Source organism: Onychostruthus taczanowskii, unplaced genomic scaffold (assembly GCF_017590055.1).
Source record: "Onychostruthus taczanowskii isolate IOZ18803 unplaced genomic scaffold, ASM1759005v1 scaffold11, whole genome shotgun sequence".
NCBI classification, from domain to species: Eukaryota; Metazoa; Chordata; class Aves; order Passeriformes; family Passeridae; genus Onychostruthus; species Onychostruthus taczanowskii.
In genome coordinates, this window is record NW_024497629.1 from 11,775,232 (window position 1) to 11,846,575 (window position 71,344).

The 71,344-nt window shown below is 41.3% G+C and overlaps 4 protein-coding genes across 8 annotated transcripts in view; 2 read left to right on the forward strand and 2 right to left on the reverse strand.

Annotated features, from left to right (window-relative positions):
• Nucleotides 1-4,326: 4,326 nt before the first annotated feature.
• COLEC11 (collectin subfamily member 11) lies at nt 4,327-42,233 on the reverse strand. Of its 5 annotated transcripts, none has more exons than XM_041421829.1 (7): nt 41,979-42,233; nt 25,997-26,152; nt 20,146-20,217; nt 9,464-9,535; nt 8,703-8,756; nt 6,967-7,062; nt 4,327-6,792 (listed from the first exon to the last, which is right to left on the reverse strand). In XM_041421829.1, exons 2-7 carry the CDS (start codon nt 26,124-26,126, stop codon nt 6,401-6,403), a joined length of 816 nt encoding a protein of 271 aa, XP_041277763.1. In that variant the 5' UTR covers nt 26,127-26,152; nt 41,979-42,233; the 3' UTR covers nt 4,327-6,400. The 5 variants fall into 5 exon arrangements, with proteins under 5 accessions (XP_041277763.1, XP_041277746.1, XP_041277755.1 ...); XM_041421812.1 differs by having other exon boundaries at nt 4,327-6,810; XM_041421821.1 differs by lacking the exon at nt 41,979-42,233 and adding an exon at nt 39,300-39,432 and having other exon boundaries at nt 4,327-6,810.
• Nucleotides 42,234-50,300: 8,067 nt separating this feature from the next.
• Nucleotides 50,301-57,402, reverse strand: RPS7 (ribosomal protein S7). Its single transcript, XM_041420218.1, has 7 exons — nt 57,288-57,402; nt 56,670-56,751; nt 56,290-56,361; nt 54,543-54,686; nt 52,875-52,939; nt 51,039-51,189; nt 50,301-50,416 (listed from the first exon to the last, which is right to left on the reverse strand). Exons 2-7 carry the CDS (start codon nt 56,742-56,744, stop codon nt 50,339-50,341), a joined length of 585 nt encoding a protein of 194 aa, XP_041276152.1. The 5' UTR covers nt 56,745-56,751; nt 57,288-57,402; the 3' UTR covers nt 50,301-50,338.
• A 3,546-nt stretch (nt 57,403-60,948) lies between these two features.
• Nucleotides 60,949-68,007, forward strand: RNASEH1 (ribonuclease H1). Its single transcript, XM_041421573.1, has 8 exons — nt 60,949-61,120; nt 61,190-61,314; nt 61,782-61,985; nt 62,520-62,619; nt 62,905-62,959; nt 64,032-64,116; nt 65,605-65,729; nt 67,769-68,007. The coding sequence occupies exons 1-8, from the start codon at nt 61,011-61,013 to the stop codon at nt 67,853-67,855; spliced, it is 891 nt and encodes a 296-aa protein (XP_041277507.1). The 5' UTR covers nt 60,949-61,010; the 3' UTR covers nt 67,856-68,007.
• Nucleotides 68,008-70,428: 2,421 nt separating this feature from the next.
• Nucleotides 70,429-71,344, forward strand: part of ADI1 (acireductone dioxygenase 1) — a 5,670-nt gene continuing 4,754 nt past the window's right edge. The window contains exons 1-2 of the mRNA XM_041421861.1: nt 70,429-70,613; nt 70,905-71,024. Coding sequence (XP_041277795.1) covers nt 70,494-70,613; nt 70,905-71,024 — 240 coding nt within the window. The 5' untranslated portion in view covers nt 70,429-70,493. The remainder of the gene's footprint in view (nt 70,614-70,904; nt 71,025-71,344) is intronic.

Consider the following 71,344-nt stretch of genomic DNA (forward strand, 5'->3'; position numbering starts at 1 on the left):
GGGAGCTGGATTAAGTAAAACAAGTTAACATGTATATGCACATGGCATTTTGTAACAAGGAAATTAGTATTTTGCATTTGTATACCTCCTTTTATTTCTGTGTTTTACAAACACAGTGGACTTAACATATTGTGCACTTTCCCTCTTGCAGAATAACCATATTATTCATTTCATACTAAAAATAAAGCAGGAACAAAGCTGGGTTTGTGGTTCTTTAGATATGCAACAAATCTTTTCTTCACTAGATGGCAGCCTGTCTTCTCCTATTGATAAACGTTGAACATGGCAAAAAGCAAAGAAAAAGCAAAGGTTTCATTTTCACAGAAGAATATAAAATGATAGAGGACTTATTCTTTGTATTGAATGATTGTACTGCTTCTTCTGTGTTCTACATTGTATTCCTTGTGTACTTGCAAGGATAAAGTTCTGCATCATAGATCTACTTCAATTATTTTACATTCAATATTTGTCTCAAAACAGATTATTGCCCAGAAATCTTCATGGAAGATGCACCCATTTCAGTGGCTCAGACTCTGAATAACATTTAAAGTGCTCAGAATAAATTATAAATATAAGAATACTTCTCTCTCTTTCTTTCCAAAATAAGCATAGATCTAGAATTTATGACAATACTGTCTCAAATCCTCAGCAGGTATAAATCAATTTGGCTTCACTGGAGTTGATTGATGCCAGGTGAAGATCTGCACCTGCAATTTAGATGCTGGCCTGCAGAGCACAGCTTGACTTGTTTTCTTTTTCTTCACTCCAAGGCATGATAATTGAGCTCATCTGAGCACGCTTCTCACTTCTTAGTCAAAACACCCACCTGAGAACTGGACTTAAAATCATTGCACGTCTCTTTGTAATAATTCAAAATAATCTTTCACAAAGGGAGGAAAAAAAGAAAAAGAAAGAAAGCTGACTAAAGACTTAAAGACTTCAGAGCTGGAAAGTCAGTGGTTCAATACAGCATCAGTGATTACAACACGGCAACTGATGCAAGCAGAAGCAACATACCACTCAGCTCCTTCATTTTTACTCTTACTGCCACTAGATGATAGTATGGTAACACCTGTATTGTTCAGCTGCACACCAGACCTTCTGTTGCTGAATTCCTGGCAGCATTTGCACTTTTATATGTAAAGAATATCCAGAAGCTCATCAATACTACATAGCTAGCCTTTGAATAGCAGTGCTTAATTATATCCCCTGTGATTTCATGCATTAATATACCCAGAGTGTGGAGGATGCTATTATTTGTCCATAGACCCAAAGTGGGTTTTATTTAGGCACAGATATTACACTAATTTGGCCGCCTCACTCCATTTTTGTGAGTTACCCATCCAGAGCTATAGTGAGACATTTTGACGGAAAGGGCAAGATAATTACATTTCCCTAGCAGGAAGCAGGAGAATGGCTGGAGGTAACATTTACATTCTGCCTCATGGGCATCCCACTCACTGCCAGTTATGCACATCCACTCACTGCTTCTTCCACCTTTTCCATTTTGTGCTTTCCCTCTTGAGAGGATTCCCTCCTCATCCAATAGAAAAGCTCTGAGCTAGGAGGAGACGCGCATCCAGAAAAACACCTTGAGCACACAACTGCGTCCTCTCCACAAACCCTTTCTCTCCCATCTCACATAGTCTGTACTCTCCTATCAAAGTAAAATTAAAACCAAACTGCTCTTTCTTACAGCTACTCTGTAAAGTAAATAGTCAAAACCCTTCACTGCACAATTTTTTCCCTAAGTAAATCTTAAAACTCTGGTTTCTTTTTACCCACAATAACAATGCCAGTTTTTCCTCTTGGTGGGCTGGACTGCCTCTCCCTGGCCAGGCATATGCATCCCAAGGGAGGGGTGAGTGGCCAGCTCCACTTTTGCACAATACCTTCCCCATCACTCTTTTACAAGCACTCCCAGGTCCCCACAGTGGAAAAAATCCCATCTCTTCATCTATAATCTGTGGCAGACATGTAGAGTGATGAACTTGTTGGCACCACAGGCAAGCCAAAAACTGAAAACCAGAATTTCCAGTGAAAAGACATTGGCCCTTGGATCAACAGAGGCTAAGGGGATGCAGCTCAGAAAGTGCAAAGGGTAAAGTCACACATCATTGCATTGTTGGCTAATACTCTGCTCAAGGATTTGATTCAGTCATGACCATCACAAGTCACTGAGTTTCCCACAGAAACTAGATCTGGATACAGATCTAGGGGAAACTCTGAATTTCTGCATTACTTTGGTTACTTTGACAAATTTTTGTTTTAATTCAGGATGAAAGTATATTTGTAAGATTTTCAGGTTTCAAAAGGCTTGTATTTATCTTATCTAATGATTGGTTTGGACATATGGAATAGTGCATAAACTACTAATTATATGGCATAATACTTAAATGAATAATTTTCATAGTCAGTAAGAATGTCTTCTATGTAATGTAGGTTGAACTATCTATTATTTTATACTCAAGGCATTTATAGTGTCATAGCAGGCCAGGAGGAAAAAACAACTCCAATGTCACAGTCTTTCAGCATGTCAAACATAAGTCTCAAAAAAATAACTTGTTCCCATTGGAAATCAAGACTTAAAGAATAAAGTAAAATACATCAAACATTATATAGATCACTGTTACTGATAGTGTAAAATATATTAACGATATTATAAAAATCAAATCTCTTTATGGATCAAAAAAAAGCTTTAGAACTTGGAAATTAAATTCTGAAAAATTCTAAAAGTAAACATTTTGAAAAATGTCTACTTCAAAAGTCTTCCTCCGTTGTGAACCTTCATCATATTTTACAATTAAAATTATTCTCTTTTCATCAAGAACTGTAAGAAAATAAGTCCAGTGAACTGCTATTTTGCAAAGCATATTTGAACTGGCATTTCCTGTGCTTATGAAAAATGAAGCACTCCATTTTACTTACATGAATAACAATGCCACATATGAATATTAATATTTTTACAGTTCTTTTCTGTGATATAAGAATGTTTAAAACTCACAGTCAGGGAAAAGTTCTGCTGCTAACAAACCTGTAACAAACCCATATTTCCAGGGATAATCATGTCAGCTGTCAGAGCACAGTGAGGAGCAGCTGGTTCACGAGGGATGGTGAGCCAGGAGCTGAGCAGAATAACAAGGCAAGTGGGAGCAACACTTTCCACCAAGCATTGAAGTTGTGGAGTGACAAATCTGGATGGTGATCAGGATGAGACATGATCCAGTGCTCTCCCAAGATGTCCCCTTGGACTCAGCCAGTTAAATGCTTCATCTTCACCAAGCCCGCTCCTAGAAGGGCGGTGCAGTCTGCCCTGACATCAGTACTGCAACACGCAGCCCTAGCAGCTAAAGGTGCAGAGTACAGTTGAGTGAAATCCACATTTTATGTGAAGAAGTCATTCACAAACCTGAATGGGCTGCTACATAAAAAAAAAAAAAAAACCAACCCTGCTATTTTCGCCTTTTTAAAATGCCATAGAATGCCCTTTATTCAAGAATAAAATAAATAAGGGCTACGGGGATGTATTTATGAGGAGAATTAATCAATCAAAAATAGAGCATATAAGAATAGTCTGAGAAACGCCTCTGCTTGCCAGACATACATGTTCCAAAGGCTTTTGCAGAGCTACACAAAATGAGTAATCATATTACAATTTATGTTTTAATGGACATGGAAAACACCTCAAGTAAAATTAACTTATCACTCATTTCATTTTTTTAAAAAAAAAACAATAGTTCCAAATTCCAAGGAGAATAATGGAAACCTTACCAAGCATGTCAGCAGGTTTCAAGCCGGCTGAGCACTACATGCAACATTGATTTTTGCCTCCAGCAAGGGTCTACCTACAGGCACCAGCAACTAGAGGGTGAAAGAAATTATGAAGGGCTCATTCATTTCCAATGCCTCCATCATTTCCCACCCAGTTCCTCAGAGGGGTACATATCAGCTGTCCCTTGCAGGACAGCTACAGACCTTACAGACCAGCCTTGCTCCCTTTGCTCAAATGTTGAAATAAGGGCAGCTGCAGCCAGTGTACAGGTATCCCACAAAGAAACTAATTTAGTTTCTACCTCACATATCAAGTAGTGCAAGAAAATCTCCTGAAGAACATGAAAACTATGAAAAATGTTTTTCCATTGCTTTTACTTTTTATGCTAAATTTTAGTAGAAACTGAGACTGTTTAAATGCTACACATGTCGAGGAAATCTTTAAAACCTGGTGTGACTTCAGCTAAAATAGGAGCATTTTATGGCATCTCAAAAAGCTTCATATCTCCCTAAAAGGCCTCTTTTCATCTTTCTGAGGAAATTGAACAATACAACAGAAACTTTAAAAACCTAGGTGAAAAACAGCAACTTCAGCACACATAATGAGGGAGCTTCAAATATCTATATCTCAGGTTTGGACTGTTTTAATATAGCAACAATGATTTGACAAAAGTATATTGGAGATTTAAACGGTTTCTGAGGATTTCTATAGCAGGCAGGAAACAATCATGATATTCAAAGCACTACTCTAAACAAATTGCTTTACTGGAATTGCTAGCTCCCTGCAAATTCTACAGAGTCTTTGAATATTAGTGTAGAAAGAGATTCACATTATTTAATAGATTTCAATATGCAGTTGGAAGAATAACTAACACACAGGTATCATACCTATCTTTATTAAAGGAAAATAAAGCAATCAAAGAACCCATTCATTTTGAGTTATTTCTCTGGAGCTGGGCTGATAATCAAATACTATAGGATACTGTAGTACTGCTAGTGATCTTCAAAATTAATAACAAACATATATATATAAAGGAGAGAGATTTACAGAGTAAATATATCAAACAAAACAGTTTGTTCTCTTAGGTATATAAATCAAATAATGTCATTGTTTACATGCTGCAGCACAGCAGAGTTGATATGAGTTGGTTTCCCTGCTGTAAGGAAATCTCTGGGACCACATGCCGTATCCACTGTGGATATCTTATATGCCAATCTGCCATAATGATCAGATATGCATTTTGACCAGAATGTCATGCAAGGATCATTTATTCTTAAAAATCATCTCAAAACACTGTGCAAGGTATTCCTAAAGAAACACAGATATTTTGCAAATTTTTTCAATTTTTCTGTGCCTAACAGTAAGATGAGGTGGCATGCAACTGGCTCCTGGGAAGATTTAAAGTAATTCATCATTTCTTTTGTGAAATTATGCTGTTTTTTTTTTTTTTAATATACATCCTTTTTTCAATGTAAATTTGGTACATAAATTATTTGTGCAAAGTTATTTATTACTGCTATATACACAGGAAAATTTCGGAAACTCTTCTGCTTTTCAGGGGATTGTTTTAACAATCTGTGTAAACATGCAAGCTGTTTTCTTACTAAAAGGAACTGATCGCTAATGTGTTTTCATGAGCTTAATTGCATATATATGAAGTCTGACTTAAATTGTGGAGGGCTGGTATTTTTGTTTGTTTTGTAACAAGATGCACCAAGATTATCTTAAAGAAATATGAAGCATTTACTTTAGGGAATTATTCAGGGTCTAAAATACTTCATGCACTGAGTCCTTTTCAACTAAGGAATGCAGAAAATCAAACTGTTACTTTTACGTTCAGCCAATCCCAAAACACCACCTGGATGGAAACCCTCTTAGTACTAAATTATAAGAATTTTCATACCATAGAATCATGGAATCATAGAATATTTTGGGTTGGAAGAGACCTTAAAAGTTACTTAGTTCAAACCCCCTGCCATGGGCAGGGACACCTTTCACTAGACTTTTTCCTCCCTCAGAACTAAAATTCAGTTTACTTAAATGCTTTTTGGTCATACATCTGTGAACAGTTTAATGAAGAAACATTACAAAACTGGTAGGAATCTTGACTTTTGATTTGCTTTGGCCAGTTTAAAAAAAAAAGTTTTAACCTTCAAAAAACCTACAGTAATATTTGTACTTATTAACTGGAGTATACAAAATATGCCTTGTTACCAAAATATCCCTGTAGCACTGCAAGTTATTAGCATTTATAACTACAAATTTTGCTAAGATAAAAGAATATCAGGAATCTAACTCTAACCATTCTAACAACTAGAGGCCAAATTCTGCCTTCCCTTACAGTCATATTAACATTTGTTATCTGTTGTAAGGGCAAAATTTAGCCCCAAAGCACATTTTTATCTAAACAGATATATTTTCCTAAATAAAGAAAAAGCCAACCAAGCTATACCTTATTACTGCTCTTCCCTTCTGAAGGGTAAATTCTGATATTTGACTGTATTTACAGCTGTACAACTCCGACACCGCATACTTGTAAAATTTCACTTGTACCCTATAAACACGGAGTAACCATGTTGTATCACTGTCTTAAACATTTTTCTTAAAATAGAGAAAGAGCAGAGCAGCTTAGACATTTTCTTTGTCAAATTCGCACACGAAATACATGGTAATGTGACAGGCAACGTCATTCCAGCCCCCAGAGGCCACCATCTCCACACAGTCCTCCTCGTCGTAAGCGTTGTTGGGCTCCCCGCTGCGCCATTTGTTGAAGGTCTGCATGGGCGACCGGTCAGAATAGACGAAATTCCCCTCTTTCTCCAGGTCGTTAATCCCAATGAAGACTCTGGTGAGCCCAGCTTGGTTGATGTACGAGGCAATCAGGTTGTTGGCAGTCTCATCCTTGGGCATGCTCAGCGTCCCTCCTCGTCCGTGGCAGTACAGCTGGGCTTCCTTGTACCTCTTCTCCTCCTTCACCAGCAGATATATCTTATTGTCTGTCTCACGCACACCGGCGACAGCTGCGGGGGAGGGCAGTGCTGAAAAGTGAGCACTCGCATTTCTATAAACCAAGTTACTGCACACCCCAAAATAGCTTCACAAATCAGATGTGGAACGGTGGCACTCTTTACGAGCGATTACACCGATAAAATGAGGCAAAAAGAAAGGAAAACAGTTATATAAAATTAACCTACCATTTTTTATGAATTTTAGTTCTGTCGTCAGCTGGGCTACTTGAATATCCATTTCACCAATAGCCTTCCTTAGCTGACTGCACTCACAAGGGATGCCTGTGAAATGACGTAGATACACCCAAATCAAAAAGCTACTTAATTTCAACAATTGTCTCAACAGTTTTATGAAAAGGCTCGGTGTGGCAGCCCTGGAGAAAGCTGTCTTGCAAGTAACAGACAGAAAATTAGAGCCTTCACTATCCTGCACCATTATATGATTCTCAGGGGAGTCTGGGCCCGTGTAGAACAGATCAGTTCACTTCCTACAAATCTTCCATCCTGAATAATTAGCATTAACCTAAACACAGACAGATATTCTCTGCAAAACACCCACAATATTTTTCAACTAAAAACATTTTCCAAAAATCCCCATTTCTCAAAGATTTCTTTCATGGCAAAAACATTGTTTACAAGTTGTTCACAGGGAACATATCCCAGCAGATCCAAAATTCCAACCACATATTGCACACAATTACCTGCAAAAAGCAGTTCTCTGTTTTTGAAAGTACAGAATTTACAATACTTCTGATAATAAAATTAGACACTAGAAAATCATCTATTAACCCAAACTGGTATAGGTTTGACAAAGACAATCTGAATGTGAATACTAAAAGAGTAATTGTTATATCTCTGACCACAAATCTCAAAATTAAGATCAATTACCATTTGCATTTATTACAGTTTGCAGTTCTGTATGTAATTATTAAAATCTGCACTGGACTACCCAGCTACTCTGCTCAGTTGTGTAAGTTAGTCTGAGCACAGGGTACCTGCCCTGCAAAACTGTGCATGATGGCCAGGTGCACAGCATGCTGACCCTAGAGTTAGAGTGACAATTCCTGTTCTCATGGGAAATCTAATCTGTGCATCTCCAATGCACTCTGCCAGGAAAGGATGAATTCAGTCCAATCCCAACCTGCCACTCTTGCAGGGCTTGCACTTCATATGCTAGGCTGTTTCTCTAGAACACCTCATACCTCTGGAAGATCCATGTAAGAATCTGAAGAGAGCATGACGAGAAGACAAAGCCAGGCTCTGCTTGGTGGTGCCAAGCAATAGACAGGAGGCAATGGACAGAAATTGATGCACAGGAAGTTCCTCCTGAACATGAGGAAGAACTTCTTTACTGTATGGGTAACAGATCACAGGAACAGATTGCCCAGAGAGGTTGTGGAGTCTCCCCCACTGGAGATATTCAAGAATTGTCTGGACAATCCTGAACCATGTGCTCTGGGAGTACCCTGATCGAGCAGAGGTTGGACCAGCTGACCCAATGTGGTCCTTTCCAACCTGACCTATTCTGTGATCTGTGTTCTTGACAATCTGTTGCTCCTATAACTATAATCCATGGATGGGCAGGAGCATCCAACCTGCTCCTTTGTGTTGACTGGAAGACAAAGAGAGATATGCAGACATGTTCCTTTGCCCTGGTGATGAATCATACAGACAGTCTGACTTCAATTTCCACTAGGCTTCTGGAGAGATTACTTGGAGAAAGTATGAGATACTGATTTAGCATATACACTGCAAGTCCAGCAACTGCTGCAACGTCAATGATTTTAAGTCATTTGAAAATATCACAGTGAAATATTATAGTAGGAATGAAAAAAATAATTCATTATTTCTCCCAGTATGTAAGCAGATGTATTTTTAGTGATGAAAAGTCTTTCACATAAACAAGGTGTGTTATGGATTACCTGGGTCACCATTAGGACCTGGTGGTCCTATGTCACCATTATCTCCTTTTTCACCTGAAGACATGAAAAATAACATAATGTTAATGCTGCCTTTTCTGTTAATAGTTCATTTAGCACTTATCTATTTTTTCCCTAGTAAAATTCAAACGTGGAGAGTAGAAATATGCCCAAGCAAAAATAAAGATTTTTCTGTCCTAGTCATTCCACAATAAAGCCCATCCAAAGCTATGAAACTTGAATCCAAATAATATGCATCAATATTCACTTCTTGACATTCATAAACTTCACAGAACTAGTAAACTCAGATGCTGTAGAGAGAAAAGGGCTGGATATACCTAAACTTAGAATCATGATCTAGATGATTAGGTAAACACTGGTCCAAATGACTTAACCAAAGTCACATAGGAAGCCTATGAAGCAGCCAACATAATAAAACACATCTTCTGGTGCTTAAGTCTGCCAAAGTACAGCACATCTTCCCATCTTTTTCAACTGTCCACACTTGTGTGACAGTGCAAAGTTCTTTATTTATCCTCAAACCAGGATACTCACAGTGCTTCAACACCAAATATACTGCTGTCACAGCAAAGGTAACTGGTTGAGAAATCTCAGTGACCTGGCTGACTACAGAGTGAGAAAATTCCTACTAGGGTAAACTGTGAGACTTAATAGCCATTTTCCAAGCCTCTAAACTTTTCACATAAATGATCACACAATTTTCACCTGAAACACAAATGGAGAAATAATTGAATTAAACATACCTTTTGAACCAATAGGACCAATTTTTCCATGACGTCCTATGCTGCCCTTCTGTCCTTTGTCCCCCATTTCTCCTATACATAACAAGGATGAAAGGCACAAGGTAGCAATGTAGTCTGATTCATTCAGATCCTACTGTTCGCAATATCAGTTTTTAAAATGAACCAATGTTATATCCCAAAGAGTCATTGAAATCCACAGGTCTAGCTCAATCCTTGTGAAGAACTTACATACAGCAACCTACAAAGTAATTTTATCTTTGCTAAACAATTGACATTAACAAGGCATCAAGGTGTAATTGTCAACAGCTTTTGTGTGAAAACCACTGGAAAATCTTTTCCAGACTTCTTTCAGCGGATCATGACAGAATTATGTTGAAAATACAGAGGATTGTTGTATCCAAACATGGATCAGCAGATTAAAACTATCATGGAGTTGAGAAGAACTAAAGGATCCAAGCACAGCTGACATTTCATCTCAGACAGTGATTCCACTGTAACTGGGGGCTGACTTTGGGCTTAATGACTTATTCATACAATATAAATACTGTCATATGAGATAGGTTTCCCTCTGAACCACACTATTAGAGGAGAGTGGGTATGGGGGGACTGCAGGGATGAATGCCTACTGAGGCTCCCATCCTGCAGAAATCTAAGCCCAAAACTGCTTTAGGAAATATTTATGAAGTCGTATTCAATGACTATTGAAAAGATTGCTTCTTTGCTGAAAGCAACATCTGCTATGCTCTGGTCTACTACACAGGTGCAAGGAATCAATGAGACAAGCTAGGAGGAAAATCCACCAGAGAGATCCAGCAACTGGACTTGTGCAAACTGTCATAGCTCAGCCTCAGTTGTGGATCTATGACAACTGAAGATCTGCTGCCCCCTGTTGCTACTGCATCTGGACACACATACGTATTTTTGGAAGCTGGATAATTTTATTACCCATTTTGTCATTACCATTAAGTCAAAGGTGAAATCAATAACAAGTTTCAGAATATAAACTGATCATTACTGGGCTAAGAGATGTTATATCTATTACTCCATTTCCTCTGAACTGAGAGAAGCTAAACATGTGTAGTTTGTTGGTCTGATTAATTATTGGCAAGTCCTGCAATCCATCATTTTCCTTTGTTTCTAATAAGTATCAAATTCAGACACTACTGGACACAGGATTTCACCATAAAACAAAAATATATTTCTCTTATCTATTTCTACTGGAAGTACCACCTTGTAATCTGTTTATCAAGTTGTTCTGAAAATTATGTCTCTTGCTTTGCATATTATTGAATTGGGATTACCACATTAAAGACTATTAATGTTTGAATTCTTTCCCTTTTCAGGCTGCTATACCTGAAATTAAATAAACTCACTGATCTAATCTGTAAATAAAATAAAATAGATAAAATTATTTCCCTTTCTTTCCTATACAAATTGCCTAGAAAATGAACTGCTTCTCAGTCACAGCTAGTAAAACCCATGTGCTCTGCAGAAGTAAAAGGAAAGTGTGTTATCTCAAGCAATGAAGACATACATTAAACCTCCTTTCCTCATTAAAAGAATTGTTCACATTTGGGTTTCTCTCACAGTGACTAACCCCTGCTTCCACTCCAGGGGCTTGCTTATTCTGCTTCTTCTGCAGAATAAATCACAAAGTTTTAAGAGAGACCCATCTGCCTGGAGGGTTTCAGAAGTTTTAATACCTTTTGTAAAGCCCTTTCTAGTGGCCCTATGGTTGTCAAAAATGCAGTCTGAGGAGTCTTAATGAAATCAGGAAGTGATAGCTGGAAAGAAATGGGGACAATAAAAGAAATTAAGTCTCCATAGACCAAAAATAGGAAATCAAACACAAAGAGTGAATAAACTGAAGAAAGTCATCTGTCATCTCTCAGATGAAGGTGGCATACATTGGAACCAATTATAGAAGATTTAAAGGATTTGGGAAAGAACTGAAGAGAAGGAAATTCTAAACGATCTTCTTGGTGGCTTTTTCAGGCCCACAAACAAGTGAAGAAATAAAATTCCAGAAATGAATGGTGGGCTGCAAAACAAGTGAAAAAAATGAGGGGTTTCACTCTGTGCCATACTATAAATGGGGGTCACACAGTATGGGCAGCCTCTTCAGGATTATTTGGAACAGACAAGAAGATATAAAACTACCTCGAAAAAGAAAATAATCAAAAAGACAAATCTAGCAGAAATGCAAATTCACCATGTCACAGACAAATTTAATCGAATCATGTTAAAAAGAAGAGAGCAGTAGTTTTCTTCCCAAACTTAAGGATTTTAAGACAAATCAAATCAAATTCATGATTTGACATAGAGACATGACACAGACACCTACCTAACAAGGAAAGTGGAAGTGTACCAAACCACACCAAAGGTCTCTTGAATCTACTGCCATCTTTTACAGCAAACTGCAGAGGACACTTAGGAAAAGAACATAAGGTATAGATGAAGATTAAAAAGTCTTTCCCCCAGTGCACCTCAATAGTCTTGCAGCAGTCAGTATTCCTAATGCAAATAGATTGCCTGACTTGAATGAGAATGATATTTTTAAAGGATATAATGATACTGTAATGGTAATCTACATTCAGGACACTTCATTTTTAAAAAAAACTATTGGCAAGTGGAAATCTGAAAATTCCAAATATGTCAACAGCTACAGAACTGCTTTACACCAAAAAATCTGAATTATCCACACTAATGAAGGTCAGTGATTGGTGGGGGAACAGTGGCTACAAGAAGTTACATCTTATCATAGAATCATGAAATGGGTCAAGTTGGAAGCAACCTTAAAGATCATCTAGTACCAACCCCCTTCCACAGGCAGGGACCCTTCCACTAGACGAGGTTACTCAGGGCCCCATCCAACATGCCCTTGAACACTCTATGAGGGATGGAGAATCCATAGCTTCTCTGGGAAACTTGTTCCAGTGTCTTACCATCCTCACAGTAAACAATTTCTTCCTTATATCTAATCTAAACTTGCCCTTTCATTTAAAGCCATTCTTCCTTGTCCTATTATTGCATGCCCTTGTAAACAGTCCCTTTCCAGTTTTCTTGTCTGTCCCCTTTACTGGAAGACACTTTAAAAGTCTCTCTGGAGCCTTCTTTTCTGCATCAGAAGAAGCCAAACTCTCTCAGCCTGTCTTCAAGGTGTCCCATCCACCTCTGGTCATCTTTGTGGCTATCCTCTGGACTTGCTCCAGCAGGTCCATGTCCATTTTACATTGGAGGTCCCAGAGCCAGGTGCAGACCTCCAGCCAGGACTCTCATGAGAGCAGAGTAGAGCGGAAGAATCATTTCCCTCGACCTGCTGCCCATGCTGCTGTTGACGCAGCCCAGGATGTGGTTGGATTTCTGGGCTGCAAGGGCACGTGGCTGTCTCATGTTGAGCTTCTCTTAAGCCAACACCCCCAAGTTCTTCGCCTTCAGGCTCCTCTCAACCCATTCTCTGCCCAGTCTGTATTTGTGCCTGGGATTGACCCAACCCAGGTGCAGGACCTTGCACTTGGTCTTGTTGAACTGCACAGGCCCTCCTCAAGCCCTCCCAGGTCTCTCTGGGTGGCATTCCTTCCCTCCAGCGTGTTGACTGTGCCACACGGCTTGGTGGTGTTGGCAAACTTGCTGAGGGTGCACTTGATCCCACCATCTGTGTCACCAACAATGTGAAACAGATATTCTTATATGAATGAACAGTGCATAGTCACAGGAGGCATTTCATATAGCTGGGGCAAATAAATTTCACCCAGCATTAGCCATCTTAAAGTTAGGGGTTCTAGTCTAAGATATTTAACTAAACTCCCACGGCAGGCAATGGAAAAATAAACACCTCTGAATATTGATTTGCCCCACTCCTCTTAGACAGGTATCATAATCAGAATAGTTAGAAAATTAACAAAGGAAACTAAAGCTAGTGAAAAAATCCAATCTAGAAAGGCAGCAGAAAAGTTTAATGCATTTAAAAGTACAATCAAAACAAAAATGAAAATAGTACGGTACATTCCTAAATGGAGGATTTTCTATTTGGAGGCAAGCAAAGACATTCGCCCTCTGTCATGGATTGACTCTGGCACAGTGCCAGTGCCCCCATGAAAGGTGTATTTCCCAAAATGGTTACTGTGAGATGTGACCCGGGAACAGAACAAAGCAGGCTCTAACTTGGGAATGGAGGGAAAAAACAACACTTTATAAACCTCACTTCCTAGTCAAACCACGACACCCTCATAAAATATTATCTCACTAGAATTACGTTAACAACATATTACCATGCTTCTTCAAACCACTGGTCCCTCTAGCCCAAGACTTTGTTTCCTGTGACGGCAGCAGAAGGTGCAGTCCAGGAAGATCCCACAGCCACAGCCACTATCTGCAGGTGAAATTGCTGCATCTGTCCCCAGCAGCTTCAGAGAGTGCCTCCTAGTTCAGGTACAATGGGATCTGGTGATTCTGTAATCTTGATTACAACCTCCTCAGACTACTCTGTACAGATGCAAGAGTCTCAGTCTGTCCAGCTTCTCCTTATGAGGCAGCTCCTCTTTTTCACATTTTTGGTGCCCATCTCTTACCTCTCAAGTCCTTCTTGAGAGACAGAGGCCAGAAGAACATTCTTGAGACAGTGCATGTCAGGCTTTTGTACAGAACAAAATCAGCTGCAAAAAGAAGCTTCCTGTTTTGTCCTTTGTCCCTTTGTCATCCTTCTGTGATGATGGGCAGTGTTCTGTTGGCCTTGGGACTCTAGCTAATGACTTCAGAGCAGTCCTTGAGTTTTAAGTGACAGTTTAGGGTTTTGGCATCATTTAAGTACGGATTAAATCATGCATTCCTAATTTCCCTAGGCAATATATTTATTTACATTGAAGTCCATCTGCCACCTTTTTGCCCACTCAGTTTAGCAGGATTTTCTCAAAATCCTATTGAGTTCAGGTGGAGCTGAAAGACAGTTTTGAACCAGATACCCACTTTGTGAATCCACAGCTGTCAATTTCAGGACTTTTATATGTAATACTGCCTGCAGCACTCCTTAGCGAGCAATAAATTCATGAAGAAATTGACTCAGAAATGCAAAGGATTGATTGATTACATATTAATGAGCAATCAGTAATAATAAAATATAAATTAAGATATTATTACCTCTTTTTAGAATTTGATTATACAAATGACTGAGCACTCTGGCTCCAATCCAGCTAAATTAATGAGTCTTCTACTTAAGAGGCTGTGCCTGTGTTAGTAAACTAAATGCTTGGGATTATTCCCTGGCAGTGGAAACCAGGTAGTCAAGAATGGGACTAGTAATATCCATGATACTAAATTGTCTTACTCTTCAAGCCAAGATAATCTTGCAAGCTGCTCATTGTGTTAGCTCCCAAAACACACCTGGGAAAGTGTTAGCTGGAAAAAGCCAAAATCACTGTATTAACACTGCAAAGGTAGAGACAATTGAGTTCCAAGCCCAAGAACAGTATGTGAGACTGTATCACATACCATTACAGTTGTATATAAATTAAGTACAATGTATAAAAGCTGAAATTAAAATACTAATATACATTTTAAATGCCTATGGCTCTAAGAAAATTGAAATATCTTGAAGAACATAATTTTAATGTTCTGTTCTTTTGATGCTACATTCCAAGTGTAAATCCACTTTGCCCTCCTTATTTGATTGCTGTAAGGCACTCTGGGAATATTCACAGGATGGTACTGTTATGAACTGTAGCCACATTTCTCTTCACAGAGAAAAGCAAGGCACAACTTTCCAAGGATTTTCTGGGATTCACTTTCTCTGAACCTCAGAGAAAGAAAAAAAAAAAAATTCTTATTTCATTAACTGCTCCTATATTTTGGAACAAGTGGAATGCATTGTGGAAGATTGTTTACCTGAAGGGAATTGGTAATTGGATTCTGGTGAGTATTTTGATTCATTGACCAATTGAATCCAGGCGTGTGTGTTGGGACTATCAGCTGACAGTCACAAGATTCCGTGCAGTGGAGTGGAGTGCTTGTGCAGATTCAGTTTAGATGTAGTGTAATATAGAGTAACATAATATACAATAATACAAGTATAATAAAGTAATTAATTAGCCTTCTGAATCATGGAGTCAGATGTATAATTTCTCCCCTTCTCTGGGGTCACTCTGCTTTTATTATACTGAACTATCTGTGTGGAATTTGAAAACAAGGAAGTTATAGCCTCACAGACTGCACCAGGACTCAGTTAAATAACTGAGTTCACTCCCAACATGGGAGAGCACAGTACAGACATCAGTGCAAGCGGGGAAAGGCAATTCTGTGAATTTCACAGCCCAAAACTTGCACTGCAGTACACACTGCTTTCATCTGAAACAGCCATTGTACTCGACCCAGTGCTCCATGCTTTACATAAGGCCAGCACAGTTTTATATTCTGCTGACATGCTATGCATCATAATTGACCTATACACTTAATTAAAAGCAATGAGTAAAGTAAGTGAAATTTAACCTTAATCAGCACCCAAAGACATCAGTATCTCTCATGTCACCCTGAAGCATCAGGACAGCCAGAACAATATTTATTTCAGGTACGCACCAGAAAGTTTTAATTTTTCTGAGTTACCAAAATCTGAAAATATCATGAGGAAATATATAAAAATAAAAAATATCTGATGCATTTTCTTATCTTGAGCTGTTCAGGTCAAATATTCCATAAGAAGATAGTTTCTTTTATAAACTATTTTATAGTTGTTAAGCACCTATGAATTTCAAAGAAACTAAACACATTTTCTTAGATGAACTGGCTAGAAAAATGAAACAACGAAAGGGAAAAGGAAAAAAAAAAAGAAAAAAGATTAGTGTGATTTTGATAATGTAAATTGGGACCAAAAGTAGAAAACTGTACAAATGTGGCAGAAGGATTACAGTTTCTCCCTCATGTAAACCATCACTTACTCAAAGAGGAGAAAAATAAAATGGAATTTAGCAGCTTGCATTAACAGAAGGAGCCAAATATTAGACCAAGATAAAAATTATCATGCTTCAAGATAAATACAAGGGGTTGAACACATGCTAACACACTGACTGAAACTCAACAGACTACTTCATAGAAGCAAGACTGCTGTCCATGGGTGTTTTTAGGGGCAAATGCAAAATGAAAGAACAATTATTTTTGCTGAATATATTATTATATTTTATTTTTATCTAAATGTTCCATCTTCTGGATTAGAAATAGGAAAATCCTTGGTCTGCTGGAAGAGAATATACCCAGTCTCATGCAGCTTGAGAGTCTAGAAAAGTATTTATGCATGAACTCAGCTACAGGTCTGCACATTACACACAATCTGTGGAGGTTAACCAGAGACTGAAAGGTCAGGAGACTGAAAGGTTTTTCCAGGTCAAAGTTGAATATTCTTCTGTGTCCTTTCCAGAGACCAGAAATTACATCTGTGAAGCCTGTTTGCTTATCCAGTCAACACTGTGACATTCCAAGTTTACTGGATGTAGTATCATGATGAAAAGTGGTGCCATATAATCCAAATTGTTTTTAAGGTATCTGTGTTATTTTCTTTGACAAAGTATTTGGGGAAAGGACTCGATCAAGACAAATATCTACAAAATGTACAGCATTAATGAAAGAACTAGTTTATTAGAACTTACTTTAAATAAGAGCTTGTTTGTAGAAATTTCTGTATGCAAAAAGGAAAGCAGAAAAATATGTTGCTACAGAAGTAGTAAGAAATTTTGCCTGTGTTTAGTTGAAAGTACTACCTGGAAAAAATGCCAATACAGCATGTATTACTATTCAGTTTTACTTAATCTCTTTTCTGCTTAATTTATGTTTTCTTGCAGTGTGTTTCCATTTCAGTGTTTTTTCTTTCAATCTCATCAGAATTTTGGACTTTTGCAGGTATGAAAAACTAGAAAATTACCACTGTTATTAGCATTAATCAAGCATACCTTATGAGAATTATTTTTCAAACAAAAGCAATTTTACAGTAGAAAATAAATAAATGAAATGCTACATCATGGATTGCCCTGACTGAAAAAGAGTACTTCGACATCTCAGATGGTCCAAAGCATTTTGAAGTGACATGACAATATGCCAAGATATAGAAAAATGCAAGACAGCTTGATGAGAGGGGTTCTGAAGAAGTTGTCAAGACAACCTCATGCCAAAGGACACAGAGAAAGCTGAGGCACTTAGTGATTTTTTTGCCTTTGTCTCTGCTGGCAAGGGCTGCTCTCTGTCCTCCCAGTTCTGCATGTCTGGTAGCAAAGACCTGGAGAGGACAAGCTACTCATGGCAGCTGGCAGCTGAGTGAGGGACTACTTCACCTGGATGTGCATGAGCCCATGGCACCCAAGGGTGCTGAGAGGGCTAGCTGGTGCTGCTGCAAGGCTGCCAAAGTCTAACCAGCAGCTGCTAAGGAGTCCTTCACTGCTGAAAGGGAGAAAGAAGTAGAAGATGCTCCATGCTGGCAGGGATGGTGGGTGCATTGGAGGGCAGCCCTGCCAGTCAGGAGGAGCTGGACAAGCTGCAGAAATGTGTTGGCAGGAATATCATGGGCTCAGGCAGACCCTTAGTTCCTCACCTGCAACACTTTGATGAAGTCTGGCCCATGGCTGTGTAAAAAAACTCCTTTGCCTTAGAGGACCCAGAGACTTTTGGGCCCTCACACAAAAGAAGCAAAGTCCAGCTGAGGAAGATGGTTTTTCTTAGCTTGGAATACAGAAAGGTAAGGGGGGAACTTAATTGCAGTCTTCCACTATTTGCAAGCAGTTTCTAGAGAAGATGCAGCCTTTTCTTCTCAGAGACACACAGACAAAGGGCAAGATGCAATGATTACAAGCTACAACAGGTCTTTCACGATGACACCAGTGAAACAGTCTGACTAAAATTTATGGGGAATCTCCATCCTCGGAGATTTTCTAAACCCTACTTTTGAAAAAAAGTCTACAGACAAGGCCTGAGAAACCTGCTCTGATATTGAAGTCTGCCCTGTTTAAAGCAGGAGATTGGACTAGATGAGCTCTTTATAACCATTTAACCTAAAATAGTCTGTCATACTACACTTCAAGCTGCATTGCCTTACAAGAGCTGAAATTTTAGTTTCCAATAATTTTTTTCTAAGAGTCATCCTTGAAAGTACATCTACATAAGGGAAATACAATGACTGAACACACACATACTCCTCATGGAAGTTACAAATTTTTCAATGTATTGTAGGAGGAAGAGCTCTAGCTATGAATTTTGGTCCCAGGGTAATCAGTATCAGACTTCCATAATGGTCTAAAAGAACAACATAATAGATCATGCATTATCACAAGGAAGTATAAATTATCTCTACAATTGCTTTGAAAGAAAGATTGTAAACTCAGTTCAGTAAAAGCTAATTCTAACCTTCTAATGACAGGAATGTCAATCTTTAATTTCAGTATTGAAATCAAAGGATTTGACTCCTGCTAATTTGAACCTTTCAGAACACAAACCTCCTGGAAAACTTATGAAGATCAAATTTCCTCCTTGCTTCAGGAGGAAAACAAATGTGAAAAAACAGAATTTCCTGCAAGACAGAAGTGCTATGTTTCTCTCAGCTGCATAATTGAATACTGTTGAGCACCATTCCTCTCAAGAGCTCAAAATATATTTTGAACTACAATGCAAAAAAAATTATCACCGTTTCCCCATATCCAAAAAATGTGAGAACACTCATGTTCATCTTTGCCTATTATGGCTTACTGCCTTCCCTCAATGGTTTTAATTAAGATGTTGTGAGGGTTCAAATACACAAAAAAAAAAAAAAAATTGGCTTATGAATTTTTCCCCTGTGATCTAATATGAGGTTTTTATTTGCAGAAGGCAAATTATGGAGACATTATGATGCCTTTCTTCACAGAGACCTTTTAAAAAAGTGAGATTTTTTTTTTTTATTTCCAAAATATATATTTTTAACCAGAAGGTAATACTTACTCTACAGACAAGTACATAGAGCTGTACTAGTTTTGGCTAAATTAAGTTAATTTTTATAATTGTAGCTCAGAGGGTGCTATATTTGGGATTTGTGACCAAAGCAGTGTTGATAACACAGAAACATTCATTATTGCTGAACAGTGCTTGCACAGGATTATGGCATTTTCTGCACGTCACCTCACCCCACCAGTGAGGAGGCTGGGAGTGCACAGGAAGCTGTGAGGGGACACAGCCAGGACAGCTGACCCCAGCTGACCCAAGAGAAATTCCCTAACATATGGCATTGTGCTCAGCATGTAAAGCTGAGGGAAGAAGAAGGAACAGGGGGGCATTTGGAGTGATGGTGTTTGTCTTCCCAAGACACCATCACCTGAGCCCTGCTCTCCTGGGGACGGCTGAACACCTGCCTGCCCTTGGGAAGCAATGAATTAATTCCTTGTTATGTTTTGCTTGTGTGCATGTGGCCTTTGGTTTCCCTATTAAAGTGTCTTTATCTCAACCCATGGGTTTTCTCACTTTTACTCTTCTGATTCTCTTCCCCATCCAAACCAGGGGATGTGACTGAGTGATTATGTGGGGCTGAGCTGTTGGATGGGGTTAAACCACAACAGCACTAAACAGAAAAGGCCAAGGACAAATTAGTCACCCAGTTAAGGGAACAATGACCCCCATCCTCACAAGAAAGCACAGCATTTTCTCAGGAATGACTTCCAAAATATCTTCTTTATCAAAGTTACCTTTTTCTCCTGGAGGTCCAACTCTGCCCGGACGACCTGGAGCGCCTTTCTCCCCCTTTTCTCCAGCCTCCCCTGTTGATACAAAAGTAAACAAAAAGAAGAATCATATTAAACCAGGACTGTTTTCTGTTAGCAGCTGTGACAAGAATGCCATTCTCTCCAGTGAAAAAAATAGAAGCAGATGTGATCTGATTTAACAGCTTTACCTGATGGACAGAAAATAGATTTTTCATCAATTGATGCAGACACTGGAAAATCCTGTCAATACATTACTGAAGTCTCATACAACATACAACAGGTCTAGTTTTGTGGATGTTACTTATATCACTGACCTTCAAAAAGCCAACAGCACAATTCACTTAAGCAGAAGCTTCAGTATCAGTCCCCAACTTAGCACATAAACGTCTGTGTTCACCAAACTCTTTCCAATCCTCTGCTAAGGACATGCTTAAGTCTCAAGTGAAAATGGCTTAACTGTGACCTCAAATTAAAAAAAAAAAAAAAAAAAAGCCATTTTTTATGAGCATCCTCTTCTTATAGAGACCTATAAGAAGGCACTCCCACATCCATCATTAGAGGACCAATTTTAAGCATGAAAGCATTAACTCTCTACTTTGTAGCCTCAGTTAAATACTGTGCTTTTAAATCTCTGAGGTGTGAACCACTATGTAGTGTATTTACATGCACAAAGCTTGTGGTACATCATTATATTCAGCATATTTGAACATCACTTTCTGTAAAAGGTGTTTGCCTCCCTGGTGCCTTTCATTAAAATTTGGGGATGCTTAGCTTGTTTTGCCCACTACAGCTACACTACGACTGTAGTCTGCCATGACAAAATTAAAATATCTGACAAACAGAAGGTTAAAGAATTATTTATACAGCCACCTTGACAAAACTAGATTTATATGAGGAAGGAGAAGAAAGGCCTATGACTTCCACAGAAAATGAAGTGCTGGTATGTAAGATCCAGAGTTAGCACAGAACTTATGATATCCCAATACTGTTTTTCTTTGGAGGAGAGTGAGCTTTAGCTGCTCTCCAGGAAGCTGATGGAAGCACCACAGCAGGAAAGTCAATGGTTGTCATGCACCCCACAAGCCCAGATCTCTGGCATAGCTGGCAGCTGTGGTTCAGAGAGGAGTCACAGAGATGACATGTAAAAACCTGTCACACCATGGCACATTTCAAATATGCAGCCTCCCATTCACTTTTCATCTCTCTCTTTATTGTAGACCTAGGTGGCTGTGAGCAGAGCTCAGCCCTCCATCTGTTATATTTTCATTCTTCAGGCTGCTCCAGACCATCTTCCCTGCCTTCAGACATGCAAAAATAGGCCATTTTCTGACCTTAATGAGGACAAATTTCACATAACCCCCAGTGAATAATATTGTTAGTATGAAACAGGCTATAATTTGGCACATTTGGGAACGTCACATTTTTATTATCAAGTAACCAATAGGCTTTGTATGATTGCCTTTCACCCCTCAGGGCTGGTTATGAGTTCTTTGCTTCCCAAAGATAAATCCTGACAATGACTTTTCCTTGCTCTCTGGAGGCTGAGAGGAGGCTATTACAGCCTATTGCTTTACACGTTCTTCAGAGTGAAAGCTGTGCATTAGGGATCAATAAAATAGATCACTCTTGCTCCAGGCCATTACACTTGCCTGCATTTATTCTTATAATACGATGACACCGCATTCCTTAGTGTGGGTGTTTTAAAAACTTTCTCCAGGAGGAGATTACTCCATTACAGGCCCAGCTACAGACCAGTCAACATTTTTTTTGTATCAGCTGTTTTGAGGAGCAAGACCTTGGCCAAGAGGGACTGACCAGTGGTACAGCACAGCTTAGCCTTGTGTAAGTCCCTGTTCTTGCTGTTTGTACCCTGAGCATTGTGAAAACTGAGGAAGTAAAGCCTGTGCAGGTATCATGGGCAACAAAACAGTTTTCTGCCAAGACATTTAAATCAATTTAATTTTTCACCAAAAACCAATAATGTTTAACTTCTTGATTTGTGAAATAAAGAAAGATGCCCCTGTGCCTCCTTTCTGGTCCCCAGTCCCTTGATCTACACCCAGGTCCCTTCAGAGCAGGAGGAGGGATCTGTGCATTATGGACCCTACCTGACTGATCTGTTGTGCCCTCTCCCACCAGCCACAGTCCCTTAGCACTTGCACCTCTGGCTCAGTCTCCTCTCCATCCCTCCCTGGATATTTGCTCCAGACCCACTGCAGGAAGCAGCACTTTCTTTGTCAGCACACAGCAGCATTGTCTCTGCAGCAGAGTCAGGGCGAGATGTAGTTACTAGTGCTCCACAGTGCTGAGATGCCCCATACTCCTGAAAGAAATTTAGCCCTGCCAAACTATGTGAGCTATTAAGCATTCCTGTCTGGTGATAACTTCTTTCCATTACTCATATTCCCCATGTGAGTAGATGCATCAAGTGTGGGTGTAAAAAAAATGGGTTTTTTAATGTAGCATTAATTTTTTAAGTATTGAACATCATTGAGACTATTAAGACAACTCCTGCTTTGGACTCTAGAAGGGAGACAAAACAAGATGGCAAGCTGAGAATTTAAGCTTTGAAGGACTGTTCTGTGTTATTTTTTTTTCTCCACAATAGTAGTAACTTCAATTTCATGTGCCTAGCAAAAGAAACTGGACTTTAGGAAGAATATGAGTGAGCTGTGTAGTGAGGCTTCATCATCCATTGCTTTTTCACACACAGCACACTTTTCTTATTGTTAATATTGCTGGCTTTCTAAAACATGGTTCAGTCTGCTGTCTGCATTCTCACAGCTATGTTTTTTTCCCCTAACACTTTTCATCTTACTCCTTTGTACTCTTGAGTTAAAAAAATAACTAACCCACCAAAACATGCTCCCCTAAAAAAACCCCACCAAAATTACTACAAAAAACAAAGCAAAAAAATCCACCAAAAAATCAAGCCAAAATAAAAACACCCCAAACATACAAAAAAACTCAAAACCAAACCAAACAAACAAAAAAAAAACACAAAAAAAACCAAAAAAAACAAAAAACCAAAAAAACAACAAAAAAAACCAAAACCAAAAAAAAAAACCCAAAACAAAAAAAAAAAAACAAAAAAAAACAACCAAACTAAAAGTCACCAAACCACAAACCACCAAAACCTGTCCCTAAGACCTAAACTGCTGACTTTAATCTCATTTGTGTTTTTGCTATTCTTGGTGTCTTCAGCAGCTTTCTTCCTCATCTATTTCCACCTCCATTCTCATCTCATGCCCTTTCTCTTCTGCTCTGTGGGATCTTAGCTGATTTTGAGTCATTTTGCATTTATTTAGTTTCCAGTCTCTCCACTCGGTCTGATTCTTGAGCTCCTCTTCCTTTGTTTTTCCCCTATTATCTCTTTGTGTTCTTCTAAAATTCCTTCTTTACACTCCCCTGCTTCTGTGTACTTTTCCCTGATGATTTTCTGCTTCATCACCCCATTTGGGCTCCACTTTTTGCACCACCTCCTAAGTGTCTATCCTCTGCCATTCACATATCCCATGGTCTCCCTAATTTCTCTCATTTTTTCCCTGTACCTGTTTCTTCCCAGATTCTGACAGAGCCATGCCCAGGAGCAGTGTGGCACTCTATTTCTCCACCACTGGAGATGTTGCTGGCGGCCCAGGGAAGAAGGAGGAGATGGTGGAGATCCAAAAGTTCCAGTGAGCAAATCCTGCTGCATGGCAGCTGAAATTTGGGCATGTGGCCACACGTGTGCTCAGTTTAAAGGAAGCCTTGGCCAGTGAAATGGGTTGGAGTTGTGCCAGTGGGGGACAGCAGTGCCTCATCACCACCTCTCTGAGCCAGTGCCCCTGACAGCATGGTTGGAGCATTGAAAGCTTCTTATGGATTTCACATTAACTAGGTCTGTATCAGGCCATTGTGTCCTTCACTGAATTTGTACATCAGTCTCTCAATTTTGCAAGGTTATATCTTGTGAAACAGAGTGAAGCCATTAACACACAGTGGCTTTCAGGCCTCTCTCTGGTTTCCAGGCTCAGAATTGTCATCTGCCAAAGGATCCTGCACAGTTTACACACTTTAAAAACCTCTGCTGCCCATAATAATAATAATAATAATAATAATAATAATTAATAATAATAGTAGTAGTAATAATAATAAATCTTGCATTACAATGGTAATCATAGGTGCTAATTTTGACTGATTACAAAAATAAGAAAATCAATGCAAAGAAGTCACAAAACTCATCCTGTCAAGTTTTTTGATATGAAAAATATTTTCAAAGCTTAGGGCTGTGAAATCTGACCCTTTGACTGATCTTTCAAGCAAATTTGGACAACATATATTTAACTTGGTTGTGTTCTCCTCTGTAAGTCACAATAAGAGCACTATCCTATGCCTTTTACACAGTAAATATACCAAACAAATTAAACTACTTTACTCAAAAGCCTTAGTTAAGCTTCAGAAGGCCTGGATATAGTGTTGTTCTCTCTAACTAGAAAATCTGCAGAAAGTCTACACATTATTGAGATCAAAAGCCATTTATTGAAGTAAATGGTAAAGTAAAAGTAAAGAATAGATTTTGGTTGAGTTCAGGCATCCAAAGCTGCATCTATAATAATAACAATAATAGACAAAGCAATAACAAATATTAAGAAATAAACATATTCTTAAAGCAAATTGGCTAAGCACAGCCTGCATCCCTGCAGCCCAGCTGTCTTGCCTCAAGCAGAGGGCGGCCACACACAAATTGGGCAATGACTGGAGAGGGTAGTTTACACCCCAGTCAAACCCCGAGCCAAGCTGGGCTCTCAGTTTAGCTGTGTGAACAACTGCAGAACAGAGCTGAGCTTCACCCTTAACCAGAACAGGCAAGGCCTGCAGTCCACACTGTGGCTCTCAGGCAACTCGGGAAAGCCCAGATTTGTACAGATAAGATTAATGGCAGCAATTGTGGTTAGGTGGGTTTTGTGACACTACAAGGCATAATTACAAGAAAAATTGAAAGGTTTGTTGTGTAGTTCTTACACAATCCTGGGGTTGCTTTTTTTTTTTTTTTTTTTTAGTGTTGATGATAAACTGGTGGTTTTCATGGGGTTTTTTTTGTCCTTAGTTAAAAAGTATTTCCCCGTGTTCAAAAGTGTTGTATTTCAACAGAAATGTCAAAGCCTCCACAAGGGGAATTATTGCTATTGACTAAACAGGGCTGGGATTTCAATAACCATAATGGATGCTGTTGCTTTAAAATGCTAATTCTTCCCAATGGTTGATTTTTTATGCAAGATATATTTTTCCTTATTAAAAGATCAATAATTTATTATACCACCTTCTTTGGGCAAGAGTTTGGGGGCATATTCTTTAAAAATGTTGCCTTAAAAAAAAAAACCCTATAGAAATGCCAAAAACCTAACTAATATTTGCTTTCTTCTAAGAGGTATTTGAGCTTTTAAAAAATGAAAAGAAGACAAACAAAAGACAAGAAAACACAAAATAATTCCTATTACATTGCAAAATGGAAATGAAAACCTTTCCAGGTATAAAGTAGGGCCTGATTTTACAGTTTTTGGGTATGTGTACCACTGCTCAGTATAAACACAGAGCATCTAGGCAATGTGTAAGAGTAACAAGCACTAGTGATCATGAGCAAATCTGGGAAACTGGCATCCATTCTCTGAATTATTTAATTTCACCTTATGGACCTTAAAACTCCATTTTTAAGGAGGCTACAAACAGGGGCAAATAAGAGGACAACTGAGAGGACAACTTCTTTGTCTCAGTTAAAACTGTCAGTTATGCAAATGAGCCTGTTAGAACAACAATATTAATATTTGAATAATGGAGTAGGCTTCCACATTACCTTTGAGGCCTGGAACAAGAATCTGAACAGAGCAGGACTCCTCTGCAATGTGTTGAGGATATCCAGATCTTAGCAGTGACAGGAAGGCAAGGCTAATTAGAGTCACCAAGAAAACCAGATCTCTCTTCATAATGAGCACTTACAGGTCACTGACTCCTGAACAAAAGAATGAATAAACAGTTATAAGAATTCCAAAAGCTTTCAACAGTTTCTAAACACATGCAGCATCCCACTACAAACAATATTTATTTGTGTGCCGTAACCCACACAGCATGAGAAGCACATGTGCAGCTCCTGCAAGCAGGTTATTTGTTCCTCAGACACACATGCAGCAGCACATTTGGCAGGTTTTTTTCCTGTTAGATTGGATGGGACAAAGCTCAGGAGAAATTTAATTAAACAAGAAGGAGATTAAACAATGCTAATCATAGGCAATTCTGTGTGCATGATTTCTCATTGGAGGCAGCTATCTGGAAAGGTGAAAGGAGACAATGCAGCATGTAGGCTGAGAATCACAGAATTTCTTAGGATGGAAGAGATCTCTAAGATCATCAGCCAACCATTAACCCAGGATTCCAAGTCTGCCACTAAGCCATGTCCCCAAGTGCCACATCTACATGTCTTTGAAATATGTCCAGGGATGGTGACTCAACCACTTCCCTGGGCAGCCTATTCCAGTGCTTGACAACCCTTTCCATGAAGTCATTTTTTCCTAATATACAATCTAAACTCCCTCTTGCACAACTTGAGGCCATTTCCTCTTGTCCTATTTCTTGTAACCTGGGAAAAAAGACCATCTCCACCCTGGCTACAACCTCCTCCCAAGTAATTGTAAAGAGCAATGAGGTCTCCCCTGCACCTCCTTTTCTCCCAGCTAAACCTCACAGGACTTGTGCTCTAGTCCCTTCACCAGCTCTGTTGCCCATCTCTGGACATACTCCAGCACCTCTATGTCCTTCTTGCAGTGAGGGGCCCAGAACTGAACACAGAATTTGAAGTGTAAACTCACTAGTGCCAAGTACAGGGGAAAATCACTGCCCTGGTCCTGCTGTCCACACCATTGCTGATAAAGGGCAGGATGTCTTTGGCCTTCTTGGCCTGAAGGTTGGCAGTACTAAGTTCCCACTTAGAGTGGATACTGCTCTAAAGAGGCAATTCAGTAACAGATGAGACCAACTCAAAGGCCTGAAAATTCACTCCCCATCTTCCTGAGCACTGGAGTTGTGCTCAGGCAAATTGTCTGATACAATAGCCCTCATATAAGTCATTGAGGGTGGAAGGCAGGTAATATTTCACTGTATCATTCAATAAAGTTGAATCAGAGTATTCAATAACTCCTGAAGAGAATCACCTTTGAAACATATCCTAGTCTAAGCTGACAAGTGAAATAGCTTGCCTGAAATTATGCTGTGAAGAGATGTCCCAGAAAACAACCAAACAGAAATTGAGTTTGTGTGAAAGGAGTGTAAAAAGCCAGTATTTAGGAGGCCTGTAAAAATACTTTGACAAAAGTGTTATTTATGTATTTCTGATACATTTTTCCAGTCTGTCCTTAACCAGAGCTCAGTAGCACACAAATAAGCTGAAAGTCATAACAGGTTTTTTATCATCTTTTATAGCCACCATAAGGGCATATGCATTTTACATCTAGAGAAAGAAGACGGGGCTATATTAATTTCCACTCCCTGAACCCCTTCAAAAATAAGCCAAGTAGGATTAGACACAGGTATGGGACCTAGAATGTGGGTCTGTATGCCTCAATATGTTGGGGATCTAGGAGAGTGGAACTGTTATCTTTGGGATGGCCTGAAGGTATTAACTGGCATAACAGACGTCTTAGCAGCAAGGCCAAGTAGATGATTTTGGAGATGGGGGAATAAACTGTCCCTCTGAATTACTGCCCAGTTTGTGCTTCCCCTAGGAGACCATAGTAAGGGAATCTGATGGGAGCAGACTTTGTCTCCTTCTTCATGTATGGAGGGCATTGCATGAGTTACAGGCCAGGTTTCTGTGCCTCACAACCCACTTGCTACACCATCTGTTGCTACATCCACATTGTGGGACAGGGGGATGCCACAATACACCCCTAAGTTCTTACTGATCATCCAGCTCTGGTGCAAAAACTTGTATATGCTATGAGCGCCTTTAGACCCAAATCTTTTCCCCAGGTTTCTTTCCAAAGGAGAGAGACCTGCAGCTGGAGGACCACACCTTACAAGATGATATCTATGCTTAGAGCTGGGAAGAGCTCTTGGGTCCAGAGATCTCGATACAGTCACAGTCTAATGAGCTACAGTAGGGCAGGAAACCCTGGGGAAAAGGTAATTCTAGGTAATTTTCCCATGGGGCAAGGGAGGAACAGGGACTATCTGAGGATTTCCACAACCTGCCATGCAGTCCTATAACAGGTCAGGCATAAGCTAGTTTATAGACAAGCTTTGCCAACCAGAAAGAATGCCTAGGAGAGTGTGGAACTGCTGCTCAAATATTTAGGCCATGGTAAGTTTTGTCACAATTGCAGCAATTGTCACTTGAGGCTTCTCAAGAGTACAGGGAAAAATTGACTTTTGCCACTCAAGGATGAGGAACAGGAGCTAGGGGAGAAGGTACACCATAAAGCCATGCATGGATCTGTTAGAATGTGTCCACAGGAGGGACACAAAGATGATCAGAGGGCTGGACCACCTCTCCTACAAAAACAGGCTGAGAGAATTGCAGCTGTTCAGCCTGGATGACGCCTTAGGCTTTAGCTTTCATATTTTTTCAGATTCTGTGCTGCCTTGGTGTGAGACTCTGAACTTCATATGAAGTGTTAGTAAGTTCACTTCACAAGATAGTTAGACAAAACAATCCTTTTCCAGGAGAACACCTGGTCACCAGCCTGCAGGACATCCTAGGCAGGATATCCCACCTTTTTTTATGTAATGGGAACATTTCAGGATTCAGAATATCAGACAAAGAGGATTTCAAGTCAAGTGGTTCAGATACCCAGCTGAAAGCCTGGAAATTAGACAGTTTCAACATGAAACTGGTGATAAGGATTCTTGACGGACAAATTGGAGAGTGGAATGAAACAGCCTGAGATGGAAGAAGAAATTGAAATTACAGTGGTGCTTCTGCCTCTGCATTAGTGAATAAAAGACAACGTCATTTCCTATCTGCATTTTATGAGGATGCAGATGTATCCAGACTCCAACTGAAAGATCAAAGGCTCCAGGTATGTTAAATATTAATCTGCCTTTGCAAACTCCTACACAGCTCAGAGACGAGACAGACATCAAGCAGCAGAGAACTGTCAAGGCTGCTTCTTGGCTCTGCTCAGCAGCCACATATGAAGGATTTTCTGGGGAAAACAAAATCTCCAACAAAGCTTCAGCACATTCCCTGCTGTCTGCTGCTGAGCTTACACGTCTCAGAAACAGAGGTGATACAACCCCACCCTACCACATATTAACTCACAGAGGAAATGGACTTGTTCTAGAAAAAGAAGATTTTTTAGCGTCATTCAGGTAACAACACCCAAATGCATAAGAATACTCGGAGAAATTACCTTGGTCTGAGAAGAGCCACTAACAGAAGGAATCTCTGAGGAGGTTGCATATCAAAAACTCTCTAAAGTCTGTGGTTGCAGTAAAGAGACACATTAATAGTAGAATCAAGACAAAAGCACTTTGTGTATCACTTTCTCCATCTCTGCCTTCTTTCAAAAGAAACCCTCTGCAGCTAAAATTTCTTTCTGTGATTGAAATAACAGTTTGATCTCCAGGTATGTGCTACAGCAGACACTTTCACTTTAAAATCCTAGAAGATTTCTTACCTTTCTGACCTATTTTTATGCCCTTTCAGACCTAGATGCATAAAGTCATTTAAGAAAACTAAATCTCACTAAAACTAGTCCTCAGATAAAGGACCAGGTTTGTTTTTTTTTCAAACAGTGGTTTGGCCCTAGTATTTGGAGTATCTGCAGCACTGGTAAAATCAATGCCAGAGATGAAACCTAGACATGTTCAGCACTTACAAAAGTATGAATATTTTCTCACTGCCTATGCAGGGGTCAAAGTCAAATTTATGGCCATTAACAGTGGTCATTAAATTAGTGAAAGCTGAATGTATTGGAAAAAAATAGGAGAAGAAAGAGTCAGCACTTAAAAAATAAAAATCAATAAAGTGCCTCGATTTCAATCAGAAATGAAAACATATCAATGTAACCAGGACAATAATTTCAAAACAACTTTTGAGACTTCTCAGCTTTAGGAAATCTGCCTCAGTCACCAAAAGAGAAGAGGTTTCTCAAGCCAAGCTTCAAATGACAAGTCCTTGAGAGGTCCTTGGAGAATCCCAAAGGCCCCACAGGCTCGCTCAAAACCACTGCAGGACCAGCCAGGCCAGCTGGCACTCATTGAGTTCCCACACTTCCCCCCAGCTCTGGGGAGATGGAAAGCTTGGAGATCACTTGAGCCAGATAATGCTTCATGCATGAAGTCCCTGTATCTACCAGTGGCTCCAAAAGTGCCAGTGGCTAATTCTATGCCATTATTTTGGACTTAGAAGAAACAACACAGATGATCTGCCAAGCTGAAACTAACTGGATGAAACATGCAGAAGACAAGTGATGCTTGCTGGCATTAATGCTCAGCCAGCCAATAGCTACAGAGTAACTGTAATCCTCTGTATAATCCTATAGGACTCATCTTTGAACTGGCTTTATTTCACTGAGTAGTTTTCACACTATGTTTTTGGGTTTTTTTTTCTATTATTCTTAAAATTATACTTCATTCTCAGGTATCTGAGCTGAATTATATTCTGAATTGAGTATATTTCTGGTACAGACACACAAATCTGCAGAGCCACAGCCACATTTGGTGAGTGACTTTCCCAAGCTGGTTTGAGTCAGCACTACAGACATGGCAATAACTTTCAACAGTTTTCACTCCCTGACTTTTCAAGTCCTCATCATCCACATCTCAACACTTCCCTGGCAGAACTCTCTGGCAGCTCATGTATCTTCAAGCCACCTGCAGGCCCTAAGCTGAATTCTAGGAGATGTAACACATGCCCACAAAATAGCAGGGTGTGACACAGTCCTCATGCTATTGCAAACATCTTGAAAGGAGAAAAGAGACGAAAAAAAATTAAATCCCAGGGCTACCACCAGTGCCCACCTCAGACCAGGGGGAAGCAAAAGGAACAAGCCTCCAGCACTGTTGACACAAGCTGCATTTCACCCCTTGGCCCAAGGGATGTGGATCATTCCCTGGGGAAGAAGCCTTTCACATTGGAGATGAAACCTGTGTCACTGACCTCATCTTTCTCCATTACAGCCTTACTAATCTTCCTAACCTACAGATGTTTTGTGTAGCTATGCTTTTACTTTATCTAAGCATTTTCTCATTTGTCCTCTCTGTTCCCTTGCACATTACCTTGGGTAATCAAACACTTGCCATTTAGCTAGACTATAAAAATCAGAATCAATTACAAAGCTGCTTAAACATTGGATGATCATTATCATAACATTGCAATGCTCTCAAGTTAAATCCTACATGTTGATTTAAAGGTTAAAGCAATGGACTTGAAAGACTGAAAAAATCCCTAAATATTAATACTGTAGAATTGCAAAAATGAGGACCATAACTGCTGTGGTTACCAAGCCTCTGTGAAATCTATGGACCATGGAGTAGCATAAAGCAGAGACATAACACATTTTAGCTCCTGATGATGCTCAAGAACAGTGAGGTTTGCTGCAGAGGACAAAAGAGTGAGTCTAAGATGATGGGAAGATAGCATTACCTAAAAAGCAAACTGATACTAAGTCCTTGGTTACTCCCCAAAGTACACTTAATACTGGCACAATAGAGCCATTTCCTCAGACAATGTTTGTGGCCATTAAATTAGTGATGTAAGGTATGATTGGTTTGTCAACATAGATGCCCAGTTGTAGGTATAGTAGTCGCATTTTTTGTCAAGAAGAATGTCTTTTAAAAATTGGAACAAATTTCATCCTGATGTTGTTCTGCTGAAGTCAATGAGTTCATGTTAGAATTAACTTACTGTCATCTGAACTGAAAGTGTAAAAACAAGGCTTCAGCAAGAGTGAGATGAAGTAGTGGCAGAAGGAGGCAAGTTTTCAAAACTTCTAACTAGAGCTGAGTGCCAAATTTTTCACAATAGTTCTCTATGGATTTTTAGACAATCTATGGATTTTTTTGTAGAAAATAACATTCACGTACATTTTAATGTAAATTAGTGGTCAGAGACAACTAGAAATACTAAACAAAATTTCTCATGCAATGGTTCAGTCAAAGTCTCTACTAGATTACAAGATCTCTTCTGCCTTCAACTATATTTTAAAAAAATATTTTGTGATTTTGGGTGCCATCAATGTTATATGTCAGATCAAGTTTTTTGTATTCTCAACCACAAACAACCAAACTAGTGTACAGGATTCTAATTTGACTATCAGTTCTTCTAAAACAGGGGTCTAAAATGTCTCAGTTCATTCCTACTCCTATAAAGCATTTACATGAGAACGTCATACTATCCCCATACAGCTATCTGTAGGAAATAAAAAACCAAGGATTCACCTTGGTGAATCGGTGAATGATGAGGAGAATGCTGCAGGGAACATTTCTGTACATAAATAAATACATAATATGAACGCATGCATTTGAAATTTTATTTATGAAGCCTTATGGCATTCCTTTTCAGCCCTTCCCATCCACAGAGGCTTAGGAATAGCTGCAGAAGTTGGGATATCTGTGCAATATTATGCTCACTCAACTTACACTTGCAATATGTTCTCACTCTTGAGGTGCTTGGAACTTTTCCTAGGTGGGCCTGACCATTGTCTTCTTGAGGGCACTGGACAAGCTCAAAAGGCAAACCCACCCTGGGAGGGGGTTATCCCAGTCCTGCAGTTCCATTCTGGGAGGTGTAGAGAAGAGACGGAAAGTCTGTCAAGGCCCCATCCAGTCCTCCCAGCCATGCCAGCAGTGGCACCTGCCTTTTGCACAGCAGAAATGCCATTCAAGTATTGATTTAAAGGGTGTGAAGTAACGACTATGGAAGATCCTTAACTTAAAAGGATTGAAGCACACTGCTCCAGTTCCCCAAGAGAGTAATTGCTCACATTGGATGGACACAACAAGTGAAATTAGACTACTCAGGCATGCTACATTAAAGGATGAAAGGAAGCAGAGAAGAAACCTGATGACAAAGCCAGCTCAAGCCTAGAGGTAGGACACTAGACTAAAACTGGGTAAAATGAGTTTTCTGATTTCTGTGTTTATGTCCCACAATTTAATCATGTATAAACACAGGGACAGGTCAGGAATATCCAGAGAGAAGACAAAATCTAAGAAAAGCAGTTTATGAGATTAAAGGAAGAATAAAAACAAGAGACAAGTCATAGGATATAGACTACTAGCAGACATACAGCAAAAGGAAAAAATTAGAGGTCTGAACAGAGGAGAATAGCAGAAAAAGGACAGAGGAGCAATGGCAGCATCCCAGAGGACAAGGGGACAGGAAAAAGGTTTGCTTTTGGTTGTCACAATATCCTACTCCTCACTGAGGAGAAAAAACAAGAAAGAGCAGAAACAGCTTTTGACCCCCTTTTCTCACACATTAGATAAGTGACAACTACAATTAAAGGAGGTTCTAAGAATATAGGGAAGCCACTTGAACTGCTTCCCACTTCTTCCCAATGCTTCAAGTATTACACCTCAAAAAGTGAAGCACAAGACAAAGCACAGCTGCCATTAGCAGATGCGTATTTATCAGGACAACTCTGCTTAGGTCCAGACCTCAAGCTAGCAGAGGTTAGTTTTAACCAGACCCTTGGGGGAGATATAACTGTTCTGGCATAGGTGGTCGGTCTGAGAAAATCATCCTGAACTGTGTAGCCAAGTCACAGAAAGGCACCTTGGGACAGGGATTCATTTCATCCCAATTCAGAACAGAACTGGTAATTGACTCTGGAGGTCCCTATGCATTGCTGAATATCACTAATTCAGCCTTGCAGATATGTAAAGTTAGGTGAGAGGTGTCACACCACTGCTAATTAGCTAAGTCAGTCTACAGGAGGTTAACAGCAGCCTGGCATCCTGCTGCAGTCACACATTAGCCTCCCCTTCTCTGTACTGTCACCAACAGCCAGCTGATCCCAGCTAGCACAGGCTGCTATTCCAGCAGTACGATATTCCTCTGCTTGTAATGTTGTTTTTCAGTTGATCTAATTCCTTGGTTCCTGGCAAGGATAACATGGCCATCATTCCTGTAAAAAATTATGCCAGCCAAGAAAAGGAATGCCCTTGGCAGCAGCTGAGATGGCCTTCAGTGTGTTACAAAACTGTGCCATTGCATGCCAGCAGCATACAGAAAACAGGAAGATACATAAGTGAAAGAATTCCAGGGACTAAATTACCAGGAAAAACAAACAAATAAACAAACAACAAACCTAAACAAATAAACAACAACAAAACAAACAAAAAACCTACAAGAAAATCCACAGAAAACTCCCCACCAAAAACTAAAAAACAACCCAGCATATAATGAAAGTGGGAACATTTTTAAAGGAAAGATATGGCAAAATTCTAGGCTGCAATGGAAAATAATAACCAGCAAAAGATACAGAACATAGGAAACACAACAACATCACGCACTTTGTAATAACATGCAAGCCACCAAGAGTTATGGAAAGGATCCAAGAGTGTTATCCTCAAATGACAAGGACATATTTCTTATAGTGATGTCCTCAATATAACAAAACACTGTGGTACATAAGCATTCATGATTAAAATCTTGCATTTGAACTGGGGCAGTGTCAATGCTATTCCAACAAAAGGTTATTTTTACTTTCAGGCTGAGAGACCAACTAACACTTTGCACGTGATCCCATGTAATTCTACATTTGACTACATCAGTGGACAAGGGAAGGGCTACAGATGTCATTTATCTGCTCTTCTGTAAAGCCTTTGACATGGTGCCCTACAACATCTTCTCTCTAAATTGGAGAGAGATGGATTTGATGGGTGGAGTGTTAGATGGACAAGAAAGTGGCTGGAAAATCATATCTTGAGGGTGGTAGCCAACAGCTCAGTGTCCGGATGGACATCAGTGATAAGTGGTGTCCCTCAGGGGTCTCTATTGGAACCAACATAATTAATATCATCATTAGTAACATGGATGAAGGGATTGAGTGCACCCTCAGCAAATTTGCAGATGACACCAAGCTGTGGTGCAGTGACACTTCTGAAGGACAGGATGCCATCCAGAGGGACCTGGACAAGCTGGAGAAGTGGCTCATGGGAATCTCCTGAGGTTTAACAAGACCAAGTCGATCAGAGGGATGGAGCAGAAGAAAAAGCTGAGATATTTGGGATTCCTGAAGTCACCTAATTGCAGCCTTCCAGTACCTAAAGGGAGTCTAAAAGAAAGATGTGGAAAGACTTTTTACAAGAGCGTATGGTGAAAGGACTACAATGAATGGGTTCAAATTGAAAGTAGCTTTAGATTAGATACTGGGAAGATAGTCTTTACTGTGAGAGTGGTGAGGAACTGGAACAAGGCTGCCCAGGGAAGTTGTGGATGCCCCATCCCCAGAAATGTTCAAGGCCAGACTGGATGAGGCTTTGAGCAACCCGGTCTAGTGGAAGATGTCCCTGTCCATGGCAGGGGGATTGGAACCAAATAATTGTAAAGGTCCCTTCAAATTCAGGCCATTCTATGACTCTATAATGTCTTCACTGGACAAGTGACAGGTGATCTTGATAGCAAAAGTACTACTCAATGTCCTTTTATTCTTAGAGCTCTGACACACCTTTCCAAATACAGATAAGTCAAAGAAGGCAAAAGAAAGGGGAACTTATCAAAACAGATATAGAAAATATATGGTTGACACAGAAATGGTTGTAGAAGGAAAATGCAATGGGAAAATAAACAGGTTTTTATGTGTCTGATGTGACTTAGCTGAAGCACACAAACAGACACTCAATTCTAGACATTAACAAAGTTCTCAGAAGTCAAAGTATTCTTACACTAGTATGGTACAGCAGACTTTCACTAATCAGTCTATGTCATTGGCCATAGTCATGATCCAATGTAAAAGCTACTGACTAAAGGAACACAGCTGAAATATCTTTCGGTGGCAAAACCTTCCGGAGGAGCTCTTACACATGCCACAACACATGCACTCAAAGTACTTTACCATGTACAATGCACTGGTTGACAAATATTTTTAAAATTTGGGAAGGAATACAAGGGATTGCACGCAGTCTGAGATGCTTTTGACAATCTCGTCTCATTTTGTAAATCTGAAATATTAATTCAGAAGTAGACAGATAGAATGTGAAGAACACAACTTGCAAGCAAGGGTGTTTATCTGAATTCATATAAAGAAGGTGTTATTTCCCTTAAATGCATACTGTGATGCTTCTGCTACCAAAAGATTCTCGAGGATGACAACCCCCTTAGAAAGCTTTTCATTGAAGTCCTTCCATCTAACCAACTGTCCTGAGAGATTTCTGTATTTTAATAATGTACATTTCTAGGGAATAATATAACAAGCTGTGTTAAGTAAGTGATAACTACTGGCATTTCCACTGCTTTGGTACTCAGCAAATTCTCTAGCAATAGCAGCAGATGTACCCTTCACACAGCTAGAACATGACCAGAGGGCAGCTGTGCACCAATTAAGAAGCTGCAGAACAGCTAAGCAGATCACTTGAACCTGCATGTTTGTCTGCTCAGAATTTATAGAGCACTGACAGGAGCCAAAACTAATGCTGCTGTTCTGATTGTGCAGTTACCACAAAATAGAAAGCTTCAGTGGTGTTAAAAGAGTAAACTGACCTGAAATCCCAACATCCACCAGCTGACTTAAGAAAAGGAACAGTGAAAACAAAACCAAGACTTGCCACAGTTACTCAGTGCCGCCAAAAAGATACAGAGGCATCAGTTCTACACATAACAGAAAGACCATGCACTCAGCACTGTAGCTGCAATGTTTAATGTCATCTTCCCTAAAATCAAGGAACAGTGTGAATGCAATCACTTGCACATTAACTGTAATTAGGCAAATGCATGTTTACATACAGAGTTGCTTAGGAGACAGTCTGTCATACGTGGTTGGTTTGCCATGGCTGGAGGCCAGTTGCCCACCAAGCCTCTCTACAGGTTTTGTACCAGTCATAAAAGCAGAGAATGACAATAGTTTTTGACATTATCATATATCATATCATGGCTTGGGTTGGAAGGGAGCTTAAAGACCATCTGGTTCCAACCTCTTTGCCATGGGCAGGGACCCTCCACCAGACCAGCTTAGTCAGAGCTCTAACCTTGCCTTGAACATTTCCAGGGAGGGGGTATTCACAACTTCTCTGGGCAGCGAGTTCCAGTGCCTCACAGTAAAGAATATTTCTCTACTATCTAATTTAAGTTTGAAGCCCTTTCCCCCTGTCCTGTCACTAGAGGCCTTTGTAAAAAGTCCCTTTCCATCCTTCCTGTAAGTTCCCTTCAGGTACTGGAAGGCTGCAATTAGGTCTCCCCAAAACCTTCTCTTCTGGCTGAACAAACCCAATTCACAAAGATACTAAACAGCAAAGGAAGACAACCTCCATAAAAGAGTTTTTTCAGCATAGAATGGCTATCACTACATCATCTCACTTCATCTCTAAATTAGCTTTAAACTGCAAGTTCATTGCACAGCTAGAGGGAAACACTGCAAGTGCATCTGTAGGTGCTGCTGGCAGATCCAGCACCCTGGAGTCTCCTCAGCATGCACCATCAGTCCTTCTCTTGCTCTTCCACATGTTCTCAGTATCTGATTCCTTAACATTTCTTGAATATAACTCCACTCCAGTGAGCCACCAGAGACCTGTTTTCTTATTAACACCATTCTGACAAAGCTCATTGATACACACTTTTCTTTTCCTATTTAATAAGGTTTTGTTTTGGTTTTTTTCTGTTCCTGTGCTAGGCCTTCATTAGATTCTTGTCTGGTGTTTTTAATTCACTGGCTATTATTACTGTGCCGTCTAACAATGCTGGTTCTTTCATATCAAAATTTTTAAAGCTCTTTGAAAAAATTAGATCTCTTACAAAACTTTCTCTGATGATAATAAAAAGTTCTATATATAAGTAAAATTAAAATTATACAGTCACTTTTATAATTTTGTCCTTCCAAAAACCAGACTGACCCTGGCATTTAACATCTCATCCACAGTCTCTTGGAGGCCCACAGACCATTTCTAAAGAGTCCGCTAAAGATGAACAAATGCATACCTACTGTCAGCAAGTTTCAGTATTTGCTAAAATCATCAGCACTGTCACAGATTTTGGGGTGGTCCACAACAAGCCTGAAAATCACTCAAATTAAACAGAAAATCTTAGAGTACTGTCCAAAGGATGTTGTTGTTGTTGTTATTATTTATGCTTATTTTGCAAGTAGCAAACAGGACAAAAAGAAAATAATCGCAGAGAGAACCATACCTAAGACCAAAGACAGGCACCAGGAACTTAAGCACATCTATGGATAAAGCTTCATTCTTACAAGTCCCTATTCAAAAAACTGCCAAAGCTGAAGCAGTTTCTCTTTCCACTCTCCATCCTTTTCCCCCATTTTTCACCCCTAAGCCTCCCAGTGAGAGCTGCATAAGTTCAACACTGGCAACTACCTCTGAATCCCTCTGTGGCCTCATCCCACGTTCAAACAAAGCATCCAAAATCTTCTCCTGACAATCCAGCCATTTTAAGAGGAGGTTGCTGTGGCTTTACTGGAAAACTTGGGTGTCTAAGCTTTTCTTCCAGCACAGACCAGAGATGGTCAACATCTTGCCTGAGGAGAATAACAAGACACTCTCCTCCCACCTAGCACATTTCCATCAAGGAAACACATCCAAAATCATTCAGTCTCCTCCAAGCACACCAAATTACTATGTTGGTTAGTTACAAGGACACCTTTCCAGCAGATGGGAGGTGGAGGTTTGGAGCAGTGAATGAGCTGCATTTAGACCTCCTACTTTCTGGGCAAGCAGTCCCAGACAGCAGGTGACATGTGACAGCTGGATAGCAGCAGTCCAGTTCTTAAAGAGAACTGTAGAAAACACTTTTCTCAGAGCCATTTTTCAAAATCTCCATGTTTGAAGAAAGCTCAGCACACAAATTCCATGTAATATTCCACCTTCCAGAATCCTAGTTCCTGAAGCATTTCGCACTAAAGATGGTGAATTCATCCATATAGAGCAGAAAGAATTGTGGAACACCTCTCAGAAGCAATTTTCAGATGGCTGCTATGGCCATCACTCACTTGTCTGACTGTGGTGAGTCACTTTCTTCAGCCCTTAGCTCTCCTCCACTCACTCCATATTGCACAGCCAGTTCTTGGTTTGGAGTCTGGTATCCAGCTTGCAGCACTGTGAAACTATTTATTCATGTCTATGTTTCATTCACGTAGATCTTCAAAAGTCCCTTCCAACACAAACCATTCTATGATTCAGGGCAGAAGGAAAATAATGTAAACCCTTTAACCCTTCATCATTTGTCATACTGCTCTGTCCCAGCCTCCAGGACACCCTATGGACCTCCTAACCAATCTTCTGATGAAGTTTTGAGGGGACAGCATCCAAACAGTCCCAGAAGCTAAGAATCCTTGGATCCTATAGAAAAATTAAGAAACTGGTGCACTGATGAGGTGCTCAAGCAGACCAATTCTTTTCTTGACTACAAACATCTTATGCAACTATAGGCAAATGACCCAGGACTAGACTTTTCTGAAGAGCCACTTAGATGGGTGAGATAACACCTTGCAGGATTTTCAAAACCACCTCTTCTAAAGCTTCAGGCTTCTAGTAGGTTGCTTTCCTCTTAAGAGTTCTTAAAAAATCTGAACATCCAGACATACTCGCTTGAATTTTTCAATTCCAAATATATAAAATGGAACAGTTTTAGTACAAAAGTTGGCAGAAGCCTTAACAAAGCCTTAGAAATGCTATTAAATATTCTCTCCCTTGTACAGGTGTTTGCTTGGCCAAAAACAACAAAAGGCTTTAAACCTTCTGCTGACACTCTCTTGAAGGGCCCTACTCTCATGGCTGAAACCCATGATGGCCCGTGGCTTGTGCAAACCAGAAGGAAACAATTGAATTTTAAGAAGCTGCCAACTAGTTATCAACCAGCTGATGCTTTATGAGCCCAGTCTGTGCCTCTTTCATGAGACTAACTTTTCCAAAATACACCCTAACACTCCTTTCATCAAGGGAAATTAAAATAGTGAAAAATAGTGAGGCCCTGACCACACAGCCTTACGGGAAGTGTGGTTCAGCTGTGAAGTTCAGCCAGTAGTGAAATGCAGTGCAAAGCACAAACTACACTTCCCAAGAGACACCAAGAGAATATTTTTGGCTAAACTCTCCTGGTTTTCAGCCAAAATAATTTGACAAAAGGACTGAACTATCCCAGAAAACTGACACTTTTCTTTAAAAAGCTACTCTGCCAAAAGTCTTCCTACTTCAAAAGGATTCTGGTTCAAGAATTTTGGACAGCCCTAGAGATAACTAAAAAGAGCTTTAGAAACAGCGTAAAATCACTCAAAATAATCAGAAAAAAATAGCCTTGAACATAGCATACAATTAGAAATTGCACAGATTTCTGCTGCTTCCACAGAGCACTTCTCTGTTGACTGTAAGACTATGTCATGTTTAAAATGCTATTTTGACTATGAATTTAACTTACACATTATCTTTCATATATAACTAAAACAATAATTTCATTTTAACAGATACATCTAAGAATTTTATGAAAGAGAGTCCAAACATTTTTAAAAGGAATACTCAACTTGGAAGTCTTACTTCTTGTCTACAACACTGGCACACCTTATTTACGCTGCATCAGTAACATATTAAATTTTAGGGATAGTATCATTGTGTCAACTTTACATCAGTGTTTTATATTTTCTGATTACTATAATGCTTTAAATGTTCATGACTATGGAAACAATCACATAGATATGAAATACAAAGATCTCAGCTACAAAGAGGAAAACATAGGGCAGCAGTTTTTACGTTTGCAACATTTTAAAAATATTTCAATACCCAAGCATCAAATGTATTGGTTTTACACCAATCCACAAAGTCATTTCCAGTCCAGCTGCTCCGTTTCACTGTATGACAACTAAAGTTAGGTATTCTCCACATTGATTTGATTTTGCTAGAAAACAATCCTCCACCAAAATTTACACATGTGTAGGCACAGAGGTCAGAATGGAAACTTGCAAGTCCATTATGAATCCCAGTTTTCACAGCTCATGACCGAAAAGCAGGCACGTGCCCTGCTGCTTACTAAAGTATGACTTACTCTCACTCATTTCTGCTCACTTGGACCAAGATTTTGTATCATTATACACCCTTATATCTATCCCCTTACATCTCACTAAGCATTTCTGCATGGTACTACTACCTACATGATTTGGTTTTCACCGAGATTGCTCTTAATTATCCAGCAATGTAATTCCGGCCCTTACTGGACCTTCACTTCTGCAATGCCAGTCTTCATTCTCTGCTTTGCTTTCTGTATTAAAAGATCACTTTTTAAAGTGGAAAACAGACAACTGCCTGTGTCTGTTACTAGGAATTACAACTCAAGAATGAAGTAAAATAAGTTTTGATTGTAGGAAAAGTAAAAATTCAATAACTGTTTTGTCCTTCCCTGCTGAAAGGAAGGCGAGCTCTTCCAATGGCATTTGTACATTTTAAATACAACCCCCCCTAAACTAAACTGGCATTCAGTGATCTAACCCACATGGGTGCCTCTCTATAGAAAAGTCCAATGTTATCCAATAGACTCAAGCAAGCTCTTTTTTTCCTTTACTTTCCCCTTCTGTTTGGGGATTGTCAATTATATTTTGCTGTATACAAAGCAGCCCCCTAACAAATATCCAGACTTTTTCTTCTACATATTTTTACAGAGTGAAAGCATAAAAGTCTCTTACCTTATGGCTGCTGAGAGAATGGGAACTGCAAAACGCTCTGTGCCTGCAGGGACACTGCACAGATGAACCTCATTGCTGCTGTTTACAGAAGTCTGACAGTTTTTAATTTGAAAAGAGGTTGTCTTTTTCTTTTCGACAGTTCAACAAATCAGACAAAACAGTTGCAAGTGTTATCTGTAAACAGCTTCCTGTTTGAAATAGATCAGCTGTCCTGCAGGACAATAATTAGGGAAGAAGTGTGGGAAAACTGAAGAGGTCCATGATGTAAGCTTTTTATTTTGGGAATGTACTTTTTTGGGAATGCACACTTACTTTCCCCTCCTCCTCTCTAGCAGAGAACCCCTTTTTAACCATTTACATCTATTCAGCTCTAAGCCATGCATGCACATTGCCCCAGCACAACACTTCTCTTGCTTTGCTTCAGCAGATATGAGAACACATGAAACACAGCACTGAATGTGATCATCTTGTGTGGATAATTAACACACTCCCCTTGCTGAAATTCTCCCTATTCTTGCAATTGGCTGCAGCATTCTTGACTTGAGTAAAACAGGCAACCATTTCAGAGCTATGTCTGAACACCCCCCAACAATGTAAATGCTAAGTTATCCACATGGCAGGCATCTTCACAATATTTTGTGGGGATTTTTAAACACCTTTTGATACAACTTTAGTGCTATTTCACTATGGCTTCTAAATAGTTGTACAGCTCTAGTTTTTACCTTAAAACAGCTGGACTAGTTTGAGGCCTGGCTAAATCCAGTACTCCATATACATTCAAACAACAAAAACTGGGGCAAGCTGATTCTGGGAAGTGGGATTTTGATAACACCCCCCCCCCCCCCCCCCTCAGTTACAGCAGTTTATACTTCAACAGATAGAAATGGCTTCACTCTCAATTTCCAGGGCAAATAGAGAGTACCACTTGTGACTATATCAATCAATACCCTCTGATAAAAAGCTGCTGTATTTGTAAGACTGTAGCTCTGACAGATACAAAAAAATCCTTTGAATCATCTGTCTCCATCCATCTCATGCTACTGTTCCCTCCTCCCAGTTTTTCCAGGCAATGTTTGAGGGGTCATGCTCTAAGCAAGCACTCAGTGGGCTGGGAGCCTGGGTAACCCCCAATATGTGACCTCTTACTGGAAAACCAGGACAGGAGCTAAGGGCAGTAGCAAGAGGTTCCTTTTTCCATTTTCCACACAGAAAGCATCAGAACACAGAAAAGGTTTTAGACTGAGGGGCTAGAGAAAGCTGCAATAGAATAATCTGTGTGTTCACTTCTTTATCACTTCTCAGATCTCTTTTGAGGTGTAGGTCCACTTCACTGAGAATTTTGTGCTGTGGTGGGGCTTGCAGTGCAAGCTGATGACACAGTACCGATATACTCTTCTCCTGTTTTGCTCCTGACATTACATATCACCTGTCTCAGCAAACCTCTCCCTAAGCCTGTGCAGCCTCCTTGCCCACGACAGCTCCTGTTTTGTTAGCCCACAACACACACTGACCAGCTTTAATGGCAAAGACAAAAACAGGTACAAAAAGAGGTAGCGATGCCTCAAACTCAGGACTCCCTGTGGACTACCTAAAAACAGGTTTCCATGTTGGACTGGAACCTAGCTACCCTCCTCCACGGCTATGAACTCCTGTATTTTAACATACACCAAATGGTCATGAAAAGTTAAGAGCCAATGGTCTCTTCCTTGGTAGACTACCTCACTAAAGAGCAAAATGGTAAAACATGAACATAACTGTCTAAGGACCATGCAACTCTAATTTTAAAGCCCATTTTTTATGCACACAGGCCCCACCAGTTCAGTGGGAGCAGAAGGCAATTAACAGGACTGGGCCCTTGCAGCACTCTGTTGGCAGAAACTTGCCAAGACAAACATTTTATGTAAAGAATGCAGCAAAGTGACTGTAGTCCAAGCCTTTGAAGATCATATTACCATGGCAAAGACAACTCCATTTACATACATATCTACTCTCCCTGTAAACACAAGAAAATAACTTTGAGGCCAGAAACAGAATTCAATGGAGAAATAGTCAGTCGGGGAAAGTTGGTAGAAAAGGTAGGATTCAACACTGGGGAAGCAGAAAAGAAAACAAACATAAATGACCAGCATTCAAAAGGAAAGGGCAAACACTATAAATGCAGTGAAAGAGCTTTCTCTAGAAAAGGTAGGATAAACAAGCACATGGTTTTCTTTCACATCAGAGAGAGAGGCATAGTCCCCATACAGAAGGGCATAAGTAACCTTTTCCCACCCCAAAATACATCTGGAAACTCTGTAGCCATACTGGTGCATCATCTAAATCAGGCTACTATGTGCAAACTGGGGTACTGATACATGGACCATGTGGGAGCAGCTTAGGTCATCACCAGCTCACAATAGCTGCTGGTTATTAAGTTCTTCATTATGTTAACATGCCTGCCCAGGACACTGTAGCACTTCAAGAGCCGATTCCCAAGCCTTTTAGCCACCCTTGCTGGATAGAGAGGGACAGCCTTCAGATGCCACAGTATACCAGTACAGAGGAACAAGGAGCTCCTGGACAAACTGAAGCACAGAAAGGAAGCCTGAGGAGGGAAGCAAGAATGGGTAGCCTGGGAGGGATAGAGACTGTCTGAGCAATGAGGGACCATGTTAGGAAAGCTAACCTGCCCTGAGAGATTTAAATCTGGCCAGGGACACCAAAGGCAACAAGAAAAACTTGTTTAGGTACATCAGTGATAAAAGGAATACTAAGGAAAATGTGAGTCCTCTCTGCAAGGAAACAGGAGACTCTTTTGACAGGCTCAAGAGATGGGCCTGTGCCAACCTCATGAAGTTCAACAACACCAAGTGCACCTAGGCTGGGGCAGGAAACCCCAAGCATAAACAGACTGGGCAGAGAATGGATCAAGAACAGCCCTGAGAAGAACATGCTGGCTGATGAGAAGCTCAGCACGAGCCAGCCACATGTCCTTGAAGCCCAGAAATCCAACCACACCCTGGCCTGCATCAAAAGAAGCATCGCCAGCAGGTTGAGGGAAGTGACTCTGTCCCTCTACTCTCTCATGAGAGCCTACCTGCTGTGCTGCAGCCAGCTCTCAGACCCCTAACATAAGAAAAATGCGGACCTGCTGGAATGTGTCCAGAGGAGCGCTAAGGAACAAGATCAGAGCTGGGCTGGAGAGCCTTTCTAATGAACACAGGCTGAAAGGGTTAGGCTTCTTCAGCCTGGAGAAGGCTCCTGAGAGAACACCCTCCATTACCTAAAGGGGTGTAGGGCTAAAAGAAAGCTGGAGAGGGACTTTTTACGAGGACATGTAGTCCTTGAGAGAGGAACTTTTAACAAGGACAAGGCAGAAAGGCTTCAAACTGCTAGAGGGTAGGTTTATATTAGATACTACGAATTCTTTACTGTAAGACTGGTGAGACCAGTACTGGAACAGGCTTCCCAGAGAAGCTGTGGATGCCCCATCTCTGGAGATGCTCAAGGCCAGGTAGGATGGGGCTTTAAACAACCTTATCTAGAGGAAGATGTCCCTGCCCACAGCAGAGAGGGCTGCAGTAGATTATCCTTAAGGTCCCTTGAAACCCAAACCATCCTGTTTCTATACAGCAAGGCACCAGTTGGGCCAGCTACTTCAGCTGGACCCAGTACACAGCTTTTCCTCAGCCTTTAAATTCAGGTTAAATACCACACTGACACAACTACAAGCAGAATTCTTGGATTCAAACCAAACCAAAACCATGCAGATAAAATCCAACTGGTTGTAAAAGGACAATAAAAAGTTTTTAGAAAACCAAAAAAAACCCACCACTAATACGTTTTAGGAGCATCCAGGAAAATTTTTCTATACTTTGCATAGTCAGTTGGCATTATCTTTGTATCTGTAAGAGGATTAAACACAATACCTATTTAAAATACAATGGTTATTAAAAAATCATAGGACATGACAAGGCTCTGATTTTCCCTTTGGTTTAGCAAAGCATCCAATGGTATGAGCATTTCCCAATCAGATTTTTCCAAAGGATGAAAATTTCCAATACTCAAACTCTTGAAAAAGTCAGTATCTGAGATCAGTTGGAGGAGCTCAGTTTATTGCAGGCCATCACAAATGCTGTTCTAGTTATTGAAACTAAGAGCTGCCTCACTAAGCAGCCGTTATCAGGCCTCCCAACACCCAAGAAACTCCAAAAAGCGGCAAGAAGATACAGCAGATACAGGACTCCTCCACAGACAGACGTGCACACAAACATGCAAAGTGCAACCCCTCCTCTGCTCTCAGGGCAGCACAGTGATGTCTCCTATTCCCTTTGCTTCATAGAACAGTATCTGTTTAGCCAAGAAAATAGGAAACAACTTTTTTAAGCATTAAGACAGTCCTGGTAAAACACAGCCTGCAGATCTGTCCCTGTGAAGATATCCATCTGCCATCTGAACAACTTCTTAGCACTGCCCCAGCACCTCTGCCCTCTCTGGGCACTGAGAGCAGAAGCTCTCTTCCCACCTCTTCTGTGCAGTACATGAGATGTATGGGGAAGATCAATGTGGCCACACCAGTACAGTATTAACTTTATTTGCAACTGTGTAAAACCTGGCCTTCTGCTTTATTAGTGATGTTGAACTAATTTTTTTTTTTTTGTATGAAAATTTTTAAGCAGCATTCACTGCAGCAATTGTGCTTTTTCTATCAGTCATCTCTAAAACTGGAATAATCTCCTCAGTGCTTGGATTTAATTCTATTTTCTATTTAATTCTATTTTTCTATATTCTCCTCCAGGGGCAGATCACAACTGAGCCACACATGTTAACTCAATACACAATAATTAGAAACTTTAGCTATTAATCATTTAACAACACCAAGTAGCAACTGCATGACACTAAGCTTAATGATTTTCCTGAAAACAAGAAAGAGTAACTGGAAGGTAGAAGAGGGGGATACATGAACTCATAGACTTAAAAAATCCAACAAACTTTCTCCTCTTGATGACAATACATAAATAAGATCCTCTACTTGTATCTCTGTAGGGAACAGAGCACTAGTACATAGATGTTCACAGGAGCACCTCAAGGCAGGCAGGAAGGGGCAGGCAGGACAAAGGCACTTGGTTAAACAGCAGTGAATTATTCACACTGACCAGTGCTGCAGTCAGCCCCTACTGGAGACAGGCAAACTCACACTCCCTCAGCCTCACTACCAGCCTTCATTTTATGAGGCTTCATAACTGTCTGTTATCAATCTTTTCTTCTGTCATTCTGATAAACATCCAGTGGCCTAGACAGGACATCTCACAAACTGGAACAGGTGTAGCTTTTCAGCATTGCTCTGACCTTCCAAGGTAATTGAGAATCAAACTCAGGCCTATCACTTGGAAAATTCAGGAAAAACAAAGGAACAGGAAATTGATTATTTCAGTCCAACTCACCAGTTGCTCCCGCTTACACTCAAGAGGGGCTACCCAGATATGTATCACATATCATATATCATGTTATCACATATTAAGTTGCCCTATTAATACAAGATAGGTCAAGCACCACCCAAAACTTCAAGCCAGTTCTGTTACACTACAGTTGTAACACATCTATACACCTTTTCGAAGAAAAATCACCAGGGATCAGTCCTCCTCATAGGCAAAAATATTTGAAGACATTGTGAAAGGATTCATATGAAATAAATGTTTGAAGCTTTAAGTTCAGGTGAAAGTCTCATGAGCAATTAACAGATGTAAAGCCCTTGCTTTTCATTTGGAGCTACTAGAGGAAAAAACTTCACGATATGGCTGTCTTTGCACATTAGTACTACCCACATATTACTGCTGCAGAGTCTTGGTACAGAATGCCCCACCACTCTCACCCAGAGCAGCTGATAAAACTTGTGATCAATCACATGTTCAGAGTTCAACTGTGCCAGCCTATGAAAGGTATAGGAAAAGTCTAGCATCATCTCACATGGAGTTTGCTTAGGTTATGGTAACATTTGACACCAGCATTCCAGCAGCCTCATTAACACTTGACCAGATGGCATCAAACTGACTTTCCAGATTGCAGGCATGCACTTAGTATGCTTGTCAAGGGACAGAGGGAGTTGTCTAACTGCATAACTGACACAAACACACGAGGGAGTCTGTAAATAGAGGTAAACTAAGACTAAAGTCTTCTGCAAACACACAGCCTCGTTTTTTATGTCACAAAAATTCACCTCTCCTTGTAGCTTAATTGATGTAAAAGCCATAGAGCTTTGACAGCGTTATCCTTTCCCTCAAAGAATTTGCTTATGGGGCCATCATGAGCTTTTGCATATCATATAGTTCAAGAGGGCTTGCAACAAGAGCCAAGAAAAATCTATAGCCAGCTGGCAGTGCCTGGGAACGTTTGCAATCTTTCTGTTCAGTTTACTGGATTTCTCCTCCCCCGCTCACCCCCCCCCCAGTGCTTCAAAAGAAACTCAGCTGACATTTTTATTACTATGAAGAGATGAAACCTGAGTTACATTTCCCTATAAAGCAGGAAATGCTGTCTAGCAAAGCCTCTGCACATCACCTCTCCTTGCAGAGGTTACACAGCCCCAGCAGACTCACCCACCTCTAACTAAAGGTAGTTAACATCTGGTAAGTCTCCAAATATTCCCCAAGCCAGCCCACACCAGCCAAGGTCTACTTGCACAGGCTGTCACTGCGACTGTGATGTGTCTGACTCAAGACTGAATTTTTGGGGGCCTAGACAAGGTGGCATTTCCAATCTGAATAATACCCATTTTTGCAATGAAAACTTGAATTCAAAAGTTATGGGTCCTCTACTGTAAGATCTTTTATAATTATTCTCCACACAGGCAGATAGGATTTGGGGTTATTATATACCTGTCAACTTCTCTCTATGTAATTCTAAGGGAAGCTGATGCATTCACTTCTGCTGAATCATTCAAGATGAACAATAAGTAGTCAAGGAATAAATAAGGAATTAAGTTATACTCCAGAGACAGAAGTTTGTTTACTTTAAGGACTTTTCCTATCTCCTTTTCAAACTTCTTCAAAGATACAACCTGCTTTTTGTGCAAATACTCAAGCCTTGTCAGCAAGTAACAGGAAATTAACTGCTAACTGCAACAGGGCACATTTTCCTTCTCTTTGCATTCTTGCCACCAACAGTAACAGCACAGGGCTATCTGTCCTGCCCTACAAGTCACGCATAAATTTTAAAGTCTTCATTTTTTCAATGCAAAAACAATGCAGAACTTGTTTTAACCTTTTAGCTCTCCATAGCTAAAGAAGAGGTGTCGAATGGGAAGCAACCAAAACTACTGTAAATGGAAAAGGGAAGTAAAGGTACAAACATCCACAGTGAGCGGTACTTGTCCTCCATCTCTCTCAGGTAAGAAAATGCAAGTTAAGTGCTCCTGTCACACAACTTGTTCCCAGCTTAGCTCTTCACTTACCAGACTGACTCCAAAATTAGTTGTCTTTTACTGTGTTAAATACTTATTCCTACTACTATATTTAGTACAATCAGGTACTAAATGCATGTAATTAGCTCAGAACTTTACATGACCAACACCACCCTGAGCTTGTGTAAAGGGTTCTTTAACACAGATACTGGAAGTCAAAAGTCTATCAGCCTTCGGATGCTGATGCATCTAGTTCTTCCTCACCTCTCTATGTATCACTGAGCATGTACAGAACCATGTTAAAACATCATCTAATAAAATATTTCTGAAAGCAAGATCAATACCTAAAAAACCCATCGTTTTTGGCCAGTGATATAGTCAAGCACTCAGAAGTAAAAATTCCTTCCCATTTCAGTCTGGAAGGTGAGAAGCTATAGAGTCTGCTTTTAGGTAAGAACTGGTAAGGAATGTTGCCACTTAGAGCAAGTTAGGTTACCTCAAAACCAACCTGTACCTCCCCCAACCCAACCTATTTCCTAAGAATTCAAACCCTTTATCCAGATGTCATTTCTACACATTTCCTAAGTCATGCACCACCTGCTAGTTGACTTCTTCCAGTGTCAGGAACATGTAGGTTTCCAACTGACATCTTGTGTGCAAAACTCAGAGAGTTCCACTGCTCTACAGCAATTCTCCGCATTTTCCCCAGTTGAGATTTGGAATACTTAGGTTCTTCAGTATGAATTCCTTTTGCAGACTCTGGACTCTTTTGTCCAGTTGTGTTGCAACAGTGCCAAGAAAAGCTTAACAGGGCTACCAGTAAAATGCTGGGGAGTTAATACTTTGATTCACACGTGTCATTCTCCAGACAGAGGAGAAGTCCCATGAACCAGTTAATCCCCATCTGTGTTTATGGAATTCAAAATTTAAATGAAATTACTCTGTTATATGAATAGTTGTTTATTCAGCCATTCTTTGCATTTTACAGCTGGAATTCTGGAAACTCAAACACCACATCTTTGCCTGTGAGCTTCTTGTACACACCAGAAAATGTTTCCACCTGTGAAGACAAATAAATCTTGCTTATACATGCTGCATAAACAAGTAACTCTAAGTTAACATACTTAAGGTACTATACTATTTGCCAGTGTATCTTCACTCTGAGGCCAATTATTTTTTTCTAGATTAAGGTCGCTGAGGATTTACACAAAAGATACATTTCCTCTAGAGCATTTGGGCTCTCTCTGATTTTCAACAATGTGAGACCCTGAGAGCTGAGCAGGCCCAAACACAAGCCGCCTCTCATTTCACCCTGCCAGAAAAAAAACAAACAAAATGCAGGCTCTACTGAACACATCTGTTTAAAGTCAAAACTAAGTGCTTCACTTGAAAAACAACAAAAACAGAAACAAACCCAACCAACCCCTATTCACACAAAAAACCCAATGAAACACTGTCTGATCCCATGAGGGAACTACTTTATAATCCAGGGGCTTTGGCAAGTTGAACTAGAACTTTAGTTCAAAACTATCTCGCCTCTATTTCCAGCACCTTACTCCAAATACAAACCAAAGCATCTCCACAAGCCAAAAGGCAAGTCTTTTGTTGTATCCCTAAGCAGACTCTTGGGGATGTCAGAATGCCACTCCCAACTGCATGAGAAAGTAAGTTTTTTTATTTACCTTGTGTTCAACATTGTTCTGTTGTGCTTTGTCCAGATGGACTTTTATAAGCCTGCTGCCGTCCAGTTTTACGCGGATTCTCTTGCCCACGATTTCACTTGGGAAGACCAGGTCCTCGAGAATAGCATCGTGCACTGCAGTAAGCGTACGGCTGAAACGCCACATTGATATCATTAAAACACATCCTCTTGAAAAATTTCCAGTTTGACAAGGTTTAAATCTTCCACAGCATGCTTTGGCTGAAAATTCAGTGGCGTTTATTCTCTTTAATGCCACAGTGTAACAATACAGCACTATCACAGGACATGCAAAAAGAAAAGATAAATTCTACAGAGTGCAGAAACTAAATGACTGCACAAGAAAAAGTAGCCAGGTTTCTGACCTTTTAGATCACACATTGACTTGAGGCAAGAGCCTTGAAACATTATTCTATTTCTACACATTTAATAAATATTTAAATCAAAACCAAATTGCTCCTTCAGCAACTCTGCCAGAGACACTGACTGGAAAAGTTTAAGTTTGTAAGTAACCTCAGCTGCGCAGAGTACATTCATGGGAGACCCAGTTTTGGAAACACTGGTTTCTTCATCTGCCTAAATCCAAGCAGCTTAGAAGACTAATATAATACAGAAAAAGACTAGCTGGCCAATTTGAGTCCCTGCTTAGAAGACTGCTTGAAATCCGCATGTGTGTTCCTGAACTGTCCAGAAGTGAGCCAACAAGAGAAAAGGTGGCCCAGGTTATTTTACGCAAGTCTAGAGGATTAGTTAGTCTTACAATCCACAGCATCCTGATCCACAGTTTCAGGGCAGTACCACTAGTAACTAACACCTGTGCCTACAGCACCACTTCACACCTGCCCAGACTGGCACAGCTAAGGGAGACAGACATCCACAACAACACAGCAGCCTGATCTCATCTCAGGCTGAGGCAGGGGCAGTCCTGCACACCCGCTTTTCCTCGTGCAGAAAAGTGGTAGGCAGCGTGCTCCTCAGACACAAATGCCAACTTCTCCAACCACTGTGCTAGTTAAAAGAACACAGGCAGAGTCTTCCAAAGGCAGGACTGTAGCTAGATGAGTATTGTGAAATTGTACTTTTAAAATCCATGCCTGAAGACTGCAAAATACAGTAACACATGACACAGGTATAATACTGGGGGGGGACAGGGAGAAGCTACATGACATGCCACATGTCATAAAGAGGACAAACTTTTAAGACATGGATTTACATATTGATATAGCAACATACAGATGAGGCACTGACATCCACAGAGACGTAGCAGTGTTGCATGTCTAGCAATCCAGTGACTAGATGAGAGCAGAGAGGCCATTTAACACAAATGGCTATACTCTTGCTATCAAATTCATATCCAGAGGGACTAGTAATCGTACCTACACCCCTTCTCAGCCACTCTCTCCCTCATTGCATTCCCTTAAGTGTGCCAGCCTTGACTTCTACACACAGTCTAACATGTGATGTGGAAGAGTTTCGTACTACAACTTTAAAAAAAATAGTTCTTGTCAGCACACTGTGGTAACAGAGACAGCAGGTTGGGGTTCCTTAAACCAGCACTGCTAGGTAAAAATTTGCTGCAACTGTAACTGGAAATACAAATCGAGTGCTAAGAAATGCAACACAGTGCCCAAAAGTGACCTTTCTACTGAACACTTTAGCAGTCAAATGACAGATACAAAGCAGTATTTCAAGCAGGAAGAGAAAGGACAAGACCAGCCAATCACTTAAGTGACTTCTCAAAAACTCAACTAACCATTACTTGACCCAACTACCAGGTACAAAAGAAGGCTGTCATACTGAACCAGTATCATTTACCAACCTCCTCGGACGCTTTTGCTTGTTTTTTGTGCGGCTTTTTCTTGTTGGCTTGGGCAGAATCCTTCTCTGTTAAGGCAAGAGAAGAACAAAAAGGCAGTTCTCAGTTATCTGGTGGTCACAATGAACTCAGAAACATGCACCTTTTCATGCAAACCAATGTGTGAAAAGCCAAAAAGGTAGACTTAAAGTTACATCAGCATTAGAAACTAGAGAACTAGAGCTCCCTACAGAAAGTGAAGTGCTGTACTGCTATATTTCTCAATGACTACTCCTGTATTCAGTGCACTGAAATAGAAGATTTGTACTTCATCCCCTCTCTCCATGAACACAACTACAGTAGTTTACTGTGTCTCATCAGCACTGCGAACGCATTTCTTTGGGAACAGAAATCCCAGGGAATTTCAGCTTCTGTTAGACTAAGCCTCTGGTGCAAACCAGAGTAGTGAGCTCAGTTCCACAGACAGCTAGGTGACATCTGAGACTGAAATGCTAGTTTTAACAGTAAGATGTATTGCACAGTCCAGATCACATCCTGGCTTAAATATAATCTGTTCCAAATTAGGATCTAAATGTTAGGTCAGTAAAATTTATTTTCTATTTTCCTACTGCAAGTGTAGATGTTTTAAAACATTCTAGATGCAGTTTATTTCTGCATTAGAAGTTTTAGCCACCTGCAGTATTTTCTACCATCACATCACAGCTTCTCCATGATTGTATTCACGATGGGGTTACCATTATCCAAACCGGGTCATGTCATAGTCAAAATCACATGTTCCCTTCTAAAGTAGATTACTGAATTGAAAAGGAATTCTTAAGGGATTACAGAATCACAGAATCTTAAAAAAAAAAAAAATTAAAAAAAAAAAAAATCACCGAATATGCTGAGTTGGAAGAGACCAACAAGGACCATCAAGACCAGCTCCTGGCCCTGCACAGAACATTCCCACAAGTCACACTGTGTGCCATAAAGTATTGCAGAAACACCTCACAGCACTGTGTCAGGCTGGTGCTGTGACCACTTCCCAGTGCTCAACCACCCTCTGGGTCAAGAACCTTTAGGTGAAGTGAGCCAAAGGCACTTCATTAATATAAATCTTCTTGGCCATATAAAGATTCAGGGTAAGGTGCTCTGGCTCTAGAAATTTCATTAAAAATTTTCAGCTAGCTTCAGTTTAACCAATTATCCACTCTGCAGACAGATCCCTAGTTTGTCCAACCCTTAAGTACTGGCCAGAGATCCCTGCAACACCTTTTCACCTTAGCTCCTGCCATATATTTAGAACTTGCATCAGTTTTTTTTCCTTCTTTCCTAGTAACATAAATTTTAAGCGCCTAGATCATCTAAGTGTAGCAAAGTTCCTAATAATATTTGCTCCCTTTTATTTTAAACTTATTTTAAACTTCTGACAGAGTAAGAGTGGCCAGAGCAAGAAAGTTATATCCTCCATGAAACAACTTTACATCTCACCAAGTTTCTACTGCTGCCAGCTGAAAACATTTTAGCTAGCATCCACCAGACACCCATTACATTTCCTGCTGGTACAATGAATTACTATCACTGTTACCTTCAATGGGTAATGCAACACTGGAACATGCGTGAGCCTGGACTACATCATCCCCAGATATCACTTCAAATCAACATTTTTGTGATTCTAAGGGTTTTTTTTACCTGAGCAATGAACACCACATGTTTTCCACTAAATTTCTTCTCCAGCTCCCGAACTAGCCGCACCTGAATCTTCTGGAAGGACTTCAGCTGAGGAACTGGTACAAAGATAATGATGGCTTTTCTGCCACCACCTACTTCAATTTCCTGAAACAAAAGTACAACGTAAGTATTAGCTGGGGGTTGAGAAGTAATGTTTGGTTTGACCATGAATCCTAAGCACAGGTATTGATAGTCTTGCTTCTGACTCTGTAGGGCAGGGTGTGCATCAGAGAGCAGTATCTGCCTTAATGCTCTACAGACAAAGCACTGACAGAAACACTTTTATCAGAGTACTTGTTTTGCTGTGGAGTTATTGGGCAATAAATCCCACCACCACTTTCAGAATCACATACTCTGAATAAGCCCATTCCTTCTGCAAGATGAGACTCAGGTGCTAGAACTACAACTATACTGGATGTTCACTATCCCTGCTGCAGTTGTGCTGATACAAAGTTTCAAAAGCTATTTGCCTCCAAGGCAGACTCCAGACAAAGTTTAGGGCAACAAATCACTTACTTTTAATCTACTGCTCCATGGAAATCACCTTCTGTCAGCCACTTGCCTAGGACTACATCACTGATCAATCAAAACATTTGTCACCCCTCCACATTCCAACAGGATTACAATACACTAGGACAGGTTACTTCTCCCCTGGTTTGTCTCTCCAGTAAGTTGAAACCCTAAGTTTGCATAGGCTTACAAGGCACTTCTCCCACGAAACTGGCTACAGAGACATCCTCATTCTCCAACAGAATGGAAGGATGCATAATTCTTCACCAGCTACCTTCTCATATGAGCCAACTCAGTTGCCCATGGGAGATTTCTCATAAATAAAATCAAGCAGCTAAGTAAACAACAAAGACTTTTCTAAAAGCATTTTACTGAGGACAACTGGTATTGCTGTACTTTAAGAGACGTGGTGTCTCCTGAAGGCTGTTCAGCTCATACACCATACATGCTGCTTTCTGCCTTCCCAGATTCTTTTTAACTCAGCTCTAAGCAGTCAGGTCCCTGTGTCTGTCCAGGTAAGCCTGAGCAAAAGCCAAAGGCAGCCCATTCAAGTTTCTGATTGCAGTGACCTGCTTCATTGCTGCCATCCAGTCTCCCAGGCTGACAAATTCTAACACTAACTTTCTTTCTCCTTTTCCACTAATTGCCTTCTTCTTTTTCTTTCTTGATGCTTCAGCTGCCTGCACGATCTAAAACTGGAAATGTACAAGGAGGCTAAGCTACACTATCAAGTCAGTCTATTGCCTCAATCCACCTACCACCTACTAACTGCACCTCAGAGAATCACAACAATTTTGGTTTTTATGAAGAGTATTGTAGTTTATGTTTCTGACTAAGTTTCTGTAACACCTACATTTCCAGCCAGTATCAACATGCAAAAAGCCAGCTTCACACCCCAAACCCAGTCTGCAGAGACATAAAGGAGAATAATTGTTTTCAAACACTTTTATTTAACATACTAAATTGCTCTTTGGGCTTTTACAGTGATTTTTCAGATTAGTTCCTAAGAAAAGCACTATTATGGGATCCTATGTGCTAGCAGCAAATACCAGAAGATAAGCTACAACAGCTCATAACAAAACTATCACAGGCAATAAGGACTTAAGACACCATTCACCTAGTACATTAATATCCACAAAAATTAAACATACACAGAACAAGTCACCACCCAGCTCTTAGTGGAGAAGGTCCAGCCTACCTTAGCTGCTGTGATGTTCAACTCCCGCAGCTGAGCCTTTAAGTCGGAGTTCATTTCCAACTCCAGCAGAGCCTACAAAAGTGAAGTTGTGGAATAATCCTTTACATACACTTCAGTTCATGAGAACACTTAAGACCAAAATGTGTCCACAGTGTCAAAGAGCAGGTATAGACTTTTAACCACAGTCAATATCAAAGACTTAACTTCCTGTAAAACACACCAACATCCAACAAGTTTAACTAATGGAAAAGAGGCTGACTCAGTTCCCAAGTAAAACTAGGAAAGAAAAGACGTTGACAGTATCAACCTCAAAGTTTAGGGGCCGGACAACTGCATCTATAACTTGGAGTTACCGGAGAGAACAAGGAAAAGCCACGCACCTGGGATATACCAGACTCGAACTCATCTGGCTTTTCGCCATTAGGCTTCACGATCTTGGCGCTAGAGCTGAACATGGCCTTTCTGCAACGCAAAAGAACACTTCGGCTGTCACGAAGCACGTGTCACCTGTTCCAAACACAGCCAGGACTCTCCAATCCGGCTGCGCAGCCACACGCTCCAAAACTAAGCCGGAGGACGCCCCACGGGCCGGGCCAGCCCCAGCACGTCGCACCAGGGGTGACTACCCGGCCACAGGAGAAGCGTCCCAGGGAGCGCGGGGCCTGCCCACCTCGGGGCCCGCTGCAAGGCCCCGGGAGCCCAGGGAAGCGGCACCGCCACGCAGAGCCCCACGAGTGGCTCGACGGGCGAGCGGCGCTCCCGGGCCCTGCTCCCGGCCCCGGCCCCTCCTCCAGCAGGGCGCCGCCGGCCGAGGGAGGAGGGAAACCCCGCCGACTGGCCACCCCCGGCCCCGGGCGCCCCGGCGGCCATCGGGCCCCGGGCTGGCGGTAATCGGGCGCATCCCCACACCGCGGTGCCGCAGGGAGCCCCGCTCCACGCCCGGTCCCGTATCGCGGCGGCCCCAGCGGGGAAACGGCGGCCCCGGCCCGGGCACCCACCTCGCTCCGCGCCGGCCGGGAAAAGGGGGAGCTCTCGCGAGAGCAGCACAGATCGCGGCCCGGGAAGGCGCTGGCCCCGCCCACCCGAGTGAAGCCAGAGCCGGAAGAAGGGCAGGGCGGGCCCTGCGAGCACACCGCCAATCGGCTGCAGCGAAGCCCGAGCGGACATTTAGGGTCCTGGCGCGGGGAGGGCGGGCTGGTACATGCGCAGTGCCTTGGAGCGCGGCGGGCGGTGGGATAATGGGAGGTGTCCTCCCGTCCTGCCTCAGCCTTTTGCGCTTCCTGCGGCAGGGAGAGGAGAAGAGGGAGGGGAAGGCTTCTCTGCTCGCTTCTGTCCCTCGCTGTTGCGCTGAGCCTTCGCCGTGGGATGCCCCCGCCGCACCTCTCACAGGCAAAACTCTCGGCCCCGGTGTCGAAATGCCGCTCCTGTGAAGAGCCGCCAGAATGTCGGCCTTGGCAGCGCGGTGCGCTCGGTTTGCGCAGCCCGCGGAGCTCCCTCTCCCTCTCTCTCTCCCTCTCCGCCTTTCCCTGCCTCCCGCCAGGACTGTGCAGGACGGTAGCAGCCACCGCTCGAGTGGGAGAGTGGGTGGTGTTTTTCCCTGCCCTCTCCGTTACGCCATTCCACGTTAATTTAGTGGTGTGAAGTTCACCCGTTCAAGGCGGCAGAGACGTGTGGAGCAGTGCTGGCTTCCCTGTTTGCAGATTTAGGTTTCTTGTTCAAGGGTAAGTCCCACTTGGAGGCAGGTGTGCAACTCTTTGCACATATTGTCCAGGGATGTTAGGCCCAGGAATGGCGTTCAGAGCACTGGTTCTGTGCTCAGATTCCCTAGATTACCCCAAGAGCAGCCAGCTTAACTTTGTACAAACACATTTGCTATTACCATGAAATGCTGTGTGTAGTCTGTTACTTCACAAAATGCAATAGTGGAGTAATAAACCCTTGTAAAAAAAAAAACTGACAAAGACACCAACATCCCAGACTAAACAACCTTAGCATCTGCAAAATGCAGCTCACCATGTTTTCTAACATTTGTGGACTTTTCACTAGATTTATGATAGCCAGAAAAACAGATTGTTTGGTGCCCGTTTTTCTCCCAAGTCACTCTTCTTTCCTAGCATTAATTCAATGAATAGGAAAAACTGCTCAGCTCATACTAATGGCCAGGATTAGTATTTATAGAGATTTGGTTTGGCTAAACAGCACTGATCAGGACCTGATTGAAGAGTACCAAAAAGAAAGATAACAAGGAATCATCTCATCAGTCCAGTAGTATGCACTCAGTTTACATTGAGAAGCCACTCATGAGAGGGAGAAAGAAAGGTGATATGTGGGTGGATCAAAACATGACTGTTCAGAGCATTCATGAATAAAGATGGGACTATCTTCAGCTTCCCATCTCAATGTTTTGAGTGCTGAACAGACCAGGATGCTGCATAATAGCAATGAGAAAAAAAGGTGTAGAGACGTGTTTCCTCTTGGACACTGAATTTATGTTAGAAGGATGTAGAGTAGTCAGTGTGCCTAGTACCCAATAATGCCTGGTACTCAAAATAACTGACAGGTTTTTAAGAGAAGGATGTAGAGTGGTCAGTGTGCCTGGTACCCAATAATGCCTGGTACTCAAAATAACTGACAGGTTTTTAAGAACCACTGTGGACCTGTAGTTACATCACTACAAAGTAATATAATTAAGAAGGTTCTTATGGCATTCCGTCTCAGAATGGGCACGATGAAGAAGTGCAGAGAATAAATTAGTCAGATGTGTAAGAAAAGTATCCCAACAGCAATAGGATGCTATGAGTATATGAAGTCTCATGAATGTGTTGGAAGAAGTAAGGAAAATGCAGTAATTATATTTTCATACAACCTTTACCAAGTTGTTTCTTTGTTCCACCAAGGGCTGTCAAATACATACGTATTGGGAGTGTACCAGTATTACTGATGGGACTGCCTTGGTCTGTCTGGTCTCGATTGCTGACCAAATAGCGGCACCTGTGGTGTTTTCTCCCCAGAGACGCTATTCAGTACCTGTGCTTGCAGCTGAGCACGTGGAGACAAGTCCAGGCATGCGGGCTGGAGCTTTCTTTCAGGGAGTCACTCCTCTAGCCTTCCTGAGCTGGAGGTTCCTTTAAGGCGAGGTGAAGAAAGGAGCGGGTCCCGATGGAGAGTTTTTAATCCAGAGTTTTTATTAGGCGGTACAGTCTCTGAATCTTGCAATAACTCCCATGAACTCTCCAACAGAATTCTTCCACCAGAACCCTGACCGCGTGGCCTGCTTGCCCTTTTACCTGGGCAGAGGGCCAGGGGAGGGGACCCAGGGAACACCAACCATGTACAGAGGGAGGGGGTCTCAGGTGAGAGGGATACCTGGGTGGGCCAATGGCCCCCCAGGGGGTGGAGAGCATCCTTTGAACCTGCCAATTGCTCGAGGCTGTCCTTGGAATTTCTGGGTTGATAGACAGTGCCCAGCAGGGGTCAAGGGTGGGGAAAGGAAGGGTGATTGACAACCCACCTGGGGAAGGAGATTTTAGGGAGGACCCAGGGGAAACTGAGGCAACTCATGACATCACACCACAACACATAAGCTCTTCAGGTTTGGGGTTTTTTTAAGAGAAATGTTATCCCTCTAATACACACAGTAATTATGTGTAATGTTGAGCCCATTTGTTGGTTTTGCAACAGAAGGCAAAATTCATGCCAGTGTTACACATTCTTGGCATTTTGCTGGGCCACCCTTGTAGGTCTGGACACAACACTGCAGCTCTGGCACCATGTGGTCAGCTTTGTCCCAGGGATCTGTACTGGAGCTATGAGGGAAGCACAACAGCAGCTTGGATACCTTGAGCTGTTTCTGGAGGTGGCCACACCGGTGCCCCCATCCTTGCTACTTTGATCTTGTCAGAAGCTCAGGTACTGAATTTGGCACACACCGAGCTCCCAGCTTTGGTCTCCCAATACATGACAGTCCAGGTGGTAAGAGGATGGTGCCAGACTCTTCTTGGGGCTGTTCAGTGACAGGATGAGGAGTAGTGGCTATAAAGTAAAACATGAGAAGTTTCACCTCAACATGATGAAGAACTTTTTAATATTGAGAGTGGCAGCTGCCTGGGGAGACTGTGGAGTTTCCCTCTCTAGAGACATTCAAAACCCACCAGGACGTGCTCCTGTGTCACCCGCAGCAGCTGACCCTGCCATGGCAGATGATGTCCAGAGGTCCCTCCCAACCCGAACGACCCTGCGATTCCGTGAAGCTGTTTGTCCTCACTCCAGAGGCCAAGGGCTCAGCTGGAACACACGCACCTGGAGCCTGGACAGCGGGATGAGAATCAGCTTAAGGACTTTGTTCAGCTCCAGCCTCTCGTACGTGCTAAACATGTCAGCGCACCTGAGAGGTCTCCTTTGCCTTTCAACAAACGGGGCTTCCAGAACGAGGTGGCTTGTGCAAAGCCACTGCGACCTCATACACCACATGCCCCACCTCCAAATAACAGCTGATTTAGGTTTTAAAAATACCATTATTGGCGGGGGGAGGGAACAAAACCAACCAAACAAAAAAGCCAAGCCACACAAACCCCTGCGCTGTGGGATTTTCTGGTACTTTGGGCTCTCTGGCGGCCCGTAGGAGGCCCCGGCGCTCCGTGAGCGCGGCGGCCGCGCAGGCGCAGCGGTGGCGGGGTGGGCGCGGGTCGGGGCGGGGGCGCGGATGGCGGCGGGGCCGCGCGATGCTGCGCTGGTTCTTGGCCGTGCTCAGCCACTCCTGCTTCGTCCCCAGGGGCGGCTCCATGTTCTACGCGGTGCGCAAGGGCCGGCGGACCGGCGTCTACCGCACCTGGTGAGCAAGGGCCGTGGTGGAGCGGGGAGCCCGCCCGGCCCGGCCTCACCGCTGCCCGCTCTGTTGCAGGGCGGAGTGCCAGGAGCAGGTGAACAAGTTTCCCTCCGCCAGCTTCAAGAAGTTCGCCACCGAGAAGGACGCCTGGACCTTCGTGCGCGCCGGCGTCCCGGGGCCGCAGCAGCCCGAGGCGGCAGGTAGCGCGTCCCGCCGCCCGGCACGGAGCAGGGGAAGGCGGGCGGGCGTCCCGCCGGGGGCTGAGCCGGCGCTGCGGCTTGGCCGGGACGCGGGCACCAGCCCCTGTTCATTCCTCGGCACTGGCTCAGCGCCGTGGCCATGGCCTCCGGACACGGCGATGCATGTGCCCATGCAGCGAAAGTGTTTCTGTGGGTGTTCGGAGAACGCTGCTTGTTTTGTGTACGTGTTAAGGTGTAAGGGCCCTTGCATGTCTGTTTCCCCTTCGGTTTGACTTGGGATGAAGAATGACTGGAGTATTCTATTTCTTTTCGATAACAGTTGGGGGTGTGTGTGTGTGTGTGTCATATAAGGGGCTAACATTGCTAATAGTTGCTAACAACTGTTGTCTTCAGAAGCAATCGTTTGAAATAAATTAAATTTGATTCTGCTGAACTTCCTAACTTCATTTTTTTTTTCATTTTTTAAGAGGCATTTGGTCCTCCAGCTGTAACAAAAGAAAATGGTAGCCAGAGAGAGGAACCAGACTTAAATACCATGTGTTGCAGTACATGTAAAAGGCCATATGAACAGTCTACAAACGAAGAGCAGATTGCAAAGCGTGTAAAACATGATGAATTGCATTCAGTGTGCTCAATACCAACAGTCAATGGAGATAAGTTTTCATATATGGGTGAGGTCTTTGATCATTCCTTTAATTATTTTCATTTGTTTATTCTTTGTGACAAACAAGTGTAACTATTAGAAAACTTTTAGGGAGGTTTTTATATGCCAGGGTTAGGCCCATTATTTCTTTTTGAAATGAAAACATGAACCGTGATCTATTTGTTTGCATTGTCTTTCAGTGTAGTTTTGATTGGTTTTAACTGGTATGAATATATAGCTTAAACATAGTGTTATAGGTGTGGTTTTATGTGTGTCTGGGCTACAGATTGGATGTTGCTTTGAAGTTTTGAAGAAGACATGAACTGTAAAGTATGGGACTTTGGGCAGAAGTTTTTGAGGCTGACTGGTTTGGCAGCAGTGAGGCTGTCAGGCTGCAGTGGGACTTGTAGTGTTCTGCACTGCTAATTCACATGGCTTCTGCAGTTCCTTTTGGAAGGGCTCTCTGGGGAGGGAGGTTTTGGGGCTTAATATACTGGCAGACATTTCTTCTATCTTAAATAGTGTTTTTGAAGAAGTGCTGACTTTGATAATTTTTTTGTAGGTGACTTTGCAGTTGTTTATACAGATGGTTGTTGCTCTGGTAATGGACGTAACAGGGCACGTGCTGGAATAGGTGTCTACTGGGGACCAGGCCACCCTTTGTAAGTAGCTCAGTGGATTTTATTTTTTATTAATGTATTCTGTTTGGTTTTTATATGATTTATAATACCAGCCTCCTTTTAAATATGAAACTTGTTGTTGACACTCATAATGACAGTGTTATGAGACTGAGTCAGGAGATATTGAGGGGAACAGAGAAAGCAGCCTCTCTGGGAAAAATCAACTGGAAATAATATTCTTGTCTTTATTTTTTTTTAATGTGTAGCCATTATACACCATTCTGAATACTTGGAATAACTAATCTACTGTTTGTTCTTTGGACACAGAAATACCAGCGAAAGACTTCCTGGACGGCAGACTAATCAAAGAGCAGAAATCCATGTAAGTAGCAAATGTCCTGAAATGCTTCTCCATGTTAGACTGCAGCTGCACTTTCAGGCCTGTTTCAACTCTGGTTTTCAGAAACCAGTATGGAGCTCTAAGACAAGTATGCAAAATATTCAGAGTTATGACTTCAAAGAAATAGTTATCTTCAAGTTTTATTGGTCTTTATTGGCTTTGAACTAGGTAATTCACTTTGAGAATTTCCAAATGTCAGCAAGCACAGCTATTTAAACAGCCTTACATTAGAAAAGTCTCACTCTCAACTGTGTGTAGATTCTCTTGCATTTTTAATGTGTGTGTTTCAGACCTTAGAGTGAGGACTGCTGTGTATTGGTTGAGAGTCAGCTTCTTATGATGGCAGGATCAGAGTATCATAATCCTTAGATAAACAAAAAAAAAAAAAAAAAAGAAAACAATTTTAGGCTCCTGACTAACTGCTGTTGACAACAGCAGATTTAGTCTTCTCTTTTCATCTTCTCTTAATTATGATATTTCTGCTATCCCACACTCCATGTTTGGAGATGAACTGAAATGTGCAGTTGATCTGCTTAAAAACTATGAAGTTCATTTTAGCAGTGGTGTTGGGGTGCCAGTGGTCAGATTTGTCACTAAAGAGGTTTTCAGTTCTACATCCACACCCAGCCACTTCTCGCTGTAATGTTTCAGAGCATCAAAAAAAAACCCCAACCTGTTAAGACATCTAGACTGTTTGAACTGATATGAATTCTTCCTCCCCAAAGTTTTGGAGAAAATGCCTTGGTGTTGATAGAGGTTTTGATAGTTAGAAAACAGGTTAGAGAGCTACTCCTTCAGCACAGAGTTGAACATCAAAATGTTATGTTTTGTTTGCTATTGAAGCTTAAGTGCCTGCCTCTTTGCCTGAATCATAAATGTGTCATCTGCAATACACAGTTTTGGGATCCTCTACACTAAAACATGTTGATAAACATTGGTGGAGAGGTTACAGTAATATATGTAGTTCTGTGTTAGTATCAGGTACTTTGTTGGTATTTAATTCCATGTGGTCAAAATCCTTTATGAACTGTGGTTGTTTTGAAATGTTCTTAAGGCAGCCTGCAAAGCAATAGAGCAAGCCAAGAGTCAAAACATCAAGAAGTTAATAATCTACACTGATAGCAAGTTTACTATTAATGGTAAGTTAATGAATTTAATTTTCCTGATCCTTAAAGGCACTGCATGCTTTTTCATTACATAAGATCCACAGAACATTCTGAATCCTGGAGAGAGGAATGTAAGGAAGACAGTGCATAACTTACCACTTATGACTGCTTGGGGGAAAACTTCAGAGTATGAGACATTGCCTGCTAACTGCATGAAATAGAGTCAGTGTGTCTGTTGCAGTAAGTGCTGACAGAAGTAACGCCAGGATTTGTGTCCTGAGGTGTTCAGTGTGACACAAAATGTAGAAAAAATGTCATTCATGTATAGGCTGTTAAGGCTGTACTCAGGAAATTACTTGGAAGTTGGTGTGGTAACCTGTTGGGTATTTGTTGTTTTGCATGTATTGGAGGCGCTGTCTTTAACACACACACACCTGTAAAGTACATTCGAGTTCTCTTGCTTCCAAGCTTTTAGGCTACATTGGAAGACATATCAGAGATATGTGCTCAGAGTATGTATTAAAAGACCTGGAAAACATAATTTTATTCTCTAATAATACCATATGAGGCAGCCAAAAAGACTTAATTTTGGAAAAAAAACTTCTTTCTCTTTCCTCAAGATCTTCAGATTTTGTTCCTGTGATAATCTGGAACTACATAAGTTTTTATTGTTTGTTTGTTTAGGTTTTTTTTTTTTTTTTGTTTTTACTCAATTTTACAAAGAAACAAACATGTTTGTTTCTTTCCAGATCACTTTGGAGATTTGATTTTGTGCGATTTTTTTGAAATAACATTAAACAAAAACTTAGTGCAGATAATGGTTGAAAATTAAATGTTGCTCTTTTTTTCTTAGTGTCTTTGGTTTTGCTTGCAGTTTCATTTTGCATTTTGCAGGTTCATTTTGTACTGAGGTGCAGGTGCCATTCTTGTTCAACCAAAGGTATTTTGTAGATGTGTCTAGGAGTTATTATTTAAAAATGCCAAAGAAGGAGGCTTGTAGTTAAGTGCAAATGGATGTAATTTGGTTTTTAGGAGGTTTTGCATGCAAGATTCAAGATTTCCGATTTGGTTCAGGTCATGAAATCAGTAAGGATGTCTTACATTGTCCACGCCTGCAAAGATACTGAAAAAAAAAATCCTTACCTAAGGAGTTATATAGAAAATTCCCTGGTGAGCAGTAGGCTTTGCTTACTATATCATCAAGCAAATCCCTAGCTTTAGTTTACTGAAGTTCATGAGATACTTTGTGTACAGTGCATATATAAGATTGCAGTCTTTAAATTAAATATCTTTTTGGAAACATAGATATTTAATTGAATAGTTGGGTAATTCAGGTAATAATGAAAAAATACAATCCTGAAATACAGCATCAGAGAAGCAAACAAGAATTATCTTTTGTCTCCAGTGTTTTTGCCTGAGACTTTGTACAGAGGTAATGCCTTGTTAAAAGGCTGTTGGCTCCTTCTTGATCCTTACTGGCTTCTTTAACAGCACTCTTATGGTGATACCCCCTTTGCACAGGTATTACAAGCTGGGTTGACAACTGGAAAACAAATGGCTGGAGAACAAGTTCAGGAGGAAGTGTAATAAATAAAGAAGACTTTGAAAGACTTGATAATCTAGCAAAAGACATAGAAATCCAGTGGGTAAGTTCCTTGTTTCTTAATGACATTTTAAACATGGTTCTGTTAGAAACTTAAAAGTGTGATCATAGCTAAGACTTTTGTAAGGCATAGTATTGTACCTCCTTAAGTAAAACTGCAAATACAGAGAAGCTGCTTGTTGTATTTAAAGCAAATTAGCAACATAACCTAGATTCTTGGAATCAGTATTTCATTTATTTAAATGAATATTTGTATTTGTTTCTTGTCTCTTATTACTGCTTAGAAATGCCTGCAATAATTATTTTTAGTTTGTTAGTGCTCTTAGTAGATGCAATTTCTTTCCTGGAAATCTAACCTTAGAATATAACTGGTTTTTGTGTTGTAGCTGAATTTCTGTATTTGGTTTTCAAAACTATTTAGGATACTGATTTGTTGGAGTAACTCAATCACTTGAGTATCTTTTAACTGGGAAAACTAAGTTTGTGTAACCCCAAATATACTAACTTTAGTTTTCTGTGCTTTAACGGTATTTCTTCTAAGGAAAATCGGTAAGAGAAGGTCTTTAAAATAACAATTTATAAATTGTTTTGCTCTCCAGTAAAGAAGTAAACTATCTTCTGTACAGGTATTTCTGGTAAAATGTATTTTTCTGTAACCTCTAATATCAGTGCTTAACGCTTCAGGGAAATATATTCCATTGCCTCTTAAATTTTAGCCTAATTGTGGTATAAGACCACTGATTTGAGAAAATGTGTGTACAGTTGATTTTTGTTGCTAATGGCATGTTTATTCGGCTTCTGTCTGTAGTCATTTTTTTATGGGAATTTATTGCAGGTATCCATGTTGCTCTGTGTTACAGAGTTGGTGGCTGCAATTTACAGGCTGGTTAGATTTTTATATATATATATATCTGTATTTTATATAGATACAGATTTTTCTCCTATATGCTATTGAGGAGAAAGCATAAAAATTTAAAGACCAACTAAGTTCAGCTGTTCTTGGGAATATGTTACATAATTAAAAGATATTCCTTTATGCACACTTGTTAAATCTGAATCTCTTAGAAAAGGTGGGATGAATTTTGTTTCAGGAGGAGTGTAAGCATACAGAGTCCTCCGTGGGCTGCAGGCACATCTCTGCTCCACTGTTGCCCTCCTGGGCTGTAAGGGGCACAGGCTGACTGACCATGGTCTGCACCACAGGCTGCAGGGGAATCTCTGCTCGGGTGCTTGGAGCACCTCCTCCTTCAGCATTGACATTGGTGTCTGCAGAGCTGTTCCTTTCACATATTCTCATTCTTTTCTCTGGCTGTTGTGCAGTATTTTTACCATTTTTCTTAGACATGTTATCACAGAAGAGCTTTGCTGATGGGGCTGTGGGTCCCTTTTGGAGCTGTCTGGATCTGGCTCACTCTCATGTAGGGGCACTGCTCATGTCTTTTCATAGAATCCACACCTACAGTCCCCCACGTGGTACCAAAACCTTGCCATGTAAATCTAATGTCACTTCACACCCACTTCATGCTTATCCCCTCTGAGATCTTGTCAAATAGCAAGTTTGATTTTCTTCCTCGCCTTCCTACTCTGCCCTTAGTTCTGACAAGGGTGAACTTAGGGTATAAAGTTTTTTTCAGTTACTAATTGATGGATGGACAATTAAGACATCTGAAAATTGAGAGAATCTTTAATATCTTATGTATGTATCCTAAGCGAGTGGTGTAACTACCAAGGCTTTTAGTGGTATAGAGGACTTTAGCTTTTAGGGGAAGATAACTCAGTTTAACCACTGAATGCAGGAAGGTGGGAATTTTGAATTGGAGCTGTTGTCTGCATTTCTTAAAGGATAGGTTAGCTAGTCCTTATGCTTTTCACTAATTCCCATAAAGATGATAGTCACAGTTTGGCAAGAGGAAGAGAGACAATGAAAATCTCTGGGAAAAAAACCTAAGGGCTAAATATTAGGTGAGGATCTCTGAGGAGGTGCTCCTGTACTATCAATGACAGAGCATTGCTTTATCAAATTTCATCTACTTTTTTCCTGGTTTCTTCCATATCTAACACTGCTGTATTTTGTCCTGACAGATGCACATTCCTGGTCATGCTGGCTTCCAAGGAAATGAAGAAGCTGACAGACTAGCAAGAGAAGGAGCTTGTAAACCAAAGTGCTGATGGCCTGGGACTAGAGACTGTTGCACTGGGAGGAAAGGGCCTAACATGACAGCAGCAATTTGAACTGCTGTAATTGTTTTGGAGTTGAACTTCGAGCTGTACTTCTTTCTGGCCTGAAGCACTAAATATAAACAAACATCTGGGAAGGAAAACCCCAAATTTTCTTCTATTGCATTTGTTTTACAATTTAGGCAATATTTAGTTGATGATACTGAGTATTTGTTTTTTCTCCATCTATTGGAAGGGCTGTGGTCAGTGCTTTGAGCTGTCTTGTTTCTTACAAACTCACCTTAAAGACAGGCTTATGAAGAAGTAATTTTAAATCAAAGTGTTCTGTATTTTCCCCTTAATTAAAGAATTTTTTTTTTTTTTATTGTGCAGAGGTATTTACTGCAGCCCAAAACAGCTGGGGCAGACTTTGGGGTTGGTTGATTCTGTAGGAGGTCACCTAACACAGATGTCCATTGGTCTGCTCTGGCATTCTGGTACTGGCAATAACTGCTCCACTGATGGGCTTGTAACGCTGACCTGAGTGTGCCTCACAGTGTCAGCTACAGCACCAGCAGCTTTCTTTTATCATGTTATTTTGCAGGGTAGCATGAATAAGCCAGGTCACAAGAAAACAATGAATTCTTACTGTTCTCTCTAGCTGATTCATGTCCAAGCTCTTCATCTCTGGCTTCCTGTTTCCATTAAGTAGGGGTTTTTTTTAATGCATACTGGTTCTTGTTAGCATTGTTAGTTCCTCTTCAGTGTTGTCCCAAAGGTAGAAATTAACATTTCACCTGAAATGGGACTAGAAGATAAGCTTCTCCATACCTTCCAGATCTCAAGTGTTTGACTTCATTTTTTCCAGTCAATTATGAGATTAATGGAATGGCTAATGTGCACTTGAATTGGAGAGTAATTACCAGTAATTAACACGGGTTTATTTTCTATGCAAGTGTACAGGAAAAGCAAACAGGTTTGTTGTGTTAACTGTGTCAACTTCTCTATATGGTACCTTTATACCACTGAATAGCAGGGTTTAAGCTACGAGTCACTGAAATGTTTTTGGATTTGTTAATTTCTATATAGATGGTTAGAGCTGCAGAAGTTTGTTACTTAATAGTTCTCATGAATTATAATATCTTTCCTGAGGCAAAGTGTGAGGTTTTACATATTTAGTCACATGGTTGGAGAAGGAGGAGGAAACTGGCTATCCAGTAGTTAACAGGTCAGTGAGGATTTTTATTTTTTTCTCTCATCCAAAACTGCACAGTGAAGGTCATCTAGGGGTAGAAAGAGGGCACTGATTGGGCCCCCTCTGCATTTTTGTATGTATGTACACAATTATCTATTTACTTTAGAAGTTTGGCTGCAAAGAAAACACCCATCACCCTGATCAGATTTCTAGTAACTTGCCTATCTTTCGTATTATGTTAAACAAGTAAATCCTCTTTACTGTATGGAAATCAGATTTTTTTTTTTTTTTGGAAGCAGGAGCTTTGGAAAACCTGTAAGATTGTGGTGGGTAAATCATAACTCTGTAATATTGAATTTAATACTTGATTACCTGACTCTAATAGGTAGATTGTAATAGAAAATCTAACAGGACAGAGTTTTACATCAATTTCATATGAATGTTTATTCTTATTCTGGAAATTCAGGACAGAAGAAAGCCGAGAGGGAGGTTACAAGATTAAGGCTGATTAAAGGATGGAAAACAAATAGTACTTCTCAAAAGGACTTAACAGGGGCTTGAGGGCCTGCAGAGGATGGTGGATGTTAAAAGTATCTTCTCAGAGAAGTGCAACTTTAGGAGAATATTGGCATTTAGTAGCCACAATATTCAGTGCTGGCTGTCCCAAAACACCTACTTGTCTTCCATGTGCCTTAGCACAGCTTCTGTAGAGTATGTTTGATAACCATTAGTGCTTTAACATAAATACTACACATTATACCTTTTCATGAGAATTGGAGTAGTAGTGGTTGAGAGACCACATAAGTAAGAAAGTCTTTATGAAGAAAAAAATCTAAGGAGGGATTGTTTCAGTTGTCTGGACATTCTTATATTGTACTTAGCTGGCTCTTGATTTATGTGCCATATAGGATCAGGTAGATGCAGAAGTGCGGAGGCTGAAGGGGACACACCCCAGGGTGTCTTTTCCTGCTCAGGGAGGATGCTGAGGATGTATCCTCATGGACGGAGACAACACAAGTTATCTGTGCAAGCATGTCTTACCACTTTCTTTATTTTTCTCCTAATTTCTCTTTTATTTTTCCACATTGTGGGGTTGCAATGCCGGCCTTTAAGCCTGAGCCGTACCAGTAAGTTCCGTCAGAGCATCACAGCGAGGACCGACACAATGCAAACACCGTGGCCGTTCGCTCGGGTTACCCCGGGGGGCTGGTGCGGGTGAGAAGCCCCGAGCCCCGGCCTGTTTCTGGGGGACTTTCGGCTCTCAGCCTGGAGCTGTTCCCTCAAGCGAAAGCTCCGCACCGCAGCCTGTTTAGCGTGTTTGGGGCGGCTCATGGCACCCCAGTAACGCTTTGCCCCAGGCCGCGGGGCCGGCCCGTCCCACTCTCCGCCGGGCCCTGGAGCCCGCCGGGGCGGGACGCGCTGGCAGCCCGGCCCCGCGGAGACTGTGGCGGCGGGATGGTGGAGGCCTGGTACATGGACGAGTCCCATGAGGACCAGCGGGCGCCGCACCGGCAGCGGCCGAACCGCGCCGTCAGCCTGGAGGAGCTGCGCCGCCTCGGCGTGGTGTACCGCAGGGTACGGCGGGGGTCGTACGGCGGGGGTGACACCGCAGGGTACGGCGTGGCCGGGCCGAGCCGCGCGGGCAGTGCCTTGCCGGGCCGGGTCGGGCCGGTGCCGCGTGAAGGCCGCTGGGGCGGGGGCAGGGTGCAGGCACCCCGGTCCTTGTGGCAGCTCCCCCTGCAGCGGCCGACCTGCCCCGGCACTGCCGGCGCCTCGGGATTCCCGCGAGTGCCCGGAGTTCCGCCTTTAGCAATGGCGTCCGATTGTTTTTGTTTTTTTTTTTTTCCCCTTCTCTATTTTTTTTAGTTGGATGCTGATAACTATGAGACTGATCCATGCTTGAAAGAGATTCGCAGAGCAGAAAATTATTCTTGGATGGATATAGTGACTATACATAAAGACAAGCTTCCAAATTATGAGGAAAAGGTACGCGAAACTTGGCTTTCAGTGCTGGTTTCCGCGCCGGCCAGCGTGTGACACCTGCACAGCCCAGCGGGACACGGGGCTGAGGCTTCCACGTCTAAAATACATCCTGTACCGAAGTCCTGAACATGAAAAAAGAACCTTTGATATAATTTTAAAGATAGTAGAGGTCTTTTGCTTCTGTAGATTGCCTTCAAAGGTTTTGAGGATCATTTCCATCACTGTCATTTCAAAACTAAGATTCCTACCAGGAGAGTTCCTCCAACCTGTCCTCAGAGAGCCTGTCTGGGACGAAAGCAAGTGGCTGCCAGCTGGGCCTGGGC

Coding starts and splice junctions, on each gene's coding strand:
- COLEC11 (XM_041421812.1), bottom strand. CDS start 26,126: ATGAAGAGAGATCTGGTTTTCTTGGTGACTCTAATTAGCCTTGCCTTC. Junction 20,218..25,996: donor TCTTGTTCCAGGCCTCAAAG/GTAATGTGGAAG, acceptor TTGTATCAACAG/GGGAGGCTGGAGAAAAGGGG. Junction 7,063..8,702: donor AGGTCCTAATGGTGACCCAG/GTAATCCATAAC, acceptor GTCATTTCACAG/GCATCCCTTGTGAGTGCAGT.
- RPS7 (XM_041420218.1), bottom strand. CDS start 56,744: ATGTTCAGCTCTAGCGCCAAGATCGTGAAGCCTAATGGCGAAAAGCCA. Junction 56,362..56,669: donor TCGAGTCTGGTATATCCCAG/GTGCGTGGCTTT, acceptor TCACTTTTGTAG/GCTCTGCTGGAGTTGGAAAT. Junction 54,687..56,289: donor TGAACATCACAGCAGCTAAG/GTAGGCTGGACC, acceptor CTTTTGTTTCAG/GAAATTGAAGTAGGTGGTGG.
- RNASEH1 (XM_041421573.1), top strand. CDS start 61,011: ATGCTGCGCTGGTTCTTGGCCGTGCTCAGCCACTCCTGCTTCGTCCCC. Junction 61,986..62,519: donor AGATAAGTTTTCATATATGG/GTGAGGTCTTTG, acceptor ATTTTTTTGTAG/GTGACTTTGCAGTTGTTTAT. Junction 64,117..65,604: donor TAGCAAGTTTACTATTAATG/GTAAGTTAATGA, acceptor CCCTTTGCACAG/GTATTACAAGCTGGGTTGAC.